At 46.4% G+C, this 72089-nt stretch overlaps 1 protein-coding gene across 2 annotated transcripts; it reads right to left on the bottom strand.

The window, feature by feature from the left end:
* Window positions 1-15187: 15187 nt before the first annotated feature.
* LOC121584344 (doublesex- and mab-3-related transcription factor 1) lies at window positions 15188-55145 on the bottom strand. Of its 2 annotated transcripts, none has more exons than XM_045225596.1 (5): window positions 54664-55145; window positions 53254-53419; window positions 36198-36361; window positions 33223-33562; window positions 15188-15995 (listed from the first exon to the last, which is right to left on the bottom strand). In XM_045225596.1, the coding sequence occupies exons 1-5, from the start codon at window positions 54877-54879 to the stop codon at window positions 15859-15861; spliced, it is 1023 nt and encodes a 340-aa protein (XP_045081531.1). In that variant the 5' UTR covers window positions 54880-55145; the 3' UTR covers window positions 15188-15858. The 2 variants fall into 2 exon arrangements, with proteins under 2 accessions (XP_045081531.1, XP_045081530.1); XM_045225595.1 differs by having other exon boundaries at window positions 33223-33565.
* Between the last annotated feature and the right edge of the window lie 16944 nt (window positions 55146-72089).

Below are 72089 nucleotides of genomic sequence, written 5' to 3' on the forward strand. Positions count from 1 at the left end.
AGCTGTCATAGGACACCAGAAACAAAATTGTAGACCTGCACCAGGCTGGGAAGACTGAATCTGCAATAGGTAAGCAGCTTGGTTTGAAGAAATCAACTGTGGGAGCAATTATTAGGAAATGGAAGACATACAAGACCACTGATAATCTCCCCTCGATCTGGGGGCTCCACGCAAGATCTCACCCCGTGGGGTCAAAATGATCACAAGAACGGTGAGCAAAAATCCCAGAACCACACGGGGGACCTAGTGAATGACCTGCAGAGAGCTGGGACCAAAGTAACAAAGCCTACCATCAGTAACACACTACGCCGCTGGGGACTCAAATCCTGCAGTGCGAGATGTGTCCCCCTGCTTAAGCCAGTACATGTCCAGGCCCGTCTGAAGTTTGCTAGAGTGCATTTGAATGATCCAGAAGAGGATTGGGAGAATGTCATATGGTCAGATGAAACCAAAATATAACTTTTGGTAAAAACTCAACTAGTCGTGTTTGGAGGACAAAAGAATGCTGAGTTGCATCCAAAGAACACCATACCTACTGTGAAGCATGGGGGTGGAAACATCATGCTTTGGGGCTGTTTTTCTGCAAAGGGACCAGGATGACTGATCCGTGTAAAGGAAATAATGAATGGAGCCTTGTATCAAGAGATTTTGAGTGAAAACCTCCTTCCATCAGCAAGGGCATTGAAGATGAAATGTGGCTGGGTCTTTCAGCATGACAATGATCCCAAACACACCGCCCCGGGCAACGAAGGAGTGGCTTCGTAAGAAGCATTTCAAAGGTCCTGGAGTGGCGTAGCCAGTCTCCAGATCTCAACCCCATAGAACATCTTTGGAGGGAGTTGAAAGTCCGTGTTGCCCAGCGACAGCCCCAAAACATCACTGCTCTAGAGGAGATCTGCATGGAGAATGGGCCAAAATACCAGCAACAGTGTGTGAAAACCTTGTGAAGACTTACAGAAAACGTTTGACCTGTGTCATTGCCAACAAAGGGTATATAACAAAGTATTGAGAAACGTTTGTTATTGACCAAATACTTATTTTCCACCATAATTTGCAAATAAATTCTTAAAAAATCCTACAATGTGATTTTCTGGATTTTTTTCCCTCAATTTGTCTGTCATAGTTGACGTGTACCTATGATGAAAATTACAGGCCTCTCTCATATTTTTAAGTGGGAGAACTTGCACAATTGGTGGCTGACTAAATACTTTTTTTCCCCACTGTATGTGCTAACTGTAAGTCGCTCTGGATAAGAGCGTCTGCTAAATGACTAAAATGTAAATGTAAATCAGGATTGCCCAACCCAGTTCCTGGAGAGCTACCGTCCTGTAGGTTTTTGCTCCAACCCTAATCTAGCACACCTGTTTCTAATAATTAGCAGGTTGAAAAGATGAATCAGGTTAGTAACACCTGGGGTTGGAGCGAAAACCTACAGGAGGGTAGCTCTCCAGGAACAGGGTTGGAGTTAAAACCTACAGGAGGGTAGCTCTCCAGGAACAGGGTTGGAGTTAAAACCTACAGGAGGATAGCTCTCCAGGAACAGGGCTGGAGTTAAAACCTACAGGAGGATAGCTCTCCTGGAACAGGGTTGGGAAACCCTGCCTTAGATTGTAAACTGTCATGGTCAAAACATTTAGATTCAATGGTTGTAAAGATGGGGAGAGGTCTGTCCGTAATAAAGAGATGCTCTGCTTTTTTGACATCACACTCCAAAAAGCAAGTCCTGCAGGCTCTAGTTTTGTCTAATCTTGATTAGTGTCCAGTCGTGTGGTCCAGTGCTGCAAGGATATACCTAGTTAAGCTGCAGCTGGCCCAGAACAGAGCGGCACGTCTTGCTCTTCATTGTAATCAGAGGGCTGATATAAATACTATGCATCCAGTCTCTCTTGGCTAAGAGTTGAGGAAAGACTGACTGCATCACTTCTTGTTTTCATAAGAAACACTAATGTGTTGAAAATCCAAAATTGTTTGCATAGTCAACTTACACACAGCACTGACACACACACTTACCCCACCAGACATGCCACCAGGGGTCTTTTCACAGTCCCCAAATCCAGAACAAATTCAAGAAAGCAAACAGTATTATATAGAGCCGTTATTGCATGGAACTCGGTTCCATCTCCTATTTCTCAAATGAACATCAAACCTGGTTTAAAAAAACAGATAAAGCAACACCTCACGGCACAACGCCTCTCCCCTATTTTACCTAGATATTTTGTGTGTATGTATTGATATGTAGGCTACGTGTGCCTTTATTTAAATTGATGTAGTTCTGTCCTTGAGCTGTTCTTGTCTGTTAATGTTCTGTATTATGTCATTTTTCATGTTTTGTGTGGACCCCAGGAAGAGTAGCTGCTGCTTTTGCAACAGCAAATGGGGATCCTAATAAAACACAAAAAATACCAAATACCACTCTATAGACCCAGACTGAATACAGACTGGACCTAGTCAGTTCATGTCTGTTCAAGTCGGAAAAGAAGGAGAGGAGGTAGAGAAGGAGAGGAGGTAGAGAAGGAGAGGAGGTAGAGAAGGAGAGGTAGAGAAGGAGAGGAGGTAGAGAAGGAGAGGAGGTGGAGAAGGAGAGGAGGTGGAGAAGGAGAGGAGATAGAGGAGGAGAGGAGGTGGAGAAGGAGAGGTAGAGAAGGAGAGGAGATGAGGTAGAGAAGGAGAGGAGATAGAGAAGGAGAGGAGGTAGAGAAGGAGAGGAGGGAGAGAAGGAGAGGAGGAAGAGAAGGTGAGGAGGTAGAGAAGGAGAGGAGGTAGAGAAGGAGAGGAGGTAGAGAAGGAGTGGAGGAAGAGAATGAGAGGAGGTAGAGAAGGAGAGGAGGAAGAGAAGGAGAGGAGGGAGAGAAGGAGAGGAGAGGAGTAAAGAAGGAGAAGAGAAGAGGTAGAGAAGGTGAGGAGGGAGAGAAGGAAAGGAGGTAGAGAAGGAGAGGAGGGAGAGAAGGAGAGGATGAAGAGAAGGTGAGGAGGTAGAGAAGGAGAGGGGGTAGAGAAGGAGAGAAGGTAGAGAAGGAGAGTAGGGTGAGAATGAGAGGAGATAGAGAAGGAGAGGAGGTAGAGAAGGAGAGTAGAGGAGTAAAGAAGGAGAGGAGAAGAGGTAGAGAAGGAGAGGTGGTAGAGAAGGAGAGGAGAGGAGTAAAGAAGGAGAGGAGAAGAGGTAGAGAGAAGGAGAGGAGGTAGAGAAGGAGAGGAGGTAGAGAAGGAGAGGAGAGGAGGAAGAGAAGAAGAGGCAGAAGAGAAGGGGAGTAGGTAGAGAAGGAGAGGAGATGAGAGGAGGAGGAGAAGAAGAGGCGGTAGAGAAGGAGAGGATAGGAGGAGGAGGAGAAGAAGAGGCGGTAGAGAAGGAGAGGAGGTAGAGGAGAGGAGGAGGTAGAGAAGGAGAGGAGGTAGAGAAGGAGAGGAGAGGAGGTAGAGACAGAGAGGAGGTAGAGAAGGAGAGGAGGTAGAGAAGGAGAGGAGATAGAGATGGAGAGGAGAGGAGGTAGAGAAGGAGAGGAGATGGAGAGGAGAGGAGGTAGAGAAGGAGAGGAGGTAGAGAAGAAGAGGAGATAGAGAAGGAGAGGTGGTAGTGAAGGAGAGGAGATAGAGAAGGAGAGGAGAAAAGGTAGAGAAGGAGAGGAGGTAGAGGAGAAGAGGTAGAGAAGGAGAGGAGGTAGAGAAGGAGAGGAGATGAGGTAGAGAAGGAGAGGAGGTAGAGAAGAAGAGGAGATAGAGAAGGAGAGGAGGTGGAGAAGGAGAAGTGGTAGTGAAGGAGAGGAGATAGAGAAGGAGAGGTGAAAAGGTAGAGAATGAGAGGAGGTAGAGGAGAAGAGGTAGAGAAGGAGAGGAGGTAGAGAAGGAGAGGAGAGGAGGCAGAGGAGAGGAGGTAGAGAAGGAGAGGAGAGGAGGTAGAGAAGGAGAGGAGAAGAGGTAGAAAAGGAGAGGAGGTAGAGAAGGAGAGGAGAGGAGGTGGAGAAGGAGAGGAGAGGAGGTAGAAAAGGAGAGGAGATAGAGAAGGAAAGGAGAGGAGGTAGAGAAGGAGAGGAGGTGGAGAAGGAGAGGAGGAAGAGAAGGAGAGGAGAGGGGGTAGAAAAGGAGAGGAGAGGCGGTAGAGAAGGAGAGGAGGTAGAGAAGGAAAGGAGATAGAGAAGGAGAGGAGAGGAGGTAGAGAAAGAGAGAAGATAGAAAAGGAGAGGAGGAAGAGAAGGATAAGAGGTAGAGAAGGAGAGAAGGTAGAGAAGGAGAGGAGGAAGAGAAGGAGAGGAGGAAGAGAAGGAGAGGAGATAGAGAAGGAGAGGAGGAGGAGAAGGAGAGGAGGTAGAGAAGGAGAGAAGGAGAGGGGGAAGAGAAGGAGAGGAGGTAGAGAAGGCGAGAAGGAGAGGAGGAGGAGGTAGAGAAGGAAAGGAGAGGAGGTAGAGAAGGAGAGGAGTAAAGAAGGAGAGGAGAAGAGGTAGAGAAGGAGAGGAGGAAGAGAAGGAGAGGAGGTAGAGAAGGAGAGGAGTTAGAGAAGGAGAAGAGTAAAGAAGGAGAGGAGAAGAGGTAGAGAATGAGAGGAGGAAGAGAAGGAGAGGAGGTAGAGAAGGAGAGGAGGTGGAGAAGGAGAGGAGAGGAGGCAAAGAAGAAGAGGCGGTAGAGAAGGAGAGGAGGAAGAGAATGAGAGGAGATAGAGAAGGAGAGGAGAGAAGGTAGAGAAGGAGAGAAGGAGAGGAGGAAGAGAAGGAGAGGAGGAAGAGAAGGAGAGGAGAGTAGGTAGAGAAGAAGAGGCGGTAGAGAAGGAGAGGAGGTAGAGAAGGAGAGGATACAGAGAAGGAGAGGAAAGGAGGAGGAGAAGAAGAGGCGGTAGAGAAGGAGAGGAGGTAGAGGAGAGGAGGAGGTAGAGAAGAAGAGGCAGAAGAGAAGGGGAGTAGGTAGAGAAGGAGAGGAGAGGAGAGGAGGAGGCGAAAAAAGAGGCGGTAGAGAAGGAGAGGAGGTAGAGGAGAGGAGGAGGTAGAGAAGGAGAGGAGGTAGAGGAGAGGAGGTAGAGAAGGAGAGGAGAGGAGGTAGAGACATAGAAGAGGTAGAGAAGGAGAGGAGGAAGAGAATGAGATGAAGGAGAGGAGAGGAGGTAGAGAAGGAGAGGAGATGGAGAGGAGGTAGAGAAGGAGAGGAGGTAGAGAAGAAGAGGAGATAGAGAAGGAGAGGTGGTAGTGAAGGAGAGGAGATAGAGAAGGAGAGCAGAGGAGGTAGAGGAGAGGAGGTAGAGAAGGAGAGGAGAGGAGGAAGAGAAGGAGAGGAGAGGAGGTAGAAAAGGAGAGGAGGTAGAGAAGGAGAGGAGAGGAGGTAGAAAAGGAGAGAAGATAGAGAAGGAAAGGAGAGGAGGTAGAGAAGGAGAGGAGGTAGAGAAGGAGAGGATGAAGAGAAGGAGAGGAGAGGGGGTAGAAAAGGAGAGGAGAGGAGGTAGAGAAGGAAAGGAGATAGAGAAGGAGAGGAGAGGAGGTAGAGAAAGAGAGAAGATAGAAAAGGAGAGGAGATAGAGAAGGAGAGGAGGTAGAGAAGGAGAGAAGGTAGAGAAGGAGAGGAGGAAGAGAAGGAGAGGAGGAAGAGAAGGAGAGGAGATAGAGAAGGAGAGGAGGAGGAGAAGGAGAGGAGGTAGAGAAGGAGAGAAGGAGAGGAGGAAGAGAAGGAGAGGAAGTAGAGAAGGCGAGAAGGAGAGGAGGAGGAGGTAGAGAAGGAAACGAGAGGAGGTAGAGAAGGAGAGGAGGTAGAGAAGGAGAGGAGTAAAGAAGGAGAGGAGAAGAGGTAGAGAAGGAGAGGAGGAAGAGAAGGAGAGGAGGTAGAGAAGGAGAGGAGGAAGAGAAGGAGAGGAGAGTAGGTAGAGAAGAAGAGGTGGTAGAGAAGGAGAGGAGTTAGAGAAGGAGAGGATACAGAGAAGGAGAGGAGAGGAGGAGGAGAAGAAGAGGCGGTAGAGAAGGAGAGGAGGTAGAGGAGAGGAGGTAGAGAAGGAGAGGAAAGGAGATAGAGAAGGAGAGGAGGAAGAGAAGGAGAGGAAGTAGAGGAGATGAGAGGAGGTAGAGAAGGAGAGGAGGTAGAGAAGGAGAGGAGATAGAGAAGGAAAGGAGAGGAGGTAGAGAAGGAGAGGAGGTAGAGAAGAGGAGGTATAGAAGGAGATGAGATAGAGAAGGAGAGGAGAGTAGGTAGAGAAGGAGAGGAGATAGAGAAGGAGAGGAGGTAGAGAAGGAGAGGAGGTAGAGAAGGAAAGGAGGTAGAGAAGGAGAGGAGGGAGAGAAGGAGAGGATGAAGAGAAGGTGAGGAGGTAGAGAAGGAGAGGGGGTAGAGAAGGAGAGAAGGTAGAGAAGGAGAGTAGGGTGAGAATGAGAGGAGATAGAGAAGGAGAGGAGGTAGAGAAGGAGAGTAGAGGAGTAAAGAAGGAGAGGAGAAGAGGTAGAGAAGGAGAGGTGGTAGAGAAGGAGAGGAGAGGAGTAAAGAAGGAGAGGAGAAGAGGTAGAGAAGGAGAGGAGGTAGAGAAGGAGAGGAGGTAGAGAAGGAGAGGAGAGGAGGAAGAGAAGAAGAGGCAGAAGAGAAGGGGAGTAGGTAGAGAAGGAGAGGAGATGAGAGGAGGAGGAGAAGAAGAGGCGGTAGAGAAGGAGAGGATAGGAGGAGGAGGAGAAGAAGAGGCGGTAGAGAAGAGAGAGGAGGTAGAGGAGAGGAGGAGGTAGAGAAGGAGAGGGAGGTAGTAGAAGGAGAGGAGAGGAGGTAGAGACAGAGAGGAGGTAGAGAAGGAGAGGAGGTAGAGAAGGAGAGGAGATAGAGATGGAGAGGAGAGGAGGTAGAGAAGGAGAGGAGGTAGAGAAGAAGAGGAGATAGAGAAGGAGAGGTGGTAGTGAAGGAGAGGAGATAGAGAAGGAGAGGAGAAAAGGTAGAGAAGGAGAGGAGGTAGAGGAGAAGAGGTAGAGAAGGAGAGGAGGTAGAGAAGGAGAGGAGATGAGGTAGAGAAGGAGAGGAGGTAGAGAAGAAGAGGAGATAGAGAAGGAGAGGAGGTGGAGAAGGAGAGGTGGTAGTGAAGGAGAGGAGATAGAGAAGGAGAGGTGAAAAGGTAGAGAATGAGAGGAGGTAGAGGAGAAGAGGTAGAGAAGGAGAGGAGGTAGAGAAGGAGAGGAGAGGAGGCAGAGGAGAGGAGGTAGAGAAGGAGAGGAGAGGAGGTAGAGAAGGAGAGGAGAAGAGGTAGAAAAGGAGAGGAGGTAGAGAAGGAGAGGAGAGGAGGTGGAGAAGGAGAGGAGAGGAGGTAGAAAAGGAGAGGAGATAGAGAAGGAAAGGAGAGGAGGTAGAGAAGGAGAGGAGGGGGTGGAGAAGGAGAGGAGGAAGAGAAGGAGAGGAGAGGGGGTAGAAAAGGAGAGGAGAGGCGGTAGAGAAGGAGAGGAGGTAGAGAAGGAAAGGAGATAGAGAAGGAGAGGAGAGGAGGTAGAGAAAGAGAGAAGATAGAAAAGGAGAGGAGGGGAAGAGAAGGATAAGAGGTAGAGAAGGAGAGAAGGTAGAGAAGGAGAGGAGGAAGAGAAGGAGAGGAGGAAGAGAAGGAGAGGAGATAGAGAAGGAGAGGAGGAGGAGAAGGAGAGGAGGTAGAGAAGGAGAGAAGGAGAGGGGAAGAGAAGGAGAGGAGGTAGAGAAGGCGAGAAGGAGAGGAGGAGGAGGTAGAGAAGGAAAGGAGAGGAGGTAGAGAAGGAGAGGAGTAAAGAAGGAGAGGAGAAGAGGTAGAGAAGGAGAGGAGGAAGAGAAGGAGAGGAGGTAGAGAAGGAGAGGAGTTAGAGAAGGAGAAGAGTAAAGAAGGAGAGGAGAAGAGGTAGAGAAGGAGAGGAGGAAGAGAAGGAGAGGAGGTAGAGAAGGAGAGGAGGTGGAGAAGGAGAGGAGAGGAGGCAAAGAAGAAGAGGCGGTAGAGAAGGAGAGGAGGAAGAGAATAGAGAGGAGATAGAGAAGGAGAGGAGAGAAGGTAGAGAAGGAGAGAAGGAGAGGAGGAAGAGAAGGAGAGGAGGAAGAGAAGGAGAGGAGAGTAGGTAGAGAAGAAGAGGCGGTAGAGAAGGAGAGGAGGTAGAGAAGGAGAGGATACAGAGAAGGAGAGGAAAGGAGGAGGAGAAGAAGAGGCGGTAGAGAAGGAGAGGAGGTAGAGGAGAGGAGGAGGTAGAGAAGAAGAGGCAGAAGAGAAGGGGAGTAGGTAGAGAAGGAGAGGAGAGGAGAGGAGGAGGAGAAAAAGAGGCGGTAGAGAAGGAGAGGAGGTAGAGGAGAGGAGGAGGTAGAGAAGGAGAGGAGGTAGAGGAGAGGAGGTAGAGAAGGAGAGGAGAGGAGGTAGAGACATAGAGGAGGTAGAGAAGGAGAGGAGGAAGAGAATGAGATGAAGGAGAGGAGAGGAGGTAGAGAAGGAGAGGAGATGGAGAGGAGGTAGAGAAGGAGAGGAGGTAGAGAAGAAGAGGAGATAGAGAAGGAGAGGTGGTAGTGAAGGAGAGGAGATAGAGAAGGAGAGCAGAGGAGGTAGAGGAGAGGAGGTAGAGAAGGAGAGGAGAGGAGGAAGAGAAGGAGAGGAGAGGAGGTAGAAAAGGAGAGGAGGTAGAGAAGGAGAGGAGAGGAGGTAGAAAAGGAGAGAAGATAGAGAAGGAAAGGAGAGGAGGTAGAGAAGGAGAGGAGGTAGAGAAGGAGAGGATGAAGAGAAGGAGAGGAGAGGGGGTAGAAAAGGAGAGGAGAGGAGGTAGAGAAGGAGAGGAGGTAGAGAAGGAAAGGAGATAGAGAAGGAGAGGAGAGGAGGTAGAGAAAGAGAGAAGATAGAAAAGGAGAGGAGATAGAGAAGGAGAGGAGGTAGAGAAGGAGAGAAGGTAGAGAAGGAGAGGAGGAAGAGAAGGAGAGGAGGAAGAGAAGGAGAGGAGATAGAGAAGGAGAGGAGGAGGAGAAGGAGAGGAGGTAGAGAAGGAGAGAAGGAGAGGAGGAAGAGAAGGAGAGGAAGTAGAGAAGGCGAGAAGGAGAGGAGGAGGAGGTAGAGAAGGAAACGAGAGGAGGTAGAGAAGGAGAGGAGGTAGAGAAGGAGAGGAGTAAAGAAGGAGAGGAGAAGAGGTAGAGAAGGAGAGGAGGAAGAGAAGGAGAGGAGGTAGAGAAGGAGAGGAGGAAGAGAAGGAGAGGAGAGTAGGTAGAGAAGAAGAGGTGGTAGAGAAGGAGAGGAGGTAGAGAAGGAGAGGATACAGAGAAGGAGAGGAGAGGAGGAGGAGAAGAAGAGGCGGTAGAGAAGGAGAGGAGGTAGAGGAGAGGAGGTAGAGAAGGAGAGGAAAGGAGATAGAGAAGGAGAGGAGGAAGAGAAGGAGAGGAAGTAGAGGAGATGAGAGGAGGTAGAGAAGGAGAGGAGGTAGAGAAGGAGAGGAGATAGAGAAGGAAAGGAGAGGAGGTAGAGAAGGAGAGGAGGTAGAGAAGAGGAGGTAGAGAAGGAGATGAGATAGAGAAGGAGAGGAGAGTAGGTAGAGAAGGAGAGGAGATAGAGAAGGAGAGGAGGTAGAGAAGGAGAGGAGGTAGAGAAGACAGCAGTCCTCTCTCCCCCCAGACAGACAGCAGTCCTCTCTCCCCCCAGATAGACAGCAGTCCTCTCTCCCCCAGACAGACAGCAGTCCTCTCCCCCAGACAGACAGCAGTCCTCTCCCCCAGACAGACAGCAGTCCTCTCTCCCCCAGACAGACAGCAGTCCTCTCTCCCCCAGACAGACAGCAGTCCCTCTCTCCCCCAGACAGACAGCAGTCCTCTCTCCCCCAGACAGACAGCAGTCCTCTCTCCCCCAGACAGACAGCAGTCCTCTCTCCCCCAGACAGACAAGCAGTCCTCTCTCCCCCCAGACAGACAGCAGTCCTCTCTCCCCCCAGACAGACAGCAGTCCTCTCTCCCCCCAGACAGACAGCAGTCCTCTCTCCCCCCCATGCCGTCCCACTCTCAGTCATGTTTCAGTAACACCACTGTAATCACACAGTAATCACACCCATCCACATTAGAACCAGATGCACTGAACCTGACGCCGGTTCATTTGGCTCCGCTGAAACCCTGGGACACTACATTTGCCCTTGGAGGCCCGGAGGTAGGAGGGACAGGGGTAGAGGGATGGAGGGAGGAGGGAGACGCAGGGGGGAGAGGGGTAGAATGATGGAGGGAGAGGCAGGGGGGACAGGGGTAGAGATGGAGGGAGAGGCAGGGGGACAGGGGTAGAGATGGAGGGAGAGGCAGGGGGACAGGGTAGAGGGATGGAGGGAGAGGCAGGGGGGACAGGGGGTAGAGATGGGGGGAGAGGCAGGGGACAGGGGTAGAGATGGAGGGAGAGGCAGGGGGACAGGGGTAGAGGGATGGAGGGAGAGGCAGGGGGGACAGGGGTAGAGGGATGGAGGGAGAGGCAGGGGGACAGGGGTAGAGGGATGGAGGGAGAGGCAGGGGGACAGGGGTAGAGGGATGGAGGGAGAGGCAGGGGGACAGGGGTAGAGATGGGGGGAGAGGCAGGGGGACAGGGGTAGAGATGGAGGGAGAGGCAGGGGACAGGGGTAGAGGGATGGAGGGAGAGGCAGGGGGGACAGGGGTAGAGGGATGGAGGGAGAGGCAGGGGGGACAGGGGTAGAGATGGAGGGAGAGGCAGGGGGACAGGGGTAGAAATGGAGGGAGAGGCAGGGGGGACAGGGGTAGAGATGGAGGGAGAGGCAGGGGGGACAGGGGTAGAGATGGAGGGAGAGGCAGGGGGGACAGGGGTAGAGATGGAGGGAGAGGCAGGGGGGACAGGGGTAGAGGGATGGAGGGAGAGGCAGGGGGGACAGGGGTAGAGATGGAGGGAGACGCAGGGGGGACAGGGGTAGAGATGGAGGGAGAGGCAGGGGGACAGGGGTAGAGATGGAGGGAGACGCAGGGGGGACAGGGGTAGAGATGGAGGGAGACGCAGGGGGACAGGGGTAGAGATGGAGGGAGAGGCAGGGGACAGGGGTAGAGGGATGGAGGGAGAGGCAGGGGGGGACAGGGTAGAGATGGAGGGAGAGGCAGGGGGACAGGGGTAGAAATGGAGGGAGAGGCAGGGGGGACAGGGGTAGAGATGGAGGGAGAGGCAGGGGGGACAGGGGTAGAGATGGAGGGAGAGGCAGGGGGACAGGGGTAGAGATGGAGGGAGAGGCAGGGGGGACAGGGGTAGAGGGATGGAGGGAGAGGCAGGGGGACAGGGGTAGAGATGGAGGGAGAGGCAGGGGGGACAGGGGTAGAGATGGAGGGGGAGAGGCAGGGGGGACAGGGGTAGAGGGATGGAGGGAGACACAGGGGGACAGGGGTAGAGATGGAGGGAGAGGCAGGGGGACAGGGTAGAGGGATGGAGGGAGAGGCAGGGGGGACAGGGGTAGAGATGGAGGGAGAGGCAGGGGGACAGGGGTAGAGATGGAGGGAGACGCAGGGGGACAGGGGTAGAGGGATGGAGGGAGAGGCAGGGGGGACAGGGGTAGAGATGGGGGGACAGGGGTAGAGGGATGGAGGGAGAGGCAGGGGGACAGGGGTAGAGATGGAGGGAGAGGCAGGGGGACAGGGGTAGAGATGGAGGGAGAGGCAGGGGGGACAGGGGTAGAGATGGAGGGAGACGAGGGGGACAGGGGTAGAGGGATGGAGGGAGAGGCAGGGGGACAGGGGTAGAGATGGAGGGAGAGGCAGGGGGACAGGGTAGAGATGGAGGGAGACGCAGGGGGACAGGGGTAGAGGGATGGAGGGAGAGGCAGGGGGGACAGGGGTAGAGATGGAGGGAGAGGCAGGGGGACAGGGGTAGAGGGATGGAGGGGAGACACAGGGGGGACAGGGGTAGAGGGATGGAGGGAGACACAGGGGGGACAGGGGTAGAGGCCCGGAGGCAGGAGGGACAGGGGTGGAGGGATGGAGGCAGGAGGGACAGGGGTGGAGGGAGAAGGGTGAAGGGGTAGAGGGGTAGAGGGAGAGGTAACTGTTGTAAAGCAGCCGACAATAAAACTCAATCTCCTGTCAAATCCAATTAAGTCATTATCTGACTGTCTTTAATTGAAAACAGAAATGACAGTAAATTTCAGTGATATATCAGGAAGGATCAATCGATAGCGCCGTAAGATCGGGCCGGGAGAGGTGATTTATAATGTCAAAGCCATATACAGTGGGGAAAAAAAGTATTTAGTCAGCCACCAATTGTGCAAGTTCTCCCACTTAAAAAGATGAGAGAGGCCTGTAATTTTCATCATAGGTACACGTCAACTATGACAGACAAAATGAGAAAAAAAAATCCAGAAAATCACGTTGTAGGATTTTTAATGAATTTATTGGCATATTATGGTGGAAAATAAGTATTTGGTCAATAACAAAAGTTTCTCAATACTTTGTTATATACCCTTTGTTGGCAATGACACAGGTCAAACGTTTTCTGTAAGTCTTCACAAGGTTTTCACACACTGTTGCTGGTATTTTGGCCCATTCCTCCATGCAGATCTCCTCTAGAGCAGTGATGTTTTGGGGCTGTCGCTGGGCAACACAGACTTTCAACTCCCTCCAAAGATTTTCTATGGGGGTTGAGATCTGGAGACTGGCTAGGCCACTCCAGGACCTTGAAATGCTTCTTACGAAGCCACTCCTTCGTTGCCCGGGCGGTGTGTTTGGGATCATTGTCATGCTGAAAGACCCAGCCACGTTTCATCTTCAATGCCCTTGCTGATGGAAGGAGGGTTTCACTCAAAATCTCACGATACATGGCCCCATTCATTCTTTCCTTTACACGGATCAGTCAGTCCTGGTCCCTTTGCAGAAAAACAGCCCCAAAGCATGATGTTTCAACCCCATGCTTCACAGTAGGTATGGTGTTCTTTGGATGCAACTCAGCATTCTTTGTCCTCCAAACATGACGAGTTGAGTTTTTACCCAAAAAGTTATATTTTGGTTTCATCTGACCATATGACATTCTCCCAATCCTCTTCTGGATCATCCAAATGCACTTCAGACGGGCCTGGACATGTACTGGCTTAAGCAGGGGGACACGTCTCGCACTGCAGGATTTGAGTCCCTGGCGGCGTAGTGTGTTACTGATGGTTGGCTTTGTTACTTTGGTCCCAGCTCTCTGCAGGTCATTCACTAGGTCCCCCGTGTGGTTCTGGGATTTTGCTCACCGTTCTTGTGATCATTTTGACCCCACGGGGTGAGATCTTGCGTGGAGCCCCAGATCGAGGGAGATTATCAGTGGTCTTGTATGTCTTCCATTTCCTAATAATTGCTCCCACAGTTGATTTCTTCAAACCAAGCTGCTTACCTATTGCAGATTCAGTCTTCCCAGCCTGGTGCAGGTCTACAATTTTGTTTTTGGTGTCCTTTGACAGCTCTTTGGTCTTGGCCATTGTGAAGTTTGGAGTGTGACTGTTTGAGGTTGTGGACAGGTGTATTTTATACTGATAACAAGTTCAAACAGGTGCCATTAATACAGGTAACGAGTGGAGGACAGAGGAGCCTCTGAAAGAAGAAGTTACAGGTCTGTGAGAGCCAGAAATCTTGCTTGTTTGTAGGTGACCAAATACTTATTTTCCACCATAATTTGCAAATAAATTCATTGGAAAATCCTACAATGGGATTTTCTGGATTTTTTTCCTCAATTTGTCTGTCATAGTTGACGTGTACCTATGATGAAAATTACAGGCCTCTCTCATCTTTTTAAGTGGGAGAACTTGCACAATTGGTGGCTGACTAAATACTTTTTTGCCCCACTGTAGGTAACGCCACATTATTCTCTGTAAAAACCACTGGTGGATGAAATTAAGAGTAAGTGTATTTAATAAAAGACAAGATGTTGTTGTTATTGATAACGACAGACGGGGGCCAGAATCAAATGAATGTTTTCATAGCGGCTAAAGAAATTACAAGTCATTTAATTTTTCTGTTTTATATCTTGGTCCCCTACACACAATCACATTTCAACTCTGTCATCAATAACCGTTTTATTTCTTTAGAACGTGTAGCTACATAAACTCCAAGGTTCCAAATGACATTTGTTGCTGTTTTATTAAAACATAACTAAGAATAAACAGTTTTGTAATGTGTCATTCAAAATCAACGGCCATAAAACACACAAACAGAAACACAGTGCATTAGTATTAAACTCAACAATCTTAGGCTTATTGCTGATATATTTTCAGAGATTTTAAACAACACAATCTACCTAATGAATACAACCATTAAGCTGCTGTGCACTATGAAAGTCAACAAAACAGGACATGTATGGAAGCTTAGATGCTATTTTTAAAGCAAAATAACAAAAGTGAATATTCTGTTAAAGGGTCTTGCTGTTCTGGGAATGAATATTCTGAAATACTGTTTATTAAATATCATTTGCAAATCATCTGTGTATATCAACCAGCAGGTTAAATGATGTGTTTGGATGGGGGACAGAAACATGGAGGACACTTCATAGTGCTGAGATAGAACTCAGAACAGTATCAATACAAGACTGGTAGACTGGTAGACAGATATAGACTGGTAAAGACTGATAAAAACTAGTATACTCTGTTATAGACTGATATAACCCATATAGACTGGTACAGACAGGTAAATACTGACTGGTAGAGACTGACTGCTATAGACTGATATAGGCTGCTATAGGCTGCTATAGACTGGTATATACCGATATAGACTGATATTGACTGGTATATACCGGTATAGACTGATATTGACTGGTATTGACTGGTATAGACTGGTATAGACTGGTATATACCGATATAGACTGGTATAGACTGGTATAGACTGGTATAGGCTGGTATAGACTGATATAGGCTGCTATAGACTGCTATAGACTGGTATATACCGATATAGACTGATATTGACTGGTATATACCGGTATAGACTGATATTGACTGGTATTGACTGGTATAGACTGGTATAGACTGGTATATACCGATATAGACTGGTATAGACTGGTATAGACTGGTATAGGCTGGTATAGACTGGTATAGGCTGGTATAGACTGGTATAGACTGGTATAGACTGGTATTGACTGGTATAGACTGGTATAGACTGGTATAGACTGGTATTGACTGGTATAGGCTGGTATAGACTGGTATAGACTGGTATAGACTGGTATTGACTGGTATAGACTGGTATAGACTGGTATAGACTGGTATTGACTGGTATAGACTGGTATAGACTGATATTGACTGGTATAGACTGGTATAGACTGGTATAGGCTGGTATAGACTGGTATAGACTGGTATAGACTGGTATAGACTGGTATTGACTGGTATAGACTGGTATAGGCTGGTATAGACTGGTATAGACTGGTATTGACTGGTATTGACTGGTATAGGCTGGTATAGACTGGTATAGACTGGTATAGACTGGTATAAACTGGTATAGACTGGTATAGACTGATATTGACTGGTATAGACTGGTATTGACTGGTATAGACTGGTATAGACTGGTATAGGCTGGTATAGACTGGTATAGACTGGCATAGGCTGGTATAGACTGGTATAGACTGGTATAGACTGGTATAGACTGGCATAGAGCTAGGGAGGCAACATAACTACCTGTCTGTTCACCTTCCCCATGGCCTCACCAGAACCATTTCTATAGAGCCTCTCATATAACTGGAAAGATAACGACACTTCCGATATCTTCATAATGACAACATTGGAAGAAGGTTTACAGAAACAAAACCTTTATTTCAACAATTATATTATATTTCAAAAGAGGGTGTGATTTTAGATTGTTTCCCTCCTCCTCTTCCTCCTGCTCTTCCTCTTCCTCGCTCTGGTTATTTGTTGTTTCCCTCCTCATCTTCCTCCTCCTCTTCCTCTTCCTCTTCCTCGCTCTGGTTATTTGTTGTTTCCCTCCTCCTCTTCCTCCTCCTCTTCCTCTTCCTCTTCCTCGCTCTGGTTATTTGTTGTTTCCCTCTATGATGGAGTCGACAGTAAAACCCTGTCCCTGGTCACACTCAGTCTTCCCCTCAGAGCTGATGGACAGACAGGACAGACCGTCATGGCCGTTACCACCTCCGCTGACCGGGGAGAAGGCTGCAGGGAGACACAGAGAGACAGGTGGGTTAGACAGACAGACAGACAGACAGACAGTCATGGCCGTTACCACCTCCGCTGACCGGGGAGAAGGCTGCAGGGAGACACAGAGAGACAGGTGGGTTAGACAGACAGACAGACAGGCAGACAGACAGACAGACAGACAGACAGACAGACAGACAGGACAGACCGTCATGGCCGTCTCCACCACCACCCAGGGAGAAATCTGTGGAGGGAGCTGAAGGTTCGAGTTGCCAAACGTCAGCCTCGAAACCTTAATGACTTGGAGAAGATCTGCAAAGAGGAGTGGGACAAAATCCCTCCTGAGATGTGTGCAAACCTGGTGGCCAACTACAAGAAACGTCTGACCTCTGTGATTGCCAACAAGGGTTTTGCCACCAAGTACTAAGTCATGTTTTGCAGAGGGGTCAAATACTTATTCCCTCATCAAAATGCAAATGAATTTATAAAAAAATGTAAATGCGTGTTTCTGGATTTTTTGTTATTATTCTGTCTCTCACTGTTCAAATAAACCTACCATTAAAATTATAGACTGATCATGTCTTTGTCAGTGGGCAAACGCACAAAATCAGCAGGGATCAAATCCTTTTCCCCCTCACTGTAAGTGGCTATATAATAGGTAGCTATATTTTAAAGACTAGCTAGTTACTGTATAATATTAAATTTCTCTCCATCCTATGGCATAATGTGTAGAATTACAGCAAACTTCCTTTAAAACTGCAACATTTTCTCTACGTCCAATGGCAAAATCTGTAGTATTACACAAAATTAACTCTAAAACGTAAAAATTTTCTCTCTGCTGTCAAGTGGCAAGAGGGCGGCTGCTAAAATGTTTTGCTCGCAATGGTGGATGAATAACAAGGCAGCTAGGAAAAAACAAGAGGAGTTAATGAGTTAATACACCTACAGTCAACCACCAAACGGGAGCACAGACTCCACACAGATGTTTTACTTTTTCTGCTGGCTTTGAGCTAAGCTAGACCTAGCTAGCACCAGCAGCAGAGACAGGTTCCCCCACAAACAAAGATGGTTGCCATGTCCCCCTCCCCCTCATCACTGGCACCATGTCCCCCTCCCCACAGTACTGGCACCATGTCCCCCCTCCCCTCAGTACTGGCACCATGTCCCCCCCTCCCCCTATGCACTGGCACCATGTCCCCCTTTCCCCTCAGTACTGGCACCATGTCCCCTTTCCCCTCATCACTGGCACCATGTCCCCCTCCCCCTCAGCACTGGCACCATGTCCCCCTTTCCCCTCAGTACTGGCACCATGTCCCCCTTTCCCCTCATCACTGGCACCATGTCCCCCCTCCCCCTCAGCACCATGTCCCCCCTCATCACTGGCACCATCTCCCCCTCTCCCCTCATCACTGGCACCATGTCCCCCTCCCCCTCAGCACTGGCACCATGTCCCCCCTCCCCCTCAGCACTGGCACCATGTCCCCCCTCCCCCTCAGTACTGGCACCATGTCCCCCCTCCCCCATGCACTGGCACCATGTCCCCCTTTCCCCTCAGTACTGGCACCATGTCCCCCCTTTCCCCTCATCACTGGCACCATGTCCCCCCTCCCCCTCAGCACTGGCACCATGTCCCCCTCATCACTGGCACCATGTCCCCCTTTCCCCTCATCACTGGGACCATGTCCCCCCTCCCCTCAGCACTGGCACCATGTCCCCCTCCCCCTCAGTACTGGCACCATGTCCCCCCACCCAACAGTACTGGCACCATGTCCCCCCTCAGTACTGGCACCATGTCCCCCCTCCCCTCAGTACTGGCACCATGTCCCCCCTCCCCGTCATCACTGGCACCATGTGGACACCTGCTACATGACCAGCAGTATGTGGACACCTGCTACATGACCAGCAGTATGTGGACACCTGCTATATGACCAGCAGTATGTGGACACCTGCTACATGACCAGCAGTATGTGGACACCTGCTACATGACCAGCAGTATGTGGACACCTGCTACATGACCAGCAGTATGTGGACACCTGCTACATGACCAGCAGTATGTGGACACCTGCTCGTTGAACATCTCATTCCAAAATCATGGGCATTAAAATGAAGTTTGTCCCCCTTTGCTGCTATAACAGCCTCCACTCTTCTGGGAAGGCTTTCCACTAGATGTTGGAACATTGCTGCGGGGACTTGCTTCCATTCAGCCACAAGAGCATTAGTGAGGATGGGCACTGATGTTGGGCGATTAGGCCTGGCACGCAGTTGGCGTTCCAATTCATCCCAAAGGTGTTCAATGGGGTTGAGGTCAGGGCTCTGTGCAGGCCAGTCAAGTTCTTCCACACCGAACTTGACAAACCATTTCTGTATGGACCTCACTTTGTGCACGGGGGCATTGTCATGCTGAAACAGGAACGGGCTTTCACCAAACAGTTGCCACAAAGTTGGAAGCACAGAATCGTCTAGAATGTCAGTGTATGCTGTAGCATTAAGATTTCCCTTCACTGGAACTATGGGGCCTAGCCCGAACCGTGAAAAAACAGCCCCAGACCATTATTCCTCCTCCACCAAACTTTACAGTTGGCACTATGCATTGGGGCAGGTAGCGTTCTCCTGGCATCCTGGCAAACCCAGATTTGTCCGTCGGACTGCCAGATGGTGAAGCGTGATTCATCACTCCAGAGAACGCGTTTCCACTGCTCCAGAGTCCAATGGCAGCGAGCTTTACACCACTCCAGGCAACGCTTGGCATTGCGCATGGTGACCTTAGGCTTGTGTGCGGCTGCTCGGCCATGGAACCCCGTTTCATGAAGCTCCCAACGAACAGTTCTTGTGCTGACGTTGCTTCCAGAGGCAGTTTGGAACTTTCGGTAGTGAGTGTTGCAACCGAGGACAGACAATGTTTTTGCGCGCTATGAGCTTCAGCACTCGGCAGCCCCGTTCTGTGAGCTTGTGTGGCCTTCCACTTCGCGACTGAGCCGTTGTTGCTCCTAGACGTTTCCACTTCACAATAACAGCACTTACAGTTGACCGGGCAGCTCTAGCAGGGCAGAAATCTGACGAACTGACTTGTTGGATATTTGGCATCCTATGGCGGTGCCACGTTGAAAGTCACTGAACTCTTCAATAAGGCCATTCTACTGCCAATGTTTGTCTATGGAGATTGCATGGCTGTGTGCTCAATTCTATTCACCTGTCAGCAACAGGTGTGGCTGAAATGGACAAATCCACAAATTTGAAGGGTTGTCCACATTCTGTTGTATATATAGTGTATATTTTGATATCAAATTACAACAACATGACATTGTAAAAAGACTGTCTGGAACACAGAGGTGTCTTTCTTCAACTGAAAATAATTCTCACGTAACAAGACTAGCATCTTCATTCTAATACAGACCCAGTCTCTCTCTCCCAGTGACAGTCCCTTGGCCAGCTAGGTGGAATGTCAAGGCCAGGGTCAGAGGAGTGCCGGCCCGGTGGAGGCATTATGTTCATGGTGTTCTGGGGGTTAGGTACGGCACAGAACACCGCCAACGGCACAGTGCCCGCCTGGGAACCGGCAGAAGGGAGGCAAGGATCTGGCACTAGTTGTGCCGCCGGTATCACTGGTAGTGACAGACATAGTGACCTGTTGGTGTGGTGCCACAGAGGAGAGAGGAGGAGGAGGAGGAGGAGGAGGAGGAGGAGGAGGAGGAGGAGGAGGAGGAGAGGAGAGAGGAGGAGGAGGAGGAGGAGGAGGAGCAGGAGGAGGAGAGGAGAAAGGAGGAGGAGGAGGAGGAGGAGGAGGAGGAGGAGGAGGAGGAGGGAGGAGGAGGAGGGAGGAGGAGGAGGAGGAGAGAGGAGAGGAGGGAGGAGGAGGAGGAGGAGGAGGAGGAGGAGGAGGAGGAGAGGAGGAGGAGGAGGAGAGGAGAAGAGAAGGAAGAGGCAAAAGGAAGAGGAGAGAGGAAGAGGAGGGGGACACTACTCTGATAACCAGTTCTCTAACCCTGTTTAGATAACCAGGCTGACTGACTGTGCAGGACTGTACAAGGTCAATGTGCCAAACTTTCCCTCCTTTCAGTAAACAGACCAGCTCCGAAACAACTGGAAGGTCTGGTGATTATTACCACTTCCAAATATGCTGGAAATACAACACAACTAAGAACTACCATATCCATGTCCAACACACAGAGGACCACTCTAATGAATATAGCGGAGCTGTCCTGGTCTCTGGCAGCGCTTGGAACTGAGCCTGACAGAGATATGGATCACCCCAGAGAACACTGCTACTCCAGCTGCTCTGTCTTCATCTGACTACGTTTTCTCTCATAGTCCGAGAGCATCTGGTCATCGTGGTGGTGGCAGAGGGCTTCTCATTTCTCCTAAATGGAGGTTTTCTCTTTTCTCCCTCTCCATCTCCTCATTTGAATTCCATGCTGTCCACTCAAGCTTAACATTATTGTAATCTATCGCCCACCAGGTGCCCTTAGATATCTCCTCAATGAGGTTGACTGTCTGACTGGATGTCTGGCTCTCTGACTGTCTGACTGGCTGTCTGGCTGGCTGGATGTCTGGCTCTCTGACTGGCTGTCTGGCTGGCTGGCTGGCTGACTGGCCGGATGTCTGGCTCTCTGACTGGCTGACTGGCTGACTGACTGGCTGGATGTCTGGCTCTCTGACTGGCTGTCTGGCTGGCTGGCTGGTTGACTGATTGGCTGTCAGACTGGCTCTCTGTCTGGCTGTCTGGCTGGATGTCTGGCTCTCTGACTGGCTCTCTGACTGGCTGTCTGGCTGGCTGGCTGGCTGGCTGACTGACTGGCTGGATGTCTGGCTCTCTGACTGGCTGTCTGGCTGTCTGGCTGGCTGGCTGGCTGACTGACTGGCTGGATGTCTGGCTCTCTGACTGGCTGTCTGGCTGGCTGGCTGGTTGACTGATTGGCTGTCAGACTGGCTCTCTGACTGGCTGTCTGGCTGGCTGGCTGGTTGACTGATTGGCTGTCAGACTGGCTCTCTGACTGGCTGTCTGGCTGGCTGTCTAACTGGCTGTCTGGCTGATTAACTGGCTGTCTGGCTGTCTGATTGGCTGGTTCTCTGGCTGTCCGACTGACTGACTGACTGGCTGACTGTCTGGCTGTCTGACTGTCTGGGTGTCTGATTGGCTGTCTGACTGTTTGACTGGCTGGTTCTCTGGCTGTCCGACTGACTGACTGACTGACTGGCTGACTGTCTGTCTGTCTGACTGTCTGGGTGTCTGATTGGCTGTCTGACTGTTTGACTGGCTGGTTCTCTGGCTGTCTGACTGACTGACTGTCTGGCTGTCTGATTGGCTGTCTGACTGACTGGCTGTCTGATTGGCTGTCTGACTGACTGACTATTGCCATGTTACTGCCTGTCAGGTAAACATTTGTCATACAGGGCTTTTACTAGGAGTGAATGTCTATTAGACTAATTGGTAACTAACTATTTGATTAATTAGTAACTCATTATTTAATTAATTGGTAACTATTTAACTCTGTAATAAAACAAATAATAGTATATCTAACAGAGGTATTAACAAGAACCAAGAAGTCCACTATATCTGGCTATATCTGGCAATATCTGGCTATATCTGCATGGCTATATCTGGCTATATCTGGCTATATCTGGCTATATCTGACTATATCTGGCTATATCTGGCTATATCTGGCTATATCTGGCTATATCTGACTATATCTGGCTATATCTGGTTATATCTGGCTATATCTGGCTATATCTGGCTATATCTGCATGACTATATCTGACTATATCTGGCTATATCTGGCTATATCTGGCTATATCTGACTATATCTGGATGTCTGTATCTGGCTATTTCTGGCTATATCTGGCTATATCTGCATGGCTATATCTGGCTATATCTGGCTATATCTGACTATATCTGGCTATATCTGGCTATATCTGGCTATATCTGCATGGCTATATCTGGCTATATCTGGCTATATCTGACTATATCTGGCTATATCTGACTATATCTGACTATATCTGGCTATATATGGCTATATCTGCATGACTATATCTGACTATATCTGGCTATATCTGGCTATATCTGCATGGCTATATCTGACTATATCTGGCTATATCTGGCTATATCTGCATGGCTATATCTGGCTATATCTGCATGGCTATATCTGGCTATATCTGGCTATATCTGGCTATATCTGCATGACTATATCTGACTATATCTGGCTATATCTGCATGACTATATCTGACTATATCTGGCTATATCTGGCTATATCTGCATGGCTATATCTGACTATATCTGGCTATATCTGGCTATATCTGCATGGCTATATCTGGCTATATCTGCATGGCTATATCTGACTATATCTGGCTATATCTGGCTATATCTGACTATATCTGGCTATGTCTGGCTATATCTGACTATATCTGCATGACTATATCTGGCTATATCTGGCTATATCTGGTTATATCTGGCTATATCTGCATGACTATATCTGACTATATCTGGCTATATCTGGTTATATCTGGCTATATCTGGCTATATCTGACTATATCTGGTTATATCTGGCTATATCTGGCTATATCTGCATGGCTATATCTGGCTATATCTGGCTATATCTGGTTATATCTGGCTATATCTGCATGACTATATCTGCATGGCTATATCTGGCTATATCTGGCTATATCTGGTTATATCTGGCTATATCTGCATGACTATATCTGACTATATCTGGCTATATCTGGTTATATCTGGCTATATCTGCATGACTATATCTGGCTATATCTGGCTATATCTGGCTATATCTGGCTATATCTGCATGACTATATCTGACTATATCTGGCTATATCTGGCTATATCTGGCTATATCTGCATGACTATATCTGCATGGCTATATCTGGCTATATCTGGCTATATCTGACTATATCTGGCTATATCTGGCTATATCTGGCTATATCTGCATGACTATATCTGGCTATATCTGCATGGCTATATCTGGCTATATCTGCATGGCTATATCTGGCTATATCTGGCTATATCTGACTATATCTGGCTATATCTGACTATATCTGGCTATATCTGGCTATATCTGCATGACTATATCTGGCTATATCTGCATGGCTATATCTGGCTATATCTGCATGGCTATATCTGGCTATATCTGGCTATATCTGGCTATATCTGACTATAACTGGCTATATCTGGCTATATCTGCATGGCTATATCTGGCTATATCTGGCTATATCTGACTATATCTGGCTATATCTGCATGACTATATCTGCATGGCTATATCTGGCTATATCTGACTATATCTGGCTATATCTGGCTATATCTGGCTATATCTGCATGACTATATCTGGCTATATCTGCATGGCTATATCTGGCTATATCTGCATGGCTATATCTGGCTATATCTGGCTATATCTGACTATATCTGGCTATATCTGGCTATATCTGCATGGCTATATCTGGCTATATCTGGCTATATCTGACTATATCTGGCTATATCTGGCTATATCTGACTATAACTGGCTATATCTGGCTATATCTGCATGGCTATATCTGGCTATATCTGGCTATATCTGGCTATATCTGCATGGCTATATCTGGCTATATCTGGCTATATCTGACTATAACTGGCTATATCTGGCTATATCTGCATGGCTATATCTGGCTATATCTGGCTATATCTGACTATATCTGACTATATCTGGCTATATCTGACTATATCTGACTATATCTGACTATATCTGGCTATATCTGACTATATCTGGCTATATCTGCATGGCTATATCTGGCTATATCTGGCTATATCTGACTATATCTGGCTATATCTGGCTATATCTGACTATATCTGGCTATATCTGACTATATCTGGCTATATCTGGCTATATCTGGCTATATCTGACTATATCTGGCTATATCTGACTATATCTGACTATATCTGCATGACTATATCTGGCTATATCTGCATGGCTATATCTGGCTATATCTGCATGGCTATATCTGGCTATATCTGACTATATCTGACTATATCTGGCTATATCTGGCTATATCTGCATGACTATATCTGGCTATATCTGGCTATATCTGACTATATCTGGCTATATCTGGCTATATCTGACTATATCTGGCTATATCTGCATGACTATATCTGGCTATATCTGGCTATATCTGACTATATCTGGCTATATCTGACTATATCTGCATGACTATATCTGGCTATATCTGGCTATATCTGGCTATATCTGGCTATATCTGACTATATCTGCATGACTATATCTGACTATATCTGGCTATATCTGACTATATCTGGCTATATCTGACTATATCTGGCTATATCTGACTATATCTGGCTATATCTGACTATATCTGCATGACTATATCTGGCTATATCTGGCTATATCTGGCTATATCTGGCTATATCTGCATGACTATATCTGGCTATATCTGCATGGCTATATCTGGCTATATCTGCATGGCTATATCTGGCTATATCTGACTATATCTGACTATATCTGCATGACTATATCTGGCTATATCTGCATGGCTATATCTGGCTATATCTGCATGGCTATATCTGGCTATATCTGGCTATATCTGACTATATCTGCATGACTATATCTGGCTATATCTGGCTATATCTGACTATATCTGGCTATATCTGGCTATATCTGACTATATCTGGCTATATCTGGCTATATCTGGCTATATCTGCATGACTATATCTGGCTATATCTGACTATATCTGGCTATATCTGGCTATATCTGCATGACTATATCTGGCTATATCTGACTATATCTGGCTATATCTGCATGGCTATATCTGACTATATCTGGCTATATCTGCATGACTATATCTGGCTATATCTGCATGACTATATCTGGCTATATCTGCATGGCTATATCTGGCTATATCTGCATGGCTATATCTGGCTATATCTGACTATATCTGGCTATATCTGGCTATATCTGCATGGCTATATCTGGCTATATCTGGCTATATCTGACTATATCTGGCTATATCTGGCTATATCTGGCTATATCTGACTATATCTGGCTATATCTGCATGGCTATATCTGGCTATATATATGTAACTCTGTGTTGTTTTTTATTGCACTACTTTGCTTTATCTTGACCAGGTCGCAGTATCTGACTATATCTGGCTATATCTGGCTATATCTGCATGGCTATATCTGGCTATATCTGACTATATCTGGCTATATCTGGCTATATCTGGCTATATCTGGCTATATCTGCATGGCTATATCTGCATGTAGACAGGTCTGGAAGTGTTTGAACACAGCTATTAGGATACTGCTGAGTAGGACTAACAGTACAGCTATTAGGATACTGCTGAGTAGGACTAACAGTACAGCTATTAGGATACTGCTGAGTAGGACTAACAAGTACAGCTATTAGGATACTGCTGAGTAGGACTAACAGTACAGCTATTAGGATACTGCTGAGTAGGACTAACAGTACAGCTATTAGGATACTGCTGAGTAGGACTAACAGTACAGCTATTAGGATACTGCTGAGTAGGACTAACAGTACAGCTATTAGGATACTGCTGAGTAGGGACTAACAGTACAGCTATTAGGATACTGCTGAGTAGGACTAACAGTACAGCTATTAGGATACTACTGAGTAGGACTAACAGTACAGCTATTAGGATACTGCTGAGTAGGACTAACAGTACAGCTATTAGGATACTGCTGAGTAGGACTAACAGTACAGCTATTAGGATACTGCTGAGTAGGACTAACAGTACAGCTATTAGGATACTGCTGAGTAGGACTAACAGTACAGCTATTAGGATACTGCTGAGTAGGACTAACAGTACAAATGGCCATAATAAAACGTAGGACTTTTTACTTTATTTGTATCACTTTTACGGAGCCATTGGGACCTCCCCCGGATGAACCCAACCCCTCTCTGGATAAAGTCCGGATTCAGGATGGGCCAGAGAATCAGAGGGAATGTAAGTGTGTAAATGTGTGTCTGTGTGTGTGTGTGTGTGTGTGTGTGTGTGTATACAGTACCAATCAAAAGTTTTATAACACCTACTCATTTAAACATTTTTCTTTATTTTTACTATTTTCTACATTGTAGAATAATAGTGAAGACATCAAAACTATGAAATAACACATATGGAATCATGTAGTAATCAAAATATGTTTTATATTTGAAATTCTTCAAAGTAGCCACCCTTTGTCTTGATGACAGCTTTGCACACTCTTGGCATTCTCTCAATCAGCTTCATGAGGTAGTCACCTGGAATGAATTTCAATTAACAGGTGTGCCTTCTTAAAAGTTAATTTGTGGAATTTGTTTCCTTCTTAATGTGTTTGAGTCAATCAGTTGTGCTGTGACAAGGTAGGGGGGGGTATATAAAAGATAGCCCTATTTGGTAAAAGACCAAGTCCATATTATGGAAAGAACAGCTCAAATAAGCAAAGAGAAACAACAGTCCATCATTACTTTAAGACGTGAAGGTCAGTCAATACGGAACATTTCAAGAACTTTGAAAGTTTCTTCAAGTGCAGTCGCAAAAACCAGCAAGCGCTATGATGAAACTGGCTCTCATGAGGACCGCCACAGGAAAAGAAGACCCAGAGTTACCTCTGCTGCAGAGGATAAGTTCATTAGAGTTACCAGCCTCAGATTACAGCCAAAATAAATGTAACAGACACATCTCAACATCAACTGTTCAGAGGGGTCTGTGTGAATCAGGCCTTCATGGTCGAATTGCTGCATATAAACCACTACTAAAGGACACCAATAAGAAGAAGGAGACCTGCTTGGGCCAAGAAACACGAGCAATGGACATTAGACCGGTGGAAATCTGTCCTTTGGTCTGAATGGCGCCGGAGAGGATGGCTGTCGTTTTACAGCCCTCTAACCAATTGTACTATTAGGTGTGTTTTTTGGCGTTTTTGTAATTTATTCTGTACATAATGTTTCTGCCATCGTCTCTTATAACCAAAAAGAGCTTCTGAATATCAGGACAGCGATTACTCACCTCGTATTGGACGAAGATTTTATCTTCAACGAGTCGGACGCGAAGGATATCCTACAGACACCCGACTGTCACGGTTTCTGCCGAGGCTGCTCCTTCTCCTTGTTCGGGCAGGCTTCGGCGGTCGTCGTCCCCGGAGTACTAGCTGCCACCATTCGTTGTTTCTGTGTTTGTTTGGTTTGGTCTGTTTTGGTACACCTGTTTCTCATTTTGTCTTGATTATGTGTCCTTTAAGTTCTCGTTGTTTCTGTCTTGTGGTTGTGTGTAGTTGTTCCTTGTCAGCAGGTGCTTCCAGTCAGTTTGTGCTCTATTCTGTTTTAGATAGAGAGTCCTCACTTGTTGTGCGTGTTTTGCATTTATACGCTGAGTGCGTTATTTTTCTCGTGCCTCCGGCTCTGTTTGTAGCCGTTCATTCTGTGGACTTTACTAAAGTATTTTTGGACTAGCATCTGTGTCCTGCATCTGATTCCTACACCACACCTACGCCCGCTCTGACACCGACAAAGGTCCAAATCCCCGTCATTCGCGTGAGGAAGAGACGGAGATATTGTGGGCGTAGGTCGGGTGCCTTGTAAGGATCCGACGGCGAGCGAGTAAACTGCCTCTCCCATCAATCCTATTAGCCAATCTTCAATCATTTGAAAATAAATTGATGACCTAAGATTACGGTTATCCTACCAACAGGACATTAAAAACTGTAATATATTATGTTTCACCGAGTCGTGGCTGAACGACGACATGGATAACATACAGCTAGCGGGATATACACTACATCGGCAGGATAGAACAGCAGCCTCTGGTAAGACAAGGGGTGGCGGTCTATGTATATTTGTAAACAACAGCTGGTGCAAAAAAATCTAATACTAAGGAAGTCTTAAGGTTTTGCTCACCTGAGGTAGAGTATCTCATGGTAAGCTGTAGACCACAATATCTACCAAGAGAGTTTTCATCTATATTTTTCATAGCTGTCTATATACTACCACAAACCAATTCTGGCACTAAGACTGCACTCAATGAGCTGTATAAGGCCATAAGTAAACAGGAAAACAATCATCCAGAAGCAGCGCTCCTAGTGGCCGGGGACTTTAATGCAGGGAAACTTAAATCCGTTCTACCTAATTTCTACCAGCATGTTAATTGTGCAACCAGAGGGAAAAAATCGTTAGACTACCTTTACTCCACACACAGAGACGCATACAAAGCTCTCCCTCGCCCTCCATTTGGCAAATCTGACCATAACTATATCCTCCTGATTCCTGCTTACATGCAAAAACTAAAGTAGGAAGCACCAGTGACTGGGTTAATAAAAAAGTGGTCAGATGACGCAAATGCTAAGCTACAGGACTGTTTTGCTAGCACAGACTGGAATATGTTCCGGGATTCTTCCGATGGCATTGAGGAATACACCACATCAGTCACTGGCTTCATCAATAAGTGCATCGATGATGTCGTCCCCACAGTGACCGTACGTACATACCCCAACCAGAAGCCATGTATTACAGGCAACATCCGCACTGAGCTAAAGGGTAGAGCTGCCGCTTTCAAGGAGCGGGACACTAACTCGGACGCTTATAAGAAATCCCGCTATGCCCTCCGATGAACCATCAAACAGGCAAAGAGTGAATACAGGACTAAGATTGAATCGTTCTACACTGGCTCTGACACAAGCCTACCAGACGAGCTAAATCACTTCTATGCTCGCTTCAAGGCAAGCAACACTGAAGCATGCATGAGAGCACCAGCTGTTCCGGATGACTATGTGATCACACTCTCCGTAGCCGATGTGAGTAAGACCTTTAAACAGGTCAACATTCACAAGGCTGCAGGGCCAGACGGATTACCAGGACGTGTACTCCAAGCATGTGCTGACAAACTGCCAAGTGTCTTCACTGACATTTTCAACATTCAACCTCTCCCTGACTGAGTCTGTAATACCAACATGTTTCAAACAGACCACCATAGTCCCTGTGCAGAAGAACACTAAGGTAACCTGCCTAAATGACTACCGACCCGTAGCACTCACGTCTGTAGCCATGAAGTGCTTTGAAAAGCTGGTCATGGCTCACATCAACACCATTATCCCAGAAACCCTAGACCCACTCCAATTTGCATACCGCCCCAACAGATCCACAGATGATGCAACTCTCTATTGCACTCCACACTGCCCCTTTCCCACCTGGACAAGAGGAACACCTACGTGAGAATGCTATTCATTGACTACAGCTCAGCGTTCAACACCATAGTGCCCTCAAAGTTCATCACTAAGCTAAGGATCCTGGGACTAAACACCTCCCTCTGCAACTGGATCCTGGATTTCCTGACGGCCGCCCCAGGTGGTAAGGGTAGGTAACAACACATCTGCCACGCTGATCCTCAACACGGGGCCCCCTCAGGGGTGCGTGCTCAGTCCCCTCCTGTACTCCCCTGTTCACCCATGACTGCATGTATATTTATATTATATTTATGGCCAGGCACGACTCAACACCATCACTAAGTTTGCCGACAACACAACAGTGGTAGGCCTGATCACCGACAACGATGAGACAGCCTATAGGGAGAGGTCAGAGACCTGGCCGTGTGGTGCCAGGATAGCAACCTCTCCCTCAACGTGATCGAGACAAAGGAGATGATTATGGACTACAGGGAAAAAAAGAGGACTGAGCACGCCCCCATTCTCATCGACGGGCTGTAATGGAACAGGTTGAGAGCTTCAAGTTCCTTGGTGTCCACATCACCAACGATCTATCATGGTCCAAACACACCAAGACAGTCGTGAAGAGGGCACAACAAAGCCTATTCAATCAATTTTTTCAATCAATTTTATTTTATATAGCCCTTCTTACATCAGCTAATATCTCGAAGTGCTGTACAGAAACCCAGCCTAAAACCCCAAACAGCTAGTAATGCAGGTGTAGAAGCACGGTGGCTAGGAAAACTCCCTAGAAAGGCGAAAGCCTAGGAAGAAACCTAGAGAGGAACCAGGCTATGAGGGGGTGGCCAGTCCTCTTCTGGCTGTGCCGGGTGGAGATTATAACAGAACCATGCCAAGATGTTCAAAAATGTTCATAAGTGACAAGCATGGTCAAATAATAATCAGGAATAAATCTCAGTTGGCTTTTCATAGCCGATCATTAAGAGTTGAAAACAGCAGGTCTGGGACAGGTAGGGGTTCCATAACCGCAGGCAGAACAGTTGAAACTGGAATAGCAGCAAGGCCAGGCGGACTGGGGACAGCAAGGAGTCACCACGGCCGGTAGTCCCGACGTATGGTCCTAGGGCTCAGGTCTCTCAGTTGGCTTTTCATAGCCGATCATTAAAGAGTTGAAAACAGCAGGTCTGGGACAGGTAGGGGTTTCGTAGCCGCAGGCAGAACAGTTGAAACTGGAATAGCAGCAAGGCCAGGCGGACTGGGGACAGCAAGGTGTCATCATGCCCGGTAGTCCTGACGTATGGTCCTAGGGGCTCAGGTTCTCAGAGAGAAAGAGAGAACGAGAGAATTAGAGAGAGCATACTTAAATTCACACAGGACACTGGATAAGACAGGAGAAGTACTCCAGGTATAACCAACTAACCCCAGCCCCCGACACACAAACTACTGCAGCATAAATACTGGAGGCTGAGACAGGAGCGGTCCGGAGACACTGTGGCCCCATCCGAAGAAACACCGGACAGGGCCAAACAGGAAGGATATAACCCCACCCACTCCGCCAAAGCACAGCCCCGCACCACTAGAGGGATATCCCCAACCACCAACTTACAATCCTGAGACAAGGCCAGTATAGCCCACAGAGGTCTCCACCACAGCACAAACCAAGGGGGCGCCAACCCAGACAGGAAGATCACGTCAGTAACTCAACCCACTCAAGTGACGCACCCCTCCCAGGGACGGCATGAAAGAGCACCAGCAAGCCAGTGACTCAGCCCCTGCAACAGGGTTAGAGGCAGAGAACCCCAGTGGAGAGGGGAACCGGCCCGGCAGAGACAGCAAGGGCTGTTCGTTGCTCCAGCCTTTCCGTTCACCTTCACACTCCTGGGCCAGACTACACTCAATCATATGACCTACTGAAGAGATAAGTCTTCAGTAAAGACTTAAAGGTTGAGACCGAGTCTGCGTCTCTCACATGGGTAGGGCAGACTGTTCCATAAAAATGGAGATCTATAGGAGAAAGCCCTGCCTCCCGCTGTTTGCTTAGAAATTCTAGGGACAATTAGGAGGCCTGCGTCTTGTGACCGTAGCGTACGTATTGGTATGTACGGCAGGACCAACTCGGAAAGATAGGTAGAAGCAAGCCCATGTAACGCTTTATAGGTTAACAGTAAAACCTTGAAATCAGCCCTTGCCTTAACAGGAAGCCAGTGTAGGGAAGCTAGCACTGGAGTAATATGATCAAATTTCTTGGTTCTAGTCAGGATTCGTAGCAGCCGTATTTAGCACTAACTGAAGTTTATTTAGTGCTTTATCCGGGTAGCCGGAAAAATAGAGCATTGCAGTAGTCTAACCTAGAAGTAACAAATGCATGGATTAATTTTTCTGCATCATTTTTGGACAGAAAATTTCTGATTTTTGCAATGTTACGTAGATGGAAAAAAAGCTGTCCTTGAAACAGTCTTGATATGTTCGTCAAAAGAGAGATCAGGGTCAAGAGTAACACCGAGGTCCTTCACAGTTTTATTTGAGACGACTTTTACAACCATCTATTCCCCCTCAGGAGACTGAAAAGATTTGGCATGGGTCCTCAGATCCTCAAAAAAGTTATACAGCTGCACCATTGAGAGCATCCTGACTGGTTGCATCACCGCCTGGTATGGCAACTGCTCGGCCTCCGACCGCAAGGCACTACAGAGGGTAGTGCGTATGGCCCAGTACATCACTGGGGCCAAGCTTCCTGCCATCCAGGACCTCTATACCAGGCGGTGTCAGAGGAAGGCCCTCAAAATTGTCAAAGACTCCAGCTACCCTAGTCATAGACTGTTCTCTCTGCTACCGCACGGCAAGAGGTACCGGAGCGCCAAGTCTAGGTCCGAAAGGCTTCTCAACAGCTTCTACCCCCAAGCCATAAGACTCCTGAACAACTAATCATGGCTACCCGGACAATTTGCACTGCCCCCACCCCATCCCCTATTTTACTCTGCTGCTACTTTGTTTATTATTTATGCATAGTCACTTTAACTCTACCCACATGTACATATGACCTCAATTACCTTGACTAGCCGGTGCCCCCGCACATTGACTCTGCACCGGTACCCCCTGTATATAGCCTCCCTACTGTTATTTTATTTTACTGCTGCTCTTTAGTTATTTGCTTTGATTTTTTTTGCTTAACACTTTTTTTATTTGTTTTACTTTGCATTGTTGGTTAAGGGCTTGTAAGTAAGCATTTCACTGTAATGTCTACATGTGGCAAATAACATTTTATTTTATTTTATTTGAGTCCAAATTTGAGGTTTTTTGTTCCAACCTCCGTGTCTTTGTGAGACGCAGCGTAGGTGAACGGATGATCTCCGCATGTGTGGTTCCAACCGTGAAGCATGGAGGAGGAGGTGTGATGGTGTGGGGGGTGCTTTGCTGGTGACACTGTCTGTGATTTATTTAGAATTCAAGACACACTTAACCAGCATGGCTACCAAAGCATTCTGCAGTGATACAAAATCCCATCTGGTTTGCACTTAGTGGGACTATAATTTGTTTTTCAACAGGACAATGACCCAACACACCTCTAGGCTGTGTAAGGGCTATTTGACCAAGAAGGAGAGTGATGGAGTGCTGCATCAGATGACCTGGCCTCCACAATCCCCCGACCTCAACCAAATTGAGATGGTTTGGGATGAGTTGGACCGCAGAGTGAAGGAAAAGCAGCCAACAAGTGTGCAGCATATGTGGGAATTCCTTCAAGACTGTTGGAAAAGCATTCCAGGTGAAGCTGGTTGAGAGAATGCCAAGAGTGTGCAAAGCTGTCATCAAGACAAAGGGTGGCTACTTTGAAGAATCTCAAATATAAAATATATTTTGATTTGTTTAACACTTTTTTGGTTACTACATGATTCCATATGTGTTATTTCATAGTTTTGATGTCTTCACTATTATTCTACAATGTAGAAAATAGTACAAAATAAAGAAAAACCCTTGAATGAGTAGGTGTTATAAATATTTGACTGGTACTGTACGTGATAGCGTATGTGTGTCTACAAGTGTTGTTGCATGTGTATCTCTGTGTATGCATGCACACATATCTGTGTGTGTTACTCACAGGCTTGCTTGGTCTCATTGCAGGTGTTGTTGTCCTCCAGAGAGAAGATGGGGGGAACACAGGCTGCCGTGGTCCCCAACCCCTGGCCTAATCCCTGGCCTAATCCCTGGCCTAATCCCTGGCCTAATCCCTGGCCTAATCCCTGGCCTAATCCCTGGCCTAACCCCTGGCCTAATCCCTGGCCTAATCCCTGGCCTAATCCCTGGCCTAACCCCTGGCCTAACCCCGTGGTCCCCATCCCCAGGCCCTGGCTCAGGTAGGAGGCAGCAGAGTAGTAGGAGTGCATCCGGTACTGGGGAGACACGTTGTGGCTGGATAAGCGACTCTCGCCGTTCGGCATCTGCTTCAGACGATAACACGCACACACAGACAGGTGGGGGGAGAAGAAATTAGACTTTCTCAATCTCAATATGATTTTTAAACAGAGCATTAAACAGAGCTCACAAGTCCTCTCTCAGCTAAAAGGAAGTAAGAAATTGATGTGACGGTAGACAATGCATCATGCATGTGATGTGACTGTCCTTGAAGGTGTTCTACACTCTGTTATCATATACAATATAGGAATCATGAAGGTGTTCTCACTCTGTTATAGTTCTTGGGCACTGGAACAGTGGTGGTTTTCTTGAAGTGTGTGGGGCTACAGCATGAGACAGCGCCATGTTGGAAGATGTCCGAGAAGAAGCCTGCCATCTGGTCGGAGTCCGCTCTGAGGACGCGGTCAGGGATTCAATCTGGGCCAGAGGCTTTGTGAGTATTCACTCTCTTGAGAGTTTTCCTCATGTCAGCCTCGGAGAGCAGAAGCACCTGGTCGTCCGGAGACATCGAGAGCCCACCTGGATGGCTCAGTGTGGGTGGTCTCATATCAGGTACAGAATGTGTTGAGCTCATCTGGGAGGGGAGGAGTCGGTGGGCATCACACAGCTGCCTGTGGCTCTGTAGTCCGTAAGAGGGAGGAGTCGGGTGGGCATCACACAGCTGCCTGTGGCTCTGTAGTCCGTAAGAGGGAGGAGTCGGTGGGCATCACAGCTGCCTGTGGCTCTGTAGTCCGTAAGAGGGAGGAGTCGGTGGGCATCACAGAGCTGCCTGTGGCTCTGTAGTCCGTAAGAGCCTGTAGTCTTTGCCACATGGGTTGTGTGTCTGAACTGTCGTATTGTGATTCCAGTCTTTTCCTAATGGACCTGCTCGCCTTGTACACATTGTCATCGGGGTTCACTTTGCTGACGTTGAATGCTGCAGTACGGGCTCTCAGCAGGGTACGGATTTCTCCGTTAGTCCAGGGTTTTTGGTTGGGGTATGTCTGGATTTTTTGATGAATCTTGAGATTGATGATGTGTATTCCTCAATGTTAGAGAATGAATCATGGGTAGTTGAGTCCTTGAACATGTGTCTCCCTCTTCTCCCCGTTGGGAGATATTCTTTCCTCTACAATAGGTGTTTGTAGGCGGGAGGTAATAACAGGGAGACCTGATCTGATTGGCCGAAATGGGAGGTAATAACAGGGAGACCTGATCTGATTGGCCGAAATGGGAGGTAATAACAGGGAGACCTGATCTGATTGGCCGAAATGGGGATATTACTGGTAGTTGTACAGGTTGATGTAGTAGGCTGCAGGGTTAAGGGTTAAGGGTTAAGGGTTATGGGTTAAGGGTTAAGGTAGGGTAGGGTTAAGGTAGGGTAGGGTTAAGGTAGGTAGGGTTAAGGTAGGGATGGTTAAGGGTTAAGGGTTAAGGGTTAAGGTAGGGTAGGGTTAAGGTAGGGTAGGGTTAAGGTAGGGTATGGTTAAGGGGTTAAGGTGGTAGGGGTTAAGGGTGAGGGTAGGGTTAAGGTAGGGTTAAGGTAGGGTAGGGGGTTAAGGTAGGGTAGTGGTTAAGGTAGGGTAGGGTTAAGGTTAGGGTTAGGGTAGGGTAGGGTTAAGGCAGGGTAGGGTTAAGGTAGGGTAGGGTAGGGTAGGTTAAGGTAGGGTAGGGTTAAGGGTAGGGTAGGTTAAGGGTAGGGTTAAGGCAGGGTAGGGTTAAGGTAGGGTAGGGTTAAGGTAGGGTAGGGTAGGGTTAAGGTAGGGTAGGGTAGGGTTGGCAGGGTGCAGGGTGGGGTAGGTAGGGTAGGGTTAAGGTAGGGGGGGAGGGTTAAGGCAGGGTAGGGTTAAGGTAGGGTGGGGTTAAGGCAGGAGTAGGGTAGGGTAAAGGGTAGGTAGGGTTAAGGCAGGGTAGGGTTAAGGTAGGGTTAAGGCAGGGTAGGGTTAAGGGTAGAGATGGTAGGGTAGGGTAGGGTAGGGTTAAGGGCAGGGTAGGGTAGGGTTAGGGGTAGGGTAGGGTTAAGGTAGGGTAGGGTTAGAGGCAGGGTTAAGGCAGGGTAGGGTTAAGGGTAGGGTAGGGTAGCAGGTAGGGTAGGGTAGGGTTAGGGCAGGGTAGAGGTAGGGTTAAGGCAGGGTAGGGGTTAAGGTAGGGTAGGGTTAAGGTAGGGGTTAAGGCAGGGTAGGGTTAAGGTAGGGTAGGGTAGGGTTAAGGGTAGGGTAGGGGTTAAGGTAGGGTAGGGGTGAAGGTAGGGTTAAGGCAGGGTAGGGTTATGGTAGGGTAGGGGTTAAGGTAGGGTTAAGGCAGGGGCGTAGGGTTAAGGTAGGGTAGGGTAGGGTTAAGGTAGGGTAGGGTAGGGTAGGGTTAAGGTAGGGTAGGGTAGGGTAGGGTAGGGTAGGGTAGGGTAGGGTTAAGGTAGGGTAGGTAGGGTTAAGGTAGGGTAGGGTTAAGGTAGGGTTAAGGCAGGGTAGGATTAAGGGTAGGGTTAAGGGTAGGTAGGGTTACAGAGAGGCCTACCTGGTATTGTTGGTAGTTATACAGGCTGTTGTAGTAGGCTGCAGGGTTAAGGGTTAAGGGTTAAGGGTTAAGGGTTAAGGGTTAAGGGTAGGGGAGGGTAGGGTTAAGGTAGGGTAGGGTAGGGTTAAGGGTAGGGTTAAGGGTAGGTAGGGTTACAGAGAGGCCTACCTGGTATTGTTGGTAGTTATACAGGCTGTTGTAGTAGGCTGCAGGGTAACGGGACGGCTGGTAGAAGTTGTAGTAGGACGTGTCCACCAGGAGGTCAGCTGTTCCCTCAGTAGACTGCCCCCTACTGAACGCTGTGGGGCTGGACGCCAGGCCGGAACGACTACCTACAGGGACAGAGGATAGACAGGGTTAGGGTTAGAGGTCAGGCAGGGTCAGGTATACTGTCCCTCAGGCCAGACCGACTCCCTGCAGGGTAAGAGGAACAGGGTCAGGTATACTGTCCCTCAGACCAGACCGACTCCCTACAGGGTTAGAGGAACAGGGTCAGGTATACTGTCCCTCAGGCCGGACCGACTCCCTGCAGGGTAAGAGGAACAGGGTCAGGTATACTGTCCCTCAGGCCGGACCGACTCCCTACAGGGTTAGAGGAACAGGGTCAGGTATACTGTCCCTCAGACCAGACCGACTCCTACAGGGTTAGAGGAACAGGGTCAGGTATACTGTCCCTCAGACCAGACCGACTCCCTGCAGGGTAAGAGGAACAGGGTCAGGTATACTGTCCCTCAGGCCGGACCGACTCCCTGCAGGGTAAGAGGAACAGGGTCAGGTATACTGTCCCTCAGACCAGACCGACTCCCTACAGGGTAAGAGGAACAGGGTCAGGTATACTGTCCCTCAGACCAGACCGACTCCCTACAGGGTAAGAGGAACAGGGTCAGGTATACTGTCCCTCAGGCCGGACCGACTCCATGCAGGGTAAGAGGAACAGGGTCAGGTATACTGTCCCTCAGGCCGGACCGACTCCCTGCAGGGTAAGAGGAACAGGGTCAGGTATACTGTCCCTCAGGCCAGACCGACTCCATGCAGGGTAAGAGGAACAGGGTCAGGTATACTGTCCCTCAGACCAGACCGACTCCATGCAGGGTAAGAGGAACAGGGTCAGGTATACTGTCCCTCAGACCAGACCGACTCCCTGCAGGGTTAGAGGAACAGGGTCAGGTATACTGTCCCTCAGACCAGACCGACTCCCTACAGGGTTAGAGGAACAGGGTCAGGTATACTGTCCCTCAGACCAGACCGACTCCCTACAGGGTAAGAGGAACAGGGTCAGGTATACTGTCCCTCAGACCAGACCGACTCCCTACAGGGTAAGAGGAACAGGGTCAGGTATACTGTCCCTCAGACCAGACCGACTCCCTGCAGGGTAAGAGGAACAGGGTCAGGTATACTGTCCCTCAGACCAGACCGACTCCCTACAGGGTTAGAGGAACAGGGTCAGGTATACTGTCCCTCAGACCAGACCGACTCCCTACAGGGTAAGAGGAACAGGGTCAGGTATACTGTCCCTCAGACCAGACCGACTCCCTGCAGGGTTAGAGGAACAGGGTCAGGTATGCACTGTCCCTCAGACCAGACCGACTCCTACAGGGTTAGAGGAACAGGGTCAGGTATACTGTCCCTCAGACCAGACCGACTCCATGCAGGGTAAGAGGAACAGGGTCAGGTATACTGTCCCTCAGACCAGACCGACTCCATGCAGGGTAAGAGGAACAGGGTCAGGTATACTGTCCCTCAGACCGGACCGACTCCCTGCAGGGTAAGAGGAACAGGGTCAGGTATACTGTCCCTCAGGCCGGACCGACTCCATGCAGGGTAAGAGGAACAGGGTCAGGTATACTGTCCCTCAGACCAGACCGACTCCCTGCAGGGTAAGAGGAACAGGGTCAGGTATACTGTCCCTCAGACCAGACCGACTCCCTGCAGGGTAAGAGGAACAGGGTCAGGTATACTGTCCCTCAGACCAGACCGACTCCATGCAGGGTTAGAGGAACAGGGTCAGGTATACTGTCCCTCAGACCGGACCGACTCCCTACAGGGTTAGAGGAACAGGGTCAGGTATACTGTCCCTCAGGCCGGACCGACTCCCTGCAGGGTAAGAGGAACAGGGTCAGGTATACTGTCCCTCAGACCAGACCGACTCCATGCAGGGTTAGAGGAACAGGGTCAGGTATACTGTCCCTCAGACCGGACCGACTCCCTACAGGGTTAGAGGAACAGGGTCAGGTATACTGTCCCTCAGACCAGACCGACTCCATGCAGGGTAAGAGGAACAGGGTCAGGTATACTGTCCCTCAGGCCGGACCGACTCCCTGCAGGAACAGACAGGAGAGAGAATAAAACTTGATGAACTCTTTTTCAGTCCCACACCATAGCACCATCTGCTGGTGGCAGAACGTAGTCTGTCCTGAACTGATTCTTCTCTTCGTTGGTAAATCAAACACAAACAACGTCATCAATGGATGAAACAAACAAGACAACTAACCTAACTCAAGGAGCAGCATTAAGGCACATTTACCATATCAACAACAGTCCTCATCATCTGTTGGGATATCTGGATTCAACAAAGACACATTTTTCTCAAGCTTCTGACCTATTCAGCTCTCACTATCAGTAGATTAGGAGAAAGAAGTGTTGTGTGTGTATGTGTGTGTCCCTGTTCTGTTCCGACCGTTGTCATCATGGCTGAATCACTGAGTGCTCAACTCCTCTCCTCTCTGTCACCGGTCCAGGGGCCACAAACACACACAGTGGAGGCAGCCTTGACCGGCTTGGTATTCCAGTCCTGAGATGCTATCAGGTTAGAAGGAACAAGCTGTTTCTGCCTCCTTACTTCCTCTACCACGGAGTGATCAAAGATGGACTGGTGGCTGGTACCAGTACTATACTGAGATTACCAGGACATCAGGACTATACTGATAGTACCAGGACATCAGGACTATACTGATAGTACCAGGACATCAGGACTATACTGATAGTACCAGGACATCAGGACTATACTGATAGTACCAGGACATCAGGACTATACTGATAGTACCAGGACATCAGGACTATACTGAGATTACCAGGACATCAGGACTATACTGAGATTACCAGGACATCAGGACTATACTGAGATTACCAGGACATCAGGACTATACTGACAGTACCAGGACATCAGGACAATGTGATAGTACCAAATCAAATCAAATCAAATTGTATTTGTCACATCACGTGTTTAGCAGATGTTATAGCGTGTGTAGCGAAATGCTTGTGCTTCTAGCTCCAACAGTGCAGTAATATCTAACAAGTAATATCAATTTCACAACATATACCTAATACACACAAAACTAGTAAGGAATGGAATTTAATAAAATACTGAGGGAAAAAAGTACTTGATCCCCTGTTGATTTTGTACGTTTGCCTACTGACAAAGAAATTATCAGTTTATAATTTTAATGGTAGGTTTATTTGAACAGTGAGAGACAGAATAACAACAACAAAATCCAGAAAAACGCATGTCAAAAATGTTATAAATTGATTTGCATTTTAATGAGGGAAATAAGTATTTGACCCCCTCTCAATCAGAAAGATTTCTGGCTCCCAGGTGTCTTTTATACAGGTAACGAGCTGAGATTAGGAGCACACTCTTAAAGGGAGTGCTCCTAATCTCAGTTTGTTACCTGTATAAAAGACACCTGTCCACAGAAGCAATCAATCAATCAGATTCCAAACTCTCCACCATGGCCAAGACCAAAGAGCTCTCCAAGGATGTCAGGGACAAGATTGTAGACCTACACAAGGCTGGAATGGGCTACAAGACCATCGCCAAGCAACTTGGTGAGAAGGTGACAACAGTTGGTCCGATTATTCGCAAATGGAAGAAACACAAAAGATCTGTCAATCTACCTCGGCCTGGGGCTCCATGCAAGATCTCCCCTCGTGGAGTTGCAATGATCATGAGAACGGTGAGGAATCAGCCCAGAACTACACGGGAGGATCTTGTCAATGATCTCAAGGCAGCTGGGACCATAGTCACCAAGAAAACAATTGGTAACACACTACGCCGTGAATGACTGAAATCCTGCAGCGCTCGCATAAGTCCCCCCTGCTCAAGAAAGCACATATACAGGCCCGTCTGAAGTTTGCCAATGAACATCTGAATGATTCAGAAGAGAACTGGGTGAAAGTGTTGTGGTCAGATGAGACCAAAATCGAGCTCTTTGGCATCAACTCAACTCGCTGTGTTTGGAGGGAGGAGGAATGCTGCCTATGACCCCAAGACACCATCCCCACCGTCAAACATGGAGGTGGAAACATTATGCTTTGGGGTTGTTTTCTGCTAAGGGGACAGGACAACTTCACCGCATCAAAGGGACGATGGACTGGGCCATGTACCGTCAAATCTTGGGTGAGAACCTCCTTCCCTCAGCCAGGGCATTAAAAATGGGTCGTGGATGGGTATTCCAGCATGACAATGATCCAAAACACACGGCCAAGGCAACAAAGGAGTGGCTCAAGAAGAAGCACATTAAGGTCCTGAAGTGGCCTACCCAGTCTCCAGACCTTAATCCCATAGAAAACCTGTGGAGGGAGCTGAAAGTTTGAGTTGCCAAACGTCAGCCTCGAAACCTTAATGACTTGGAGAAGATCTGCAAAGAGCAGTGGGACAAAATCCCTCCTGAGATGTGTGCAAACCTGGTGGCCAACTACAAGAAACGTCTGACCTCTGTGATTGCCAACAATGGTTTTGCCACCAAGTACTAAATCATGTTTTGCAGAGGGGTCAAATACTTATTTCCCTCATTAAAATGCAAATACATTTATAACATTTTTGACATGCGTTTTTCTGGATTTTCTTGTTGTTATTCTGTCTCTCACTGTTCAAATAAACCTACCATTAAAATTATAGACTGATCATGTCTTTGTCAGTGGGCAAACGTACAAAATCAGCAGGGGATCAAATACTTTTTTCCCTCACTGTATATATACAGTGGGGTAGAACAAGTATTTGATACACTGCCGATTTTGCAGGTTTTCCTACTTACGAAGCGTCATAGGTACACTTCAACTGTGAGAGACGGAATCTAAAACAAAAATCCAGAAAATCACATTGTATGATTTTTAAGTAATTCATTTGCATTTTATTATTGTAGTAAGTATTTGATACATCAGAAAAGCAGAACTTAATATTTGGTACAGAAACCTTTGTTTGCAATTACAGAGATCATACCTTTCCTGTAGGTCTTGACCAGGTTTGCACACACTGCAGCAGGGATTTTGGCCCTCTCCTCCATACAGACCTTCTCCAGATCCTTCAGGTTTCGGGGCTGTCGCTGGGCAATACGGACTTTCAGCTCCGTCCAAAGATTTTCTATTGGGTTCAGGTCTGGAGACTGGCTAGGCCACTCCAGGACCTTGAGATGCTTCTTACGGAGCCACTCCTTAGTTGCCCTGGCTGTGTGTTTCGGGTCATTGTCATGCTGGAAGACCCAGCCACGACCCATCTTCAATGCTCTTACTGAGGGAAGGAGGTTGTTGGCCAAGATCTCGCGATACATTGCCCCATCCATCCTCCCCTCAATACGGTGCAGTCGTCCTGTCCCCTTTGCAGAAAAGCATCCCCAAAGAATGAGGTTTCCACCTCCATGCTTCACGGTTGGGATGGTGTTCTTGGGGTTGTACTCATCCTTCTTCTTCCTCCAAACACGGCGAGTGGAGTTTAGACCAAAAAGCTCTATTTTTGTCTCATCAGACCACAGTACCTTCTCCCATTCCTCCTCTGGATCATCCAGATGGTCATTGGCAAACTTCAGACGGGCCTGGACATGCGCTGGCTTGAGCAGGGGGGACCTTGCGTGCGCTGCAGGATTTTAATCCATGACGGCGTAGTGTGTTACTAATGGTTTTCTTTGAGACTGTGGTCCCAGCTCTCTTCAGATCATTGCCCAGGTCCTGCCGTGTAGTTCTGGGCTGATCCTCACCTTCCTCATGATCATTGATGCCCCACGAGGTGAGATCTTGCATGGAGCACCAGACCGAGGGTGATTGACCGTCATCTTGAACTTCTTCCATTTTCTAATAATTGCGCCAACAGCTGTTGCCTTCTCTCCAAGCTGCTTGCCTATTGTCCTGTATACCATCCCAGCCTTGTGCAGGACTACAATTTTATCCCTGATGTCCTTACACAGCTCTCTGGTCTTGGTCATTGTGGAGAGGTTGGAGTCTGTTTGATTGAGTGTGTGGAAGGTGTCTTTTATACAGGTAACGAGTTCAAACAGGTGCAGTTAATACAGGTAATGAGTGGAGAACAGGAGGGCTTCTTAAAGAAAAACTAACAGGTCTGTGAGAGCCGGAATTCTTACTGGTTGGTAGGTGATCAAATACTTATGTCATGCAATAAAATGCAAATTAATTACTTAAAAATCATACAATGTGATTTTCTGGATTTTTGTTTTAGATTCCGTCTCTCACAGTTGAATTTGAAGTGTACCTATGATAAAAATTACAGACCTCTACATGCTTTGTAAGTAGGAAAACCTGCAAAATCGGCAGTGTATCAAATACTTGTTCTCCCCACTGTACATGCTAACCCCAAGCCTAAGTACATGCTAACGTTTATTTCTTTGCTAAGAGATATATATATATACAGTGAGGGAAAAAAGTATTTGATCCCCTGCTGATTTTGTACGTTTGCCCACTGACAAAGACATGATCAGTCTATAATTTTAATGGTAGGTTTATTTGAACAGTGAGAGACAGAATAACAACAAAAAATCCAGAAAAAAGCATGTCAAAAATGTTATAAATTGATTTGCATTTTAATGAGGGAAATAAGTATTTGACCCCCTCTGCAAAACATGACTTAGTACTTGGTGGCAAAACCGTTGTTGGCAATCACAGAGGTCAGACGTTTCTTGTAGTTGGCCACCAGGTTTGCACACATCTCAGGAGGGATTTTGTCCCACTCCTCTTTTGCAGATCTTCTCCAAGTCATTAAGGTTTCGAGGCTGACGTTTGGTAACTCGAACCTTCAGCTCCCTCCACAGATTTTCTATGGGATTAAGGTCTGGAGACTGGCTAGGCCACTCCAGGACCTTAATGTGCTTCATCTTGAGACACTCCTTTTTTGCCTTGGCCGTGTGTTTTGGGTCATTGTCATGCTGGAATACCCATCCACGACCCATTTTCAATGCCCTGGCTGAAGGAAGGAGGTTCTCACCCAAGATTTGACGGTGCATGGCCCCGTCCATCGTCCCTTTGATGCGGTGAAGTTGTCCTGTCCCCTTAGCAGAAAAACACCCCCAAAGCATAATGTTTCCACCTCCATGTTTGACGGTGGGGATGGTGTTCTTGGGGTCATATGCAGCATTCCTCCTCCTCCAAACACGGCGAGTTGAGTTGATGGCAAAGAGCTCGATTTTGGTCTCATCTGACCACAACACTTTCACCCAGTTCTCCTCTGAATCATTCAGATGTTCATTGGCAAACTTCAGACGGCCCTGTATATGTGCTTTCTTGAGCAGGGGGTCCTTGCGGGCGCTGCAGGATTTCAGTCCTTCACGGCGTAGTGTGTTACCAATTGTTTTCTTGGTGACTATGGTCCCAGCTGCCTTGAGATCATTGACAAGATCCTCCCGTGTAGTTCTGGGCTGATTCCTCACCGTTCTCATGATCATTGCAACTCCACGAGGTGAGATCTTGCATGGAGCCCCAGGCCAGGGGAGATTGATAGTTATTTTGGTTTCTTCCATTTGTGAATAATCGCAAAAACTGTTGTCACCTTCTCACCAAGCTGCTTGGCGATGGTCTTGTAGCCCATTCCAGCCTTGTGTAGGTCTACAATCTTGTCCCTGACATCCTTGGAGAGCTCTTTGGTCTTGGCCATGGTGGAGAGTTTGGAATCTGATTGATTGATTGCTTCTGTGGACAGGTGTCTTTTATACAGGTAACAAGCTGAGATTAGGAGCACTCCCTTTAAGAGTGTGCTCCTAATCTCAGCTCGTTACCTGTATAAAAGACACCAGGGAGCCAGAAATCTTTCTCATTGAGAGGGGGTCAAATACCTATTTCCCTCATTAAAATGCAAATCAATTCATAACATTTTTTACATGCGTTTTTCTGGATTTTTTTGTTGTTATTCTGTCTCTCACTGTTCAAATAAACCTACCATTAAAATTATAGACTGATCATTTCTTTGTCAGTGGGCAAACGTACAAAATCAGCAGGGGATCAAATACTTTTTTCCCTCACTGTACATGCTAAACTTAAAGATAGATTAACTGCCATCATGTGACGTTGCTCCCTCCTCAGTCTCAGCCTTATTGATAGATCAACTCTCACCAAAGTAACTTTAGTAACTAAATATTAGTTCTGCCAGGGGGAATCCTTCAGTTGACTGTTTAAACAGAACACAGTGTCAGACAGAGAAAGAAACCAAAATATTGAGTCAAATAGTGGAATTCAGAACCAGGTGTCTGATCCTCTGCTTACATGAAGAAGTGTAGATAAGTTGGGTTATGGTTAGATGAAGAGTAGATAAGTTGGGTTATGGTTAGATGAAGGGTAGGTAAGTTGGGTTATAGTTAGATGAAGTGTAAAGTTGGGTTATGGTTAGATGAAGGGTAAAGTTGGGTTATGGTTAGATGAAGGGTAAAGTTGGGTTATGGTTAGATGAAGGGTAAAGTTGGGTTATGGTTAGATGAAGGGTAAAGTTGGGTTATGGTTAGATGAAGGGTAAAGTTGGGTTATGGTTAGATGAAGGGTAAAGTTGGGTTATGGTTAGATGAAGGGTAAAGTTGGGTTATGGTTAGATGAAGGGTAGGTAAGTTGGGTTATAGTTAGATGAAGTGTAAAGTTGGGTTATGGTTAGATGAAGGGTAAAGTTGGGTTATGGTTAGATGAAGGGTAGATAAGTTGGGTTATGGTTAGATGAAGGGTAGGTAAGTTGGGTTATAGTTAGATGAAGTGTAAAGTTGGGTTATGGTTAGATGAAGGGTAGATAAGTTGGGTTATAGTTAGATGAAGTGTAAAGTTGGGTTATAGTTAGAGGAAGGGTGGATAGGTTGAGTTATGGAGATGAAGGTTGCCAGGTGTGCGTAATGAAGGTTGCCAGGTGTGCGTAATGAAGGTTGCCAGGTGTGCGTAATGAAGGTTGCCAGGTGTGCGTAATGAAGGTTGCCAGGTGTGCGTAATGAAGGTTGCCAGGTGTGCGTAATGAAGGTTGCCAGGTGTGCGTAATGAAGGTTGCCAGGTGTGCGTAATGATGGGTTGCCAGGACCAGTGGTTAGTAGACCGGTGATGTCGAGGTTATGGTTCGATGAAGGGTAGATACGTTTCATCATTATTGTTTTATTGGAATATGTTCATACTTCTCATATTGTTTCAAGGCTCGACATTAACACTTGCCCCGGGCAAGTAAAAAAAATAGTCGGACAAGCAGAATATAGATTTAAGTTGTCCGAATGGAAAAGTAAAAAAATCACTAAAAAACCACAATATCAAACAATTACTCCCATCAGAATTGGACCAGAATGTCCTCCACATGAAATATTTGTGCACTGTCCTGCCAATGTCTGCAGAGCCATCAAAGTAGAGTTCCATTGCATTGACAGGCAGTCTATCAATCACTTGCGGTCCCGAGATCAAAGGCTTTTGAGATCAGACCGCAGAGCTGCATGTAGCCACGTGAGCACATTTGTTGATATTCCTTGCTAGTTAGTGAGTTATTTGCCAAATTATAGCACATTTTTGGTCGGCAAACAGGGTTCGTAGGGTTATGAAAATCCTGCAAAGGTCATGGTGTGTGCATCACCTGCATGTGTGCCAGTGTGATTGGGCCCGTGGGCCGCCCCCCTTTTGTAGGTCCCCACTGATTTTGCTAGTCACTCTCACTCAGATATCATATTAAAAACTGCATTGCAGAATGTGTAGAATTGCAGCAAACTTGTTTTAAAACTGCAGCATTTGTCTCTACGCACCATGTCAAAATGTCTAGAATTGCAGGAAATTAACTGTAAAACTTCATTTTTTTCTGTCCGCTAAAATTTTTTGCTCGCAAAATGTCACTTAGGGCCCCCAAAAGGCTGGGGCCGGCTCTGGCTGCATGTGTGAGTAGCAGACTGCTGCCACTCATGATGTGTTCAGATGTTTTGTGGCCCCCACCCCCATCAAAGTTGCCCATCCCTGGCTATCTATCCCTATCTATCCCTATCAATCCCTATCTATCCCTATCAATCCCTATCTATCCCTATCTATCCCTATCTATCCCTATCTATCCCTATCTATATCTATCTATCCCTATCTATATCTATCTATATCTATCTATCCCTATCTATCCCTATCTATATCTATCTATATCTATCTATCCCTATCTATATCTATCTATCCCTATCTATCCCTATCTATATCTATCTATCCCTATCTATCCCTATCTTTCCCTATCTATATCTATCTATCCCTAACTATATCTATCCCTACCTATATATCTATCTATCTATCCCTATCTATATCTACCCCTATCTATATCTAGCTATATCTATATCTATCTATATCTATCTATCCCTATCTATCCATATCTATCCCTATCTATCCCTATCTATCTATATCTATCTATATTTATCTATATCTATCTATCCCTATCTATCCCTATCTATCCCTATCTATCCCTATCTATATCTATCTATATCTATCTATCCCTATCTATATATATCTATATCTATCTATCCCTATCTATCTATATCTATCTATATCTATCTATATTTATCTATATCTATCTATATCTATCTATCCCTATCTATCCCTATCTATCCCTATCTATATCTATCTATCCCTATCTATATCTATCTATCCCTATCTATCCCTATCTATATCTATCTATATCTATCTATATCTATCTATATCTATCTATATCTATCCCTATCTATATCTATCTATCCCTATCTATCCCTATCTATCCCTATCTATATCTATCTATATCTATCTATCCCTATCTATATCCATCTATCCCTATCTATCCCTATCTATATCTATCTATCCCTATCTATCCCTATCTATCCCTATCTATATCTATCTATCCCTATCTATATCTATCTATATCTATCTATATCTATCTATCCCTATCTATATCTATCTATATCTATCTATATCTATCTATCCCTATCTATCCCTATCTATCCCTATCTATATCTATCTATCCCTATCTATATCTATCTATCCCTATCTATATCTATCTATCCCTATATATCCCTATCTATCCCTATCTATCCCTATCTATATCTATCTATCCCTATATATCCCTATCTATATCTATCTATATCTATCTATCCCTATCTATATCTATCTATCCCTATCTATCCCTATCTATATCTATCTATATCTATCTATATCTATCTATCCCTATCTATATCTATCTATATCTATCTATCCCTATCTATCCCTATCTATATCTATCTATCCCTATCTATCCCTATCTATATCTATATATCCCTATCTATATATATCTATCCCTATCTATCCCTATCTATCCCTATCTATATCTATCTATCCCTATCTATATATATCTATCCCTATCTATATCTATCTATATCTATCTATATCTATCTATCCCTATCTATCCCTATCTATATCTATCTATCCCTATCTATCCCTATCTATCCCTATCTATATATATCTATCCCTATCTATCCCTATCTATATCTATCTATCCCTATCTATATCTATCTATCCCTATCTATATCTATCTATCCCTATCTATATCTATCTATATCTATCTATCCCTATCTATATCTATCTATCCCTATCTATATCTATCTATATCTATCTATATCTATCTATCCCTATCTATCCCTATCTATATCTATCTATATCTATCTATATCTATCTATCCCTATCTATCCCTATCTATATCTATCTATCCCTATCTATCCCTATCTATATCTATCTATATCTATCTATCCCTATCTATCCCTATCTATCCCTATCTATCCCTATCTATATCTATCTATATCTATCTATATCTATCTATATCTATCTATCCCTATCTATATCTATCTATCCCTATCTATCCCTATCTATATCTATATCTATCTATATCTATCTATATCTATCTAGTCTATAAAATAATGATAGACCTACAGACAAACTAACCAGCCAATTCAAAACATTTTGAGACAGGCTTGACTATGCAAAGAAGCCAATAGGCAGAGGGGAGGCTGTCTGATGTCTGATTCTCTGTTTGGTAATAATAATAATAATAATAATAATAATAATAATAATAATAATATTTTGTCAAATGGTTCCTTGTTAAGTCACAATTTTGGCCCATAGTGTTACAGACCATTATAAGTGACTTGAGCTTTCAGACAAGTAAAAAAAATCAGTCCTACTTGTCTAAAGGACTAGTGGCTAAAAACGTTAATGTCAAGTCCTGTGTTCATACTTCTCATGGCAATATGGATCAACTGATCTAATCCCAATAGTTAGTTGTGGTAGTCATGGTATAATACTGGGATATAAACATAGGGACCAGATGATATTTACATCAGTAACACTAATACGTTTGGACATGGGTCGATGTGTGTGTGTGTGTGTGTGTGTGTGTGTGTGTGTGTGTGTGTGTGTGTGTGTGTGTGTGTGTGTGTGTGTGTGTGTGTGTGTGTGTGTGTGTTATATACAGTCAGGTCCATAAGTATTTGGACAGTGACACAATTTGCATCATTTTGTCTCTGTACGCCACAATGGATTTGAAAGGAAACAATCAAGATGTGCTTTAAGTGTAGACTTTCATCTTTCATTTAAGGGTTTTGTCAAAATGATTGTCTGAACCGTGTCGGAATTACAACCATTTTATACATACAATTTTAGGGTCTCAGAAGTAATTGGACAAACTAACATAATCATAAATTAAATTGTGAGTTTTAATACTTGGTTGCAAATCCTTTGCAGTCAATGACTGCCTGAAGTCTGGAACCCACAGGCATCACCAGATGCTGGGTCTGGAACCCACAGGCATCACCAGATGCTGGGTCTGGAACCCACAGGCATCACCAGATGCTGGGTCTGGAACCCACAGGCATCACCTGATGCTGGGTCTGGAACCCACAGGCATCACCTGATGCTGGGTCTGGAACCCACAGGCATCACCAGATGCTGGGTCTGGAACCCACAGGCATCACCAGATGCTGGGTCTGGAACCCACAGGCATCACCTGATGCTGGGTCTGGAACCCACAGGCATCACCAGATGCTGGGTCTGGAACCCACAGGCATCACCAGATGCTGGGTCTGGAACCCACAGGCATCACCTGATGCTGGGTCTGGAACCCACAGGCATCACCAGATGCTGGGTCTGGAACCCACAGGCATCACCAGATGCTGGGTCTGGAACCCACAGGCATCACCAGATGCTGGGTCTGGAACCCACAGGCATCACCAGATGCTGGGTCTGGAACCCACAGGCATCACCTGATGCTGGGTCTGGAACCCACAGGCATCACCAGATGCTGGGTCTGGAACCCACAGGCATCACCAGATGCTGGGTCTGGAACCCACAGGCATCACCAGATGCTGGGTCTGGAACCCACAGGCATCACCTGATGCTGGGTCTGGAACCCACAGGCATCACCTGATGCTGGGTCTGGAACCCACAGGCATCACCTGATGCTGGGTCTGGAACCCATAGGCATCACCAGATGCTGGGTTTCTTCCCTGGTGATGCTCTGCCAGGCCTTTACTGCAGCTGTCTTCAGTTCCTGCTTGTTCTTGGGGTGTTTTGCCTTCAGTTTTGCCTTCAGCAAGTTAAATGCATGCTCAATTGGATTCAGGTCAGGTGATTGACTTGGCCATTGCAGAACATTCCACTTCTTTGCCTTAAAAAAGTATTGGGTTGCTTTCGCAGTATGCTTCGGGTCATTGTCCATCTGCACTGTGAAGCGTCGTCCAATGAGTTTTGAAGCATTTGGCTGATTCTGAGCAGATAATATAGCCCTTAACACTTCAGAATTCATCCTGCTGCTTTTGTCAGCAGTCACATCATCAATAAATACAAGGGAACCAGTTCCATTGGCAGCCATAGATGCCCACGCCATAACACTACCTCCACCATGCTTCACAGATGAGGTGGTATGCTTTGGATCATGAGCAGTTCCTTCCCTTCTCCATACTCTTCTCTTCCCATCATTCTGGTACAAGTTCATCTATGTCTCATCTGTCCATATGATGTTGTTCCAGAACTGTTCAGGCTTTTTTAGATGTTTTTTGGCAAACTCTAATCTGGTCTTCCTGTTTTCGAGGCTTACCAATGGTTTACATCTTGTGGTAAACCCTCTGTATTTACTCTAGTGAAGTCTTCTCTTGATTGTTGACTTTGACACAGATACTCCTACCTCCTGGAGGGTGTTCTTGATCTGGTCAACTGTTGTCAAGGGGTTTTTCTTCACCAGGGAAATCATTATTCTGTCATCCACCACAGTTGTTTTCCGTGGTCTTCCGGGCCTTTTGGTGTTCCTGATCTCACCAGTGCGTTCTTTCTTTTTAAGAATGTACCAAACAGTTGATTTGGCCACCTAATGTTTTTGCTTTCTCGCTGATGGGTTTGTTTAGATTTTTCAGCCTGATGATGGCTTGCTTCACTGGCAGTGGCAGCTCTTTGGACTTCATTCTGAGGGTTAACAGCAACAGATTCCAAATGCAAATGTCAAACTTGAAATCAACTCTAGACATTTTATCTGCTTCCTTGAACTAAATGAACTAATGAGGGAATAACACACACCTGGTCATGGAACAGCTGAGCAGCCAAACACACACCTGGCCATGGAACAGCTGAGCAGCCAAACACACACCTGGCCATGGAACAGCTGAGCAGCCAAACACACACCTGGCCATGGAACAGCTGAGCAGCCAAACACACACCTGGCCATGGAACAGCTGAGCAGCCAAACACACACCTGGTAGTGGAACAGCTGAGCAGCCAAACACACACCTGGTCATGGAACAGCTGAGCAGCCAATCACACACCTGGTCATGGAACAGCTGAGCAGCCAAACACACACCTGGCCATGGAACAGCTGAGCAGCCAAACACACACCTGGCCATGGAACAGCTGAGCAGCCAAACACACACCTGGTCATGGAACAGCTGAGCAGCCAATCACACACCTGGCCATGGAACAGCTGAGCAGCCAAACACACACCTGGTCATGGAACAGCTGAGCAGCCAAACACACACCTGGTCATGGAACAGCTGAGCAGCCAAACACACACCTGGTCATGGAACAGCTGAGCAGCCAATCACACACCTGGCCATGGAACAGCTGAGCAGCCAAACACACACCTGGTCATGGAACAGCTGAGCAGCCAAACACACACCTGGTCATGGAACAGCTGAGCAGCCAAACACACACCTGGTCATGGAACAGCTGAGCAGCCAAACACACACCTGGTCGTGGAACAGCTGAACAGCCAAACACACACCTGGCCATGGAACAGCTGAGCAGCCAAACACACACCTGGTCATGGAACAGCTGAGCAGCCAATCACACACCTGGCCGTGGAACAGCTGAGCAGCCAAACACACACCTGGTAGTGGAACAGCTGAGCAGCCAAACACACACCTGGCCATGGAACAGCTGAGCAGCCAATCACACACCTGGCCATGGAACAGCCAAACACACACCTGGTCATGGAACAGCTGAGCAGCCAAACACACACCTGGTCATGGAACAGCTGAGCAGCCAAACACACACCTGGTCATGGAACAGCTGAGCAGCCAAACACACACCTGGTCATGGAACAGCTGAGCAGCCAAACACACACCTGGTCATGGAACAGCTGAGCAGCCAATCACACACCTGGTCATGGTACAGCTGAGCAGCCAAACACACACCTGGTCATGGAACAGCTGAGCAGCCAAACACACACCTGGTCATGGAGCAGCTGAGCAGCCAATCACACACCTGGTCATGGAACAGCTGAGCAGCCAAACACACACCTGGTCATGGAACAGCTGAGCAGCCAAACACACACCTGGTCATGGAACAGCTGAGCAGCCAAACACACACCTGGTCATGGAGCAGCTGAGCAGCCAAACACACACCTGGTCATGGAACAGCTGAGCAGCCAAACACACACCTGGTCATGGAACAGCTGAGCAGCCAATCACACACCTGGCCATGGAACAGCCAAACACACACCTGGTCATGGAACAGCTGAGCAGCCAAACACACACCTGGTCATGGAACAGCTGAGCAGCCAAACACACACCTGGCCATGGAACAGCTGAGCAGCCAATCACACACCTGGCCATGGAACAGCTGAGCAGCCAAACACACACCTGGTCATGGAGCAGCTGAGCAGCCAAACACACACCTGGTCATGGAACAGCTGAGCAGCCAAACACACACCTGGTCATGGAACAGCTGAGCAGCCAATCACACACCTGGTCATGGTACAGCTGAGCAGCCAAACACACACCTGGTCATGGAACAGCTGAGCAGCCAAACACACACCTGGTCATGGAGCAGCTGAGCAGCCAATCACACACCTGGTCATGGAACAGCTGAGCAGCCAAACACACACCTGGTCATGGAACAGCTGAGCAGCCAATCACACACCTGGCCATGGAACAGCCAAACACACACCTGGTCATGGAACAGCTGAGCAGCCAAACACACACCTGGTCATGGAACAGCTGAGCAGCCAATTACACACCTGGTCATGGAACAGCTGAGCAGCCAAACACACACCTGGCCATGGAACAGCTGAGCAGCCAAACACACACCTGGTAGTGGAACAGCTGAGCAGCCAAACACACACCTGGTCATGGAACAGCTGAGCAGCCAAACACACACCTGGCCATGGAACAGCTGAGCAGCCAATCACACACCTGGTAGTGGAACAGCTGAGCAGCCAAACACACACCTGGTCATGGAACAGCTGAGCAGCCAATCACACACCTGGTCATGGAACAGCTGAGCAGCCAAACACACACCTGGTCATGGAACAGCTGAGCAGCCAATTGTCCAATTACTTGATGTCCCTTAAAAAGGGGGGGACCACATATAAAAAGTGCTGTAATTCCTTCACCGTTCACCCCATTTGGATGTAAATACCCTCAAATTAAAGCTGAAAGTCTGCACTTTCAGCTCATACTCATTATTTAATTTCAACTCCAACATGCTGTGGTAGACAGCTCCAATAATACTAACTTGGTCAATGTGTAAATATTAATGGACCTGACTGTACCTGCATTAGAAGGTGAGGCACCAGCGGCAGGTGATCGTCCTCCAGACGCCGAGGACAGACAGTCTCCAGTGGGCTCATTCTTCACAACAACCTCCTGACTGGGCAGACTGACCGGACTACAGAGCCCCATCTCCTCCTCTTGAGCCTGCTGCCGTCGCAGAGCCACCTGGACACACACAGGGAGAAAGAGGCACACACACACACACACACACACACACACACACACACACACACACACACACACACACACACACACACACACACACACACACACACACACACACACACACACACACAGTTAGTTACTTTACAGACAGACAGACAGACAGACAGACAGACAGACAGACAGACAGACAGACAGCCAGCCAGCCAGACAGGCAGACAGACAGACAGACAGACAGACAGACAGACAGCCAGACAGCCAGACAGATTTGGTCAGTTCCAACACCCAGATTAAGCCTACTCTTGGACCTGATGGTTTGCTTTGACCACAGCCTGTTTTTAATGAATATTAGCTCCTATCTTTGTCTACCAAATCTGCCTACATATAAAAATCTATGAATTCATGCATATCAGTGAACTTGTAAAAGGCTTACAGAATAGAAACAATTGGATATTTCAAACATTATAAACGATTTATTGTCTCACAGTTATATAGCCTGAAGAAGGCTTGCTGACAGACAGGGAGTGACTTCATGTAGCTGGAGCTGATAAAGTATTGACCTTGGGCTAATAGATGTAGCTGGAGCTGAATTCCACAAAGCCTGGTCTCTGATCAACTCAGTTGGTGGAGTTCATCAGAAACTTCATTCACCTTGGAGTTTGTTTTAGTAAACTACAGGTTGCCCAAATAAAAATGTATTCTAGTAAATTATAGTTTACAAATTTACAATGCATGCATACAGCAGCATATCATTTCAGTAAAATCAATAGTGTCAGATAGCCTTCCTGTACAAGTTGACACTATCTTATTTCAATAAGCTGATGGATTCCATCCATGCTTCAGGCTATTTGTTGGTCTCCACATGTATCTGTCTGTCTGAGGGAAACTCCAGCATGATGGCCGCCAGCCAGATTGTAGCCATCTAGCTATTCAATGTATCCATGTATCTAAACAAATGACTTTGTTGTGCTAAACTGTGTAAATACGGAACACAAACAAACTGTAGGATGAAAAGAAAACAAATCTGACAGACTATTTGAAAACTACAGTAGCAACACTGTAGCTAATAAGTTGTTGCTAACATTAACTAGCTAGCTAGTTCCACACAACGCAATGCATTTGGCAATGCACAATCCATTTATGCATTTAATTGCAAAACACCATTATTTACATTTACTGTGAAAAAACGCAATGCATAGCTTAATCGTACGAACCTAATACAATGCACTGCTACATGTGTTCCCTACCTGGGCAGCCATTACTCTCTGCCGCTCCGCGATCAGTTTGCATTTCTGGCACTGGCAGTCTCTCCAGTTGCAGAAGCGCTTGTGTCCCTTCAGGGGCGACACATAGCCGTGGTTCCTGCACCGGGAGCACTTCGGCATCCGCGGGGGTTTCTTCCCGGGCGATGCAGACAGGGGACCGGCACACTCCAGCAGCTTGGTCTGCTCGTCGTCGCTCATGGCCGGGGTGGTAGTGCTAGCTAGTGGTGATAGTGACAGTGGATCTTCTGGCCGGCTGCAGGAAAATCTTCAGCTAAAAAAAACGGATGCTCGGCGACCAACGGCTCTCTCTGGCGACACAAGTGACAACAGGCACAGTGAGTTCATCTTATTGAAGTTTTTAAATGTCGCGAGAAGTTGAAGCGATATTCAGAACCTCCAAGGTTACTGTCCCACGTGTTTTCTCACCGTTCAAAGCCACTGTGGACCGTTTGGCCCGGATCAAACAAGGCCATAGGGGGAGATGATGGCTAGCCCGACCCAGCCCAGTCCGGGCGGGCCCTCCTCTCCTCTGCCCCTCGCTGACCAGCTGAATCCTGCCATTGTATGATGAAAGATCTATCTGGCAGGAAGTTATGTGTTAACATAATGCTTTCCCCCCTAGAGTTAATGTAGGCAACAGTGCCAGGCCTATCACATGTGGCCTTGCAAAGCCCTCTGAAAGCTACCCAGTGGACATAAGACGTGATAAAGACGTATTTTTCTGGTTGAAATTAATGTTTTTATTTAATTTATTTAACCTTTATTTAAACAGGGAGTCACATTGAGATTAAAAATCTATTTTACAAGAGAGCCCTGTATACATTACAATACAAACTGACTAATAAAACAACATACACATTTATCTGTATAAAACAATATAATTCAGCACACAATAACAAAAAAATACATATTTAATAAAAGCAAATAACATTCAACTACATTAAGGTACAATACATTAAATACATAGAGGTCCTCAATCAATAATTTAAACTGCCTGCTTGGCACCAGCACATGGAACTGCAGTGAACTCTGCAGATTGTTCCACAAATAACCAGATCACAACCAGATTAAGATGTCTTTTTCATGACGTCTTTTTGACGTCTTATTTTGGTTAATATCTGGGTTTTGGTTGAAATCTGATTATCTAAGTTATATAAATGCTACTCAATTAACAGACACCAATCTACAGTATATAAACATGTGCATAGTGTTTGCGGGCCACGCACCCGTTACACATAAGACACTAGAACCATTACAATTATTACAATTGGAGTAATGTTGTTTTCAGCAGGGTGATTCAGCTTAGCGCATTTGGCAAACAACAGCTGGCAGAGCGCACCAAAGCGGGTTAGGGTCTGGTGGCAATACTGTACCCAGTCAACACACTGGGCTCTGGCCTATTCCGTTTGAGACTCGGGGGACTAATGCATTTCTTGCATTTCTTGTTGGACTGCGTTTTTTGGACAAGGAGGTTAATTTGGTAGATCCATTTGTACTATCGAGGACTGTGAAGAGAACAGTGGGAAAGGTGGATTCAATCAAGGTGACTAGAATTGGCCTTGTTTTGTTTAATTGTGTCGATGAAGAACAGAAGAAGCGTGACTGGATCTGGATCTGGCAATATTGTCCACGTCAGAAGTAAAATGTATTGATCTTGGAGCAGTCAGAAAATCCCAGGAGTGGTCAGTGCACGTCACCTGACCCGTATGGAAAATGGAGGGAAGGAGAAAAGCTTGTGGATATTATTGTTGTTTGAGGAGACTACCTGAACATGTGAAGCTTGGATATGTGAGGTACGGTGAGAGCATTTGTGTCCAAACCATTACAGTGTGGGAATTGTAAAGGGTATGGTCACGTGTCAAATGTTTGCAGATGGTTAGAAGTATGGTATTGAAGAATCTGTGAATGGAAAATGTTGCAACTGTGGTGTGGATCATACTCCGGACTTCCTTGAGTGCCCTGTTAGGGAGAAAGAGGTGGAGGTGTCAAGAATCAGGGCTGTACAACAGATCTCCTATGTGGAGGCGGTGAAGAGAGTTGAAGGGGAAAGAGGCAACAGTGTTGAAGATATGGCGGTGGATGCATTGCAACCAGTTGCTCGTGTTTTAAGTCAATCGAGTGATCTGGATACACTCATTGCGAAGAAGGTGGATTTTGTAACGTTTATAGCCACAGTGATTAATTGTACAGCACAAGTGTCTAAGAAGTCCAAGAAGCTGGACATCATTATATCTGCAGCCGATACGTGTTTGGGCCTCTAAGACTTCACGGCAGAAGCACTGCAAGGACTATTGACGCCAGAAAATGTCCCGATTAGAATTTGAGAATGTAATATTAAAGCAGGTTTATTTTGTTTAGTTAAAACGTATTTATTTTTTTGTTTGTATGATTTTTACCCCGCATCCTTAGTATCCCACGCGCACGGTAAGTGGCGGAATGCACATCCAATTGTTCCGAATGCCGTTACACCAGAGAAGACAAAGAAGTTCCAGCTAAAACTGGGATTGGAATCTGTAGCCCTAGGGCCCACCCTTAAGGGTCCTGGTGGAGAAACACATCTGCCAGTCCTAGCCCTAGGGCCCACCCTTAAGGGTCCTGGTGGAGAACACATCTGCCAGTCCTAGCCCTAGGGCGCACCCTTAAGGGTCTTGGTGGAGAAACACATCTGCCAGTCCTAGCCCTAGGGCGCACCCTTAAGGGTCTTGGTGGAGAAACACATCTGCCAGTCCTAGCCCTAGGGCGCACCCTTAAGGGTCCTGGTGGAGAAACACATCTGCCAGTCCCTCTGGTTTTTTATCAGTTCCCTCAGACTTTTTATCAGTTCCCTCAGATGTTAGCTGTTCCCTCAGATTTTCTAACCATTCCCTCAAATGTGTTTTATTAATTCCCTCAGATTTTTTTATTAATTCCCTCATTTTTCTATTCGTTTTTCCCTCTTCTTCTTATGTAGGCTACCATGATGGTCCCACTTGGCCATAACATATTGCAGCCTAAGTGTAATTCTATTTAGTTAATTACATGTTTCAAATGGTGATTATCACTGACCATTCAATAGTTTATTTACAGTTTGTGTTTCATTCCATCAATGTATTAATTCGATTTCGTACCCTTCGATCTCCCCTGCAGATTCCAGTGTGCTTACTGCTTATCAGAGTTAATTGAATTCTACTTAAATCTGGGCTTGAAATACAAAGATATTCTTCACGTTTTGAGTGTTAAACACAAGATCGTTCTCAGTTTAGCAACTCTGAAACGTTTCTTGCGCCAGCAAAGCCATTTTTCGTCATAAAGACTTTGACAACTTGTCAAAAACTGTACAGTTTATTAGATGCGAGCTAAAGGGCCCCGGGCTTTGCACTGGTACCCACAGTAATTATATCCACACTTGACTGGCACAGAGATTAGAAAGAGCAGAATATTTAAAAGCAATGTTCCCAGTGTTGCCATGTTCGCGGTTTCCGGCCGAATTGGGCTATATTGAAAACGATGTCGCGGGTGAAAATGTATTGGTGGTGGGTTGCGGGTTTCTGGCCTATTTATATGTTGCACCGCGGCCGCCAACGCATTTCTCTTAAGAAATATATATTTGACTGTGACCTGCTGTTGACTGCCAGGCAGTGAGGCAGGCTGTCGCTGAGTGAGTGAGTGGTGGGGACTGGAGGGCCGGAGCGGTGTGTGTGAGTGGTGAGGACTGGAGGGCCGGAGCGGTGTGTGTGAGTGGTGAGGACTGGAGGGCCGGAGCGGATAGCTACAGCTATTGGCTGAGTCACGTGAACGAGAGGTCGTCTATTTAGATAGTCGTTATGGAGACACCCATTTCCAACCCTTTTCCGTAAAACATATTAATACGCTAGAACTGATGCACATCAAGAAATAATGGAGTCAAAGCACCAGAGCGCATTACATAATCCGCTCGCAGGTGGTTTAAAGTGCATTCTAATGTTGACTTTGCTTAAAGAAAACGGTATCAACCGAAGTAATAATATAATAATATGCCATTTAGCAGACGCTTTTATCCAAAGCGACTTACAGTCATGCGTGCATACATTTTTGTGTACGTGTGGTCCCGGGGATCGAACCCACTACCTTGGCGTTACAAGCGCCGTGCTCTACCAGCTGAGCTACAGAGGACCGAAGTGTTTTATGCATGCTCAGTTCTTGGGTCTCGGGAGCTGCGGAAATATGAAATGGAAGTTATGGAACTCGCGTGGTTCTTTTTATGGGGGAAAAATCCTCAATGAAACTGACATTAAATGTGGAGAATGAGACATTTGCATCTGTTGGCCATCAAGTAGCCTATTCATTTATATGCCATTGTAGGCTACTATTTAGATACAATAAATATGTTGAAATGACGATATCACTGGAGTCATTGCAAATCTATTTGTGCCACTTGTGTAGCCTACCTGGAACTGGCAAACTGATTTAATAAATAGCCCATAACTTCAGTTTATTGTTGCTGTAGCCTTGTGTTATTATGCAATGATTAATGGACATGTTAAGTTAATTACATTTGACGTTTTCAAAGCTCTATCGCAATTACCGATCAGTTATTAGAACGCATTAGATTGACTGTAACAGTAGTCAGATTAGGCAACAGGTTAAACAAAATCGAACAAATAAACACTGGCTGTTGTTGACAAGCATATTCAGTACAAATACATATTATTCATATTTAATTCAGTGATTGAAATGATGACCCCATTCTCTGTAGCCCATTCCAGCAGGCTATTGGGAAACACAAGCACTTCTTATCTCGAAATCGCCTCGCTATTCATGTTGAATGAATTAGTCTGTTAATTTGAACTAAGCAAGCTGCTATTTCATTCAGTTTACATCTTGCCTACATCTTGTCTAGGCTACTGTAGACTATCTGAAATGAGAGGTAGGACTATCAGGGGCGATAGGCTACCTGCCTTTATCTAAGCAAACCATAGTAAAGTTGAATTAGAATCATAAACCCAGATTTTAGTCTGTAGCCTATGTCTATTGAAATGACAAGTCAGTCTCGCAAATGGGCCATTTATAACGGCTTGTAGTCTTAACATCTGGCCATTTATAACGGTTTGTAGTCTTAACATCTGGCCATTTATAACGGTTTGTAGTCTTAACATCTGGCCATTTATAACGGTTTGTAGTCTTAACATCTGGCATTTATAACGGTTTGTAGTCTTGACATCTGGCCATTTATAACGGTTTGTAGTCTTAATATCTGGCACATAATAACAACACAATTGTCAGAAAATAGCCTAACATTAGTTTTTTTTTATATTCATCCAAGTGTTTCTTGCTCAGAGATTTCGAGATCCTCTGTTCAACTTTAAATCGACATCAAATCAAAACACATTTTATTGGTCACATACACATATTTAGCAGATGTTAATGCAGGTGTAGCGAAATGCTTGTGTTCATGGCTCCAACAGTGCAGTAGTATCTAACAATTCACAACAATACACAAATCTAAACGTAAAAAGAATGGAATTAAGGAATATATAAATATTAGGATGAGCAATGTCAGAGTGGCATTGACTAAAATACAGTAGAATAGAATACAGTATATACATACAGTGGGGAGAACAAGTTTTTGATACACTGCCGATTTAGCAGGTTTTCCTACTTACAAAGCATGCAGAGGTCTGTCATTTTTATCATAGGTACACTTCAACTTCAACTGTGAGAGACGGAATCTAAAACAAAAATCCAGAAAATCACATTGTATGATTTTTAAGTAATTAATTTGCATTTAATTGCATGACATAAGTATTTGATCACCTACCTACCAGTAAGAATTCCGGCTCTCACAGACCTGTTAGTTTTTCTTTAAGAAGCCCTCCTGTTCTCCACTCATTACCTGTATTAACTGCACCTGTTTGAACTCGTTACCTGTATAGAAGATACCTGTCCACACACTCAATCAAACAGACTCCAACCTCTCCACAGTGGCCAAGACCAGAGAGCTGTGTAAGGACATCAGGGATTAAAATCCTGCAGCGCACGCAAGGTCCCCCTGCTCAAGCCAGCGCATGTCCAGGCCCGTCTGAAGTTTGCCAATGACCATCTGGATGATCCAGAGGAGGAATGGGAGAAGGTCATGTGGTCTGATGAGACAAAAATAGAGCTTTTTGGTCTAAACTCCACTGCGCCGTGTTTGGAGGAAGAAGATGGATGAGTACAACCCCAAGAACACCATCCCAACCGTGAAGCATGGAGGTGGAAACATCATTCTTTGGGGATGCTTTTTCTGCAAAGGGGACAGGTGAACGACTGCAACCGTATTGAGGGGAGGATGGATGGGGCCATGTATTGCGAGATCTTGGCCAACAACCTCCTTCCCTCAGTAAGAGCATTGAAGATGGGTCGTGGCTGGGTCTTCCAGCATGACAACGACCGAAACACACAGCCAGGGCAACTAAGGAGTGGCTCCGTAAGAAGCATCTCAAGGTCCTGGAGTGGCCTAGCCAGTCTCCAGACCTGAATCCAATAGAAAATATTTGGAGGGAGCTGAAAGTCCGTATTGCCCAGCGACAGCCCCGAAACCTGAAGGATCTGGAGAAGGTATGGAGGAGTGGGCCAAAAATCCCTGCTGCAGTGTGTGCAAACCTGGTCAAGACCTATAGGAAACGATGATTCTGTAATTGCAAACAAAGGTTTATGTACCAAATATTAAGTTCTGCTTTTCTGATGTATCAAATACTTATGTCATGCAATAAAATGCAAATTAATTACTTAAAAATCATACAATGTGATTTTCTGGATTTTTGTTTTAGATTCCGTCTCTCACATTTGAAGTGTACCTATGATAAAAATTACAGACCTCTACATGCTTTGTAAGTAGGAAAACGTGCAAAATCGGCAGTGTATCAAATACAAAGTCCATATTATGGCAAGAACAGCTCAAATAAGCAAAGAGAAACGACAATCCATCATTACTTTAAGACATGAAGGTCAGTCAATACAAAACATTTCAATAACTTTTAAAGTTTCTTCAAGTGCAGTCGCAAAAACCATCAAGCGCTATGATGAAACTGGCTCTCATGAGGACCGCCACAGGAATAGAAGACCCAGAGTTACCTCTGCTGCAGAGGATAAGTTCAGAGGGGACTGTGTGAATCAGGCCTTCATGGTCGAATTGCTGCAAAGAAACCACCACTAAAGGACACCAATAAGAAGAGGAGACCTGCTTGGGCCAAGAAACACGAGCAATGGACATTAGACCAGTGGAAATCTGTCCTTTGGTCTGGAGTCCAAATTTGAGATTTTCTGTGTCTTTTTGAAACGCGGTGTGTGTGAACGGATGATCTCCGCATGTGTATTTCCCACGGTAAAGCAAGGAGGAGGAGGTGTTATGGTGTGGGGGTGCTTTGCTGGTGACACTGTCTGTGATTTATTTAGAATTCAAGGCACACTTAACCAGCATGGCTACCACAGCATTCTGCAGGGATACGCCATCCCATCTGCTTTGGGCTTAGTGGGACTATAATTTGCTTTTCAACAGGACAATGACCCAACACACCTTCAGGCTATGTTAAGTGCTATTTTACCAAGAAGGAGAGTGATGGAGTGCTGCATCAGAGGACCTGGCCTCCACAATCCCTCGACCTCAACCCAATTGAGATGGTTTGGGATGAGTCGGACCGCAGAGTGAAGGAAAAGCAGCCAACAAGTGCTCAGCATATGTGGGAACTCCTTCAAGACTGTTGGAAAAGTATTCCAGGTGAAGCTGGTTGAGAGAATGCCAAGAGTGTACAAAGCTGTCATCAAAGCAAAGGGTGGCTATTGAAGAATCTCAAATATAAAATATATTTTGATTTGTTTAACATTGTTTTTGGTTACTACATGATTAAACATAAACATGTGTAGCATCTCCAAGCCACTGATGGGTCGCTTTGGAATAATGCATCAATTTAATTTAACACAATCACAATATATTAATTATATATTTTAGGCAGGTTTAAAGAACATTATAATATGAAGAAAGTGTATTTCAGAAAAACAGAACATGAGTTGGCCTACTGTATGTTATCTGGCTATGCTCCACGCCATACGCTGTAGGCTTTTTCATTTAGCTGTCAAGATTAGCTTCTATATGCTACCTCTGAGCCAAATTTTACAGAACAACAACATTAACTACCACAGCTATGCTGATGATACTCAAATATACAGTGGGGAAAAAAAGTATTTAGTCAGCCACCAATTGTGCAAGTTCTCCCACTTAAAAAAGATGAGAGAGGCCTGTAATTTTCATCATAGGTACACGTCAACTATGACAGACAAAATGAGATTTTTTTTCTCCAGAAAATCACATTGTAGGATTTCTTATGAATTTATTTGCAAATTATGGTGGAAAATAAGTATTTGGTCAATAACAAAAGTTTCTCAATACTTTGTTATATACCCTTTGTTGGCAATGACACAGGTCAAACGTTTTCTGTACGTCTTCACAAGGTTTTCACACACTGTTGCTGGTATTTTGGCCCATTCCTCCATGCAGATCTCCTCTAGAGCAGTGATGTTTTGGGGCTGTCCGCTGGGCAACACGGACTTTCAACTCCCTCCAAAGATTTTCTATGGGGTTGAGATCTGGAGACTGGCTAGGCCACTCCAGGACCTTGAAATGTCTTCACGAAGCCACTCCTTCGTTGCCGGGCGGTGTGTTTGGGATCATTGTCATGCTGAAAGACCCAGCCACGTTTCATCTTCAATGCCCTTGCTGATGGAAGGAGGTTTTCACTCAAAATCTCACGATACATGGCCCCATTCATTCTTTCCTTTACACGGATCAGTTGTCCTGGTCCATTTGTTTCATCTGACCATATGACATTCTCCCAATCCTCTTCTGGATCATCCAAATGCACTCTAGCAAACTTCAGACGGGCCTGGACATGTACTGGCTTAAGCAGGGGGGACACGTCTGGCACTGCAGGATTTGAGTCCCTGGCGGCGTAGTGTGTTACTGATGGTAGGCTTTGTTACTTTGGTCCCAGCTCTCTGCAGGTCATTCACTAGGTCCCCCGTGTGGTTCTGGGATTTTTGCTCACCGTTCTTGTGATCATTTTGACCCACGGGGTGAGATCTTGCGTGGAGCCCCAGATCGAGGGAGATTATCAGTGGTCTTGTATGTCTTCCATTTCCTAATAATTGCTCCCACAGTTGATTTCTTCAAACCAAGCTGCTTACCTATTGCAGATGTCTTCCCAGCCTGGTGCAGGTCTACAATTTTGTTTCTGGTGTCCTTTGACAGCTCTTTGGTCTTGGCCATAGTGGAGTTTGGAATTTGACTGTTTGAGGTTGTGGACAGGTGTCTTTTATACTGATAACAAGTTCAAACAGGTGCTATTAATACAGGTAACGAGTGGAGGACAGAGGAGCCTCTTAAAGAAGAAGTTACAGGTCTGTGAGAGCCAGAAATCTTGCTTGTTTGTAGGTGACCAAATACTTATTTTCCACCATAATTTGCAAATAAATTCATTAAAATCCTACAATGTGATTTTCTGTATTTTTTTCCTCAATTTGTCTGTCATAGTTGACGTGTACCTATGATGAAAATTACAGGCCTCTCTCATCTTTTTAAGTGGGAGAACTTGCACAATTGGTGGCTGACTAAATACTTTTTTCCCCCACTGTATATGCTACCTCTGGGCCAAATTTTACAGAACAACAACATTAACTACCACAGCTATGCTGATGATACTCAAATATATATGGCTCTCGAACCGTATGACAACAGCTCAATATACTCTCGGTGTCACTGTACAGAGCACATAAATACCTGGATGAACCAAAATTGTCTACAATTAAACCAAGATAAAACTGAGATTATTGTGTTTGGCAACAAAAATAAAAGAACAAGTATTAGTAAAGAGCTGGATTCTCGGGTCCTTAAAACCAGCGATCAAGTGCGTAATCTTGGTGTTCTGATAGACTCAGACCTCACATTTAACAGTCACATCAAAGCGGTCACCAAAACAGCATTCTATCATCTAAAAAATATAGCCAGAATCAAAGGCTTGGTGTCCCAAAAAGACAAAGAGAAGCTCATCCATGCTTTTATCTCCAGTAGGGTTGACTACTGTAATGGCCTCTTAACAGGACTCCCGAAAAAGCCTGTAAAACAGCTGCAGCTCATTCAGAATGCAGCGTGTTAGAACGTTAACCAGGACCAAGAGAACGGAGCACATCACTCCGGACGTTAACCAGACCAAGAGAACGGAGCACATCACCGGACGTAACCAGGACCAAGAGAACGGAGCACATCACTCCGGACGTTAACCAGGACCAAGAGAACACGGAGCACATCACTCCGACGCGTAACCAGACCAAGAGAACGGAGCACATCACTCCGGACGTTAACCAGGACCAAGAGAACGGAGCACATCACCTCGGACGTTAACCAGGACCAAGAGAACACGGAGACATCACTCGGACGTTAACCAGGACAAAGAGAACGGAGCACATCACTCCGGACGTTAACCAGACCAAGAGAACACGGAGCACATCACTCCCGGACGTTAACCAGGACCAAGAGAACACGGAGCACATCACTCCGACGCAACCAGGACCAAGAGAACACGGAGCACATCACCCGGACGCAACCAGACCAAGAGAACGGAGCACATCACTCCGGACGTTAACCAGGACCAAGAGAACGGAGCACATCACCCGGACGCAACCAGGACAGAGAGAACGGAGCACATACTCCGGACGTTAACCAGACCAAGAGAACGGAGCACATCACTCGACGTTAACAGACCAAGAGAACGGAGCACATCACTCCGGACGTTAACCAGGACCAAGAGAACGGAGCACATCACTCGGACGTTAACCAGGACCAAGAGAACGGAGCACATCACTCGGACGCAACCAGACCAAGAGAACGGAGCACATCACCGGACGCAACCAGACCAAGAGAACGGAGCACATCACCGGACGTTAACCAGACCAAGAGAACGGAGCACATCACTCCGGACGTAACCAGACCAAGAGAACGGAGCACATCACTCGGACGTTAACCAGGACCAAGAGAACGGAGCACATCACTCGGACGTAACCAGACCAAGAGAACGGAGCACATCACTCCGACGCAACCAGGACCAAGAGAACGGAGCACATCACTCCCGGACGTTAACCAGGACCAAGAGAACGGAGCACATCACTCCGGACGTTAACCAGGACCAAGAGAACGGAGCACATCACTCCGGACGTTAACCAGACCAAGAGAACGGAGCACATCACTCCGACGTTAACCAGGACCAAGAGAACGGAGCACATCACTCCCGACGTTAACCAGGACCAAGAGAACGGGAGCACATCAATCCGACGTAACCAGGACCAAGAGAACGGAGCACATCACTCCGACGACCAGACCAAGAGAACGGAGCACATCACTCCGGACGCAACCAGGACCAAGAGAACGGAGCACATCACTCCGGACGTTAACCAGACCAAGAGAACGGAGCACATCACTCGGACATTAACCAGGACCAAGAGAACGGAGCACATCACTCGGACGTAACCAGAGACCAAGAGAACGGAGCACATCACTCCGGACGTTAACCAGGACCAAGAGAACGGAGCACATCACTCCGGACGTTAACCAGACCAAGAGAACGGAGCACATCACTCCGGACGTAACCAGGACCAAGAGAACACGGAGCACATCACTCGGACGAACCAGGACCAAGAGAACGGAGCACATCACTCCGGACGCTAACCAGGACCAAGAGAACGGAGCACATCACCTCGGACGTAACCAGGACCAAGAGAACGGAGCACATCACTCCGGACGTAACCAGGACCAAGAGAACGGAGCACATCACCCGGACGTAACCAGACCAAGAGAACGGAGCACATCACTCCGACGTTAACCAGGACCAAGAGAACACGGAGCACATCACTCCGACGCTAACTCAGACCAAGAGAACGAGCATCACTCGGACGTTAACCAGGACCAAGAGAACGGAGCACATCACTCCGACGACCAGGACCAAGAGAACGGAGACATCACTCCGACGTTAACCAGGACCAAGAGAACGGAGCACATCACTCCGGACGCTAACCAGGACCAAGAGAACGGAGCACATCACTCCGACGTAACCAGGACCAAGAGAACGGAGCACATCACTCCGGTTCTTACATCTTTACATTGGCTTCCAGTCAGTTACAGAATTGATTTCAAAGTGGTGCTTTTAGTTTATAAATCTTTGAATGGTTTAGTACCCGAGTACATGTCTGATATGTTTGAAGAATACGGAAACCGAGCAGGGCTCTTAGATCCATGAACACAGGTCAGAGCACAACTAAACATGGAGAAGCTGGGTTTAGCACTGATGCTGTACACAACTGGAATAAACTACCAGAAGATCTTAGATGTGCCCCAAACGTATCCATTTTTAAATCCAGGCTAAAAACACTTCTCTTTTCACGTGCCTACGACTGAGCACTTAAACTAAACCACACTGTTGAGCCTTATAGCTTCCATGGTTTTATCCCATTTTTAATTTTTAATTTGTAATCTTTATGTTTTTTTATTGTATTTTTATTATTATTATGTTTTCATTCTTTTTGATAATCATCTTTGTAAAGCACATTGAATTGCTTCGATATATGAATTGTGCTATATAAATAAACGGTTGCTTGCTTGCTTGCTATAGTAAGTCACGTCCTATTATTTTATATTATATGATTTTATAGTAAGAATAATACACTGAGTGTACAAAACATTAGGAACACCTTCCTAATATTCAGTTGCACCCCCTTTTGCCCTCAGAACAACCTCAATTAGTCTGTGCATAGAGTCGAAAAGCGGTTCCACATGGGATGCTGGCCCCATGTTGACTCCAATGCTTCCGGAGGGATGCTGGCCCATGTTGACTCCAGCAATGCTTCCCACAGTTGTGTCAAGTTGGCTGGATGTCCTTTGGGTGGAGGACCATTCTTGATACACACGTGGAAACAATTGTTGAGCGTGAAAACCCTGCAGCGTTGCAGTTCTTGACACACTCAAACCAGTGCGCCTGGCACCTACTACCAAGGCACTTAAATATGTTTTCTTGCCCATTCACCACCTGTGATGCGTGATTTGAAGGAGTCAGGCGCAGGAGGGTAAATCACAGAATCCAGAGTTTATTCCGTAATAAACGAGTTACGCAGAATAGCGTAATAGTGTGCAAAACAGACCCCGGCAATACAAAATACACGGACTACCGAGCTACTCTCTCCTCACAATAAACAACCACCCACAAGGACAAGGGGGCAGAGGGAACACTTACAGTCGTGGTCAAAAGTTTTGAGAATGACACAAATATAAATTTTCACAAAGTCTTCTGCCTCAGCTTTTATGATGGCAATTTGCATATACTCCAGAATGTCACGAAGAGTGATCAGATGAATTGCAATTAATTGCAAATTCCGTCTTTGCCATGAAAATGAACTTAATCCCCAAAAAACATTTCCACTGCATTTCAGCCCTGCCACAAAAGGACCAGCTGACATCATGTCAGTGATTCTCTCGTTAACACAGGTGAGAGTGTTGACGAGGACAAGGCTGGAGATCACTCTGTCATGCTGATTGAGTTAGAATAACAGACTGGAAGCTTTAAAAGGAGGGTGGTGCTTGAAATCATTGTTCTTCCTCTGTTAACCATGGTTACCTGCAAGTGTAACAGGGTTGGTTATGTTTCCACTTGCCTCTAAAGAAATGTGTATTTAATGTTCAAGCATTCTTATTGGTTGGTTCAACTCTGATGACAATAAGGCGTGTTGTGATTGGCCCCGCTTAGGCTAGGGGGGGAGATCGCGAACGTCAGGTCTCCCCAGTATGATAATGTGATGCAAGGGGTAGGTCACGCTCGAAACTGTTTTATAGTTTACAATGTGTACAAGGTTGCTGTAACGTTACTGATTTATACATGTGTGGGTATACGGTACCTGTTAGGGATTGAGGGGCTTTCTGGGATGTGCTTTGGCATATGATTGCTGTCGATAAGTGTGTTAGCTAGCATACACCGACGTAATGGTCACATGAGCCCACTGCTAACACAGTTGCCTTCATGCTACAGATTTTGCCATCGACAGCCATCAATATCGTTAAGCTCTGCACAACTAACGTGTTGTTTCCCATTTAACAACAGAAATAAATTATGCTCAACTGGGACCACTGGCTGATGTGATTTATTAGGAGAAAACACAACGCAAGGAGAGTAGGGATATACATCTGTTACACAAGGAAGACTTTTGGAGGATGGCTGGTGTCAAGAAGGGGGCAGCAAAGAAGTCATTTCTCCAGGAAAAACATCAGGGACAGACTGTCATGCTGATTGAATATGAAGTGGCTATGTGGAGCTTAAAAGTAATAATTTGAAACAGGTAGATAAGACAATAAGATTTTGAGTTATTTGACAACTTTAGGTGTGAATGATGCAAACCTTCGAAATGTCTTAGAAATCAAAACATATACAGTTGAAGTCGGAAGTTTACATACAACTTAGCCAAATACATTGAAACTCCGTTTTACAATTCCTGACATTTAATCCTAGTAAAAATTCCCTGTTTTAGGTCAGTTAGGATCACCACTTTATTTTAAGAATGTGAAATGTCAGAATAATAGTAGAGAGAATTATTTATTTCAGCTTTTATTTCTTTCATCAGCATTCCCAGTGGGTCAGAAGTTGACATACACTCAATTAGTATTTGGTAGCATTACCTTTTAAATTGTTTAACTTGGGTCAAACGTTTTAGGTAGCCTTCCACAAGCTTCCCACAATAAGTTGGGTGAATTTTGGCCCATTCCTCCTGACAGAGCTGGTGTAACTGAGTCAGGTTTGTAGGCCTCCTTGCTCACACACGCTTTTTCAGTTCTGCACAACTTTTCTATAGGATTGAGGTCAGGGCTTTGTGATGGCCACTCCAATACCTTGACTTTGTTGTCCTTAAGCTATTTTGCCACAACTTTGAAGTATGCTTGGGGTCATTGTCCATTTGGAAAACCCAATTGCGAATAAGCTTTAACTTCCTGACTGATGTCTTGCGATGTTGCTTCAATATATCCACATAATTTTCCTTCCTCATGATGCCATCTATTTTGTGAAGTGCACCAGTCCCTCCTGCATCAAAGCACCCCACAGCATGATGCTGCCACCCCCGCGTGCTTCACGATTGGGATGGTGTTCTTCGGCCTGTAAGCAACCCCCTTTTTCCTCCAAACATAACGATGGTCATTATGGCCAAACAGTTCTATTTTTGTTTCATCAGACCAGAGGACATTTCTCCAAAAAGTATGATCTTTGTCCCCATGTGCAGTTGCAAACCGTAGTCTGGTTTTTTATGGAGTTTCTGGAGCAGTTGCTTTTCAGGTTATGTTGATATAGGACTCGTTTTACTGTGGATATAGATACTTTTGTACCTGTTTCCTCCAGCATCTTCACAAGGTCCTTTGCCGTTGTTCTGGGATTGATTTGCACTTTTCGCACCAAAGTACGTTCATCTCTAGGAGACAGAACGTGTCTCCTTCCTGAGCGGTATGACGTCTGCGTGGTCCCATGGTGTTTAACGTGGTACCTTCAGGCGTTTGGAAATTGCTCCCAAGGATGAACCAGACTTGTGGAGGTCTACCATTTTTTTTCTGAGGTTTTGGCTGATTTATTTTGATTTTCCCATGATGTCAAGCAAAGAGGCACTGAGTTTGAAGGTAGGCCTTGAAATACATTGTCAAGAGTGGAGTGTAGTGGGATGTGGAATCACACGCAGGACACAGAGATATAAATCCAAAGGTCTTTAGTGAAGTCCGTAGAAACACGCCAACAACGGCCACAGGCCACCGGCGAAATAAACGCAAACTAAACTGAACAAAGTAAGTGTGCACAAAGTGCAGGGCTCTCTAATACAACACGAAATAAAGAGAGAACAAAATACAGCGGACCAAAACTACCACACGACAGTAAAACAATTACACACAACATCTAAACTAACACAAGGAACTAAATAGGGTGCCTAATGAGACTAAACACTAAACAGGTGTGACAAACAGACAAAACCAATCAAACATGGAACATCGAACGGTGGCAGCTAGTACTCCGGAGACGACGACCGCCGAAGCCTGCCCGAACAAGGAGGGAGGGGCCGCCTGGCCGAAACGTGACATACATCCACAGGTACACCCCTCCAATTGACTCAAATATGTAACCCTATCAGAACCTCTAAAGCCATGACATCATTTTCTGGAATTTTCCAGCTGTTTAAAGGCACAGTCAACTTAGTGTAGGTACACTTGACCCACTGGAATGTGATAAGTGAATTATAGTGAAATAATCTGTCTGTAAACAATTGTTGGGAAAATTACTTGTGTCATGCACAAAGTAGATGTTAACCGATTGCCAAAACTATAGTTTGTTAACAAGAAATGTGGAGTGGTGAAAAACAGTTGAATGACTCCAACCTAAGTGTATGGATACATTTCGACTTCAACTGCATGATGCTATTGATGATTTGGAGAAAGTGCAAAAAAAGCCTGCGCTCGTTCGATGCACACGCTGTATAAGGTAATACCCATCAGACGATTGTAATTGAACTCTAGTCATTACTAATATGTCAAATTATTTTGGATTTTGAATGGCGCATTATTAAATGGGCAGGAAACAAGGGGCAGGAAAAAAAGACTGTAGACTGGAATAGCAGCTGCTTCCCGCCGGTAGGGCTATCTGGTTATTTCACCATGCATCGACCACTGTTAGAGGAGCATGCAGCCCTCGCTGCAGATAGGTGATATTCCACCCAAACTCTGTATGCCATGGGTCCAACCCTGTTCCGGCAGCCACCCAGTACTCTGTGCCATGGGCTCTCCAACCCTGTTCCGGCAGCTACCCAGTACTCTGAGTGCCATGGCTCTCCAACCCTGTTCCGGCAGCTACCCAGTACTCTGTATGCCATGGGCTCTCCAACCCTGTTCCTCCAGCTACCCAGTACTCTGTATGCCATGGGCTCTCCAACCCTGTTCCTGCAGCTACCCAGTACTCTGTATGCCATGGGCTCTCCAACCTGTTCCTGTAGCTACCCAGTACTCTGTATGCCATGGGCTCTCCAACCCTGTTCCTGCAGCTACCCAGTACTCTGTATGCCATGGGCTCTCCAACCCTGTTCCTCCAGCTACCCAGTACTCTGTATGCCATGGGCTCTCCAACCCTGTTCCTCCAGCTACCCAGTACTCTGTATGCCATGGGCTCTCCAACCCTGTTCCTCCAGCTACCCAGTACTCTGTATGCAGCCATGGGCTCTCCAACCCTGTTTGCAGCTACCCAGTACTCTGTATGCTATGGGCTCTCCAACCCTGTTCCTGCAGCTACCCAGTACTCTGTATGCCATGGGCTCTCCAACCCTGTTCCTCCAGCTACCCAGTACTCTGTATGCCATGGGCT

This window comes from Coregonus clupeaformis, chromosome 16, assembly GCF_020615455.1.
Source record: "Coregonus clupeaformis isolate EN_2021a chromosome 16, ASM2061545v1, whole genome shotgun sequence".
In the NCBI taxonomy this organism is placed as follows: domain Eukaryota; kingdom Metazoa; phylum Chordata; class Actinopteri; order Salmoniformes; family Salmonidae; genus Coregonus; species Coregonus clupeaformis.

What these genes read in the sequence shown, in the direction of transcription:
- LOC121584344 (XM_045225595.1), bottom strand. Translation starts at nt 54,879, where the DNA reads ATGAGCGACGACGAGCAGACCAAGCTGCTGGAGTGTGCCGGTCCCCTG. An exon ending in ATAACTACCAACAATACCAG is followed by an intron (nt 33,566 to 36,197) that starts GTAGGCCTCTCT and finishes TATCGTCTGAAG; the next exon opens with CAGATGCCGAACGGCGAGAG. An exon ending in CAATGAGACCAAGCAAGCCT is followed by an intron (nt 15,996 to 33,222) that starts GTGAGTAACACA and finishes GTCTCCCTGCAG; the next exon opens with CCTTCTCCCCGGTCAGCGGA.